At 43.3% G+C, this 71443-nt stretch overlaps 3 protein-coding genes across 5 annotated transcripts; all 3 read right to left on the reverse strand.

Moving 5' to 3' along the window:
* Nucleotides 1-1108: 1108 nt before the first annotated feature.
* On the reverse strand, nucleotides 1109-12701 carry si:ch211-180a12.2. The gene is made up of 10 exons (XM_041238724.1): nucleotides 12075-12701; nucleotides 9164-9523; nucleotides 7683-7959; nucleotides 7544-7569; nucleotides 6855-7145; nucleotides 6019-6129; nucleotides 5013-5438; nucleotides 2620-2937; nucleotides 2094-2301; nucleotides 1109-1232 (listed from the first exon to the last, which is right to left on the reverse strand). Exons 1-10 carry the CDS (start codon nucleotides 12115-12117, stop codon nucleotides 1109-1111), a joined length of 2184 nt encoding a protein of 727 aa, XP_041094658.1. The 5' UTR covers nucleotides 12118-12701.
* An 807-nt stretch (nucleotides 12702-13508) lies between these two features.
* On the reverse strand, nucleotides 13509-45636 carry LOC121306852 (integrin alpha-X-like). Its single transcript, XM_041238815.1, has 30 exons — nucleotides 45529-45636; nucleotides 41587-41689; nucleotides 40430-40518; nucleotides 37987-38055; nucleotides 36576-36698; nucleotides 36072-36202; nucleotides 35524-35669; nucleotides 33617-33770; nucleotides 31753-31897; nucleotides 30963-31039; nucleotides 29664-29793; nucleotides 28137-28276; nucleotides 27607-27750; nucleotides 26443-26643; nucleotides 25030-25160; nucleotides 23893-24035; nucleotides 22450-22601; nucleotides 22029-22160; nucleotides 21503-21576; nucleotides 20851-20992; nucleotides 19814-19924; nucleotides 19231-19310; nucleotides 18910-18993; nucleotides 17028-17106; nucleotides 16505-16606; nucleotides 15720-15800; nucleotides 15290-15403; nucleotides 15062-15169; nucleotides 14005-14111; nucleotides 13509-13633 (listed from the first exon to the last, which is right to left on the reverse strand). The coding sequence occupies exons 5-30, from the start codon at nucleotides 36655-36657 to the stop codon at nucleotides 13525-13527; spliced, it is 3099 nt and encodes a 1032-aa protein (XP_041094749.1). The 5' UTR covers nucleotides 36658-36698; nucleotides 37987-38055; nucleotides 40430-40518; nucleotides 41587-41689; nucleotides 45529-45636; the 3' UTR covers nucleotides 13509-13524.
* Nucleotides 45637-58334: 12698 nt separating this feature from the next.
* Nucleotides 58335-70781, reverse strand: cln3 (CLN3 lysosomal/endosomal transmembrane protein, battenin). 3 transcript variants are annotated; one of them, XM_041238829.1, is made up of 16 exons: nucleotides 70561-70781; nucleotides 68796-68840; nucleotides 68340-68376; nucleotides 67321-67420; nucleotides 66443-66550; nucleotides 66255-66334; nucleotides 64842-64927; nucleotides 63822-63894; nucleotides 63538-63681; nucleotides 62746-62861; nucleotides 62012-62064; nucleotides 60885-60953; nucleotides 60295-60350; nucleotides 59818-59911; nucleotides 59151-59291; nucleotides 58335-58730 (listed from the first exon to the last, which is right to left on the reverse strand). In XM_041238829.1, exons 1-16 carry the CDS (start codon nucleotides 70610-70612, stop codon nucleotides 58611-58613), a joined length of 1374 nt encoding a protein of 457 aa, XP_041094763.1. In that variant the 5' UTR covers nucleotides 70613-70781; the 3' UTR covers nucleotides 58335-58610. The 3 variants fall into 3 exon arrangements, with proteins under 3 accessions (XP_041094763.1, XP_041094765.1, XP_041094764.1); XM_041238831.1 differs by having other exon boundaries at nucleotides 70686-70780; XM_041238830.1 differs by lacking the exons at nucleotides 68340-68376; nucleotides 68796-68840; nucleotides 70561-70781 and adding an exon at nucleotides 68236-68327.
* Between the last annotated feature and the right edge of the window lie 662 nt (nucleotides 70782-71443).

The raw sequence follows: 71443 nt of genomic DNA on the forward strand, positions 1-71443 counted from the left end.
ACGCAGCTCTGCCTGGGGTAGCACTTCTCAAGGATCAGGGTAAATACCTGCTCCGCCCCTCCCCCACCTTCTTCTCCAGCATCGCTACTGGCAACAGACTTCCGGATCTCAGAGATCACAGGGGGAGCTGAACTTTAAAAAAAAAATATATATTTACATATAAAAAAATTTATATAATTGATATTTTAAAAAAACCCCACTTTTTTTTAATTTATAGCTTTAAACATTTTTAACATGCATCTAGGGGAGGGGGGGGTGGACGTACGACAATGCGGTACAAATCTTTTATGGGATCTTTTATAATACGTATACGCATATGTATATGTGATACGTTACTGGTACTGAAAATTTAATATATCCTTACAAGACACTTTGCTGTGCTTTTACTGTGGGAAATTTTATAAAGGTTAGTTTACCCTGTTTTTTAATATGCTTTACCAGACCTCTCTGTGCTTTACAATGCTTCCCTGTGCTTTACCAGACCTCTCTGTGCTTTACAATGCTTCCCTGTGCTTTACCAGACCTCTCTGTGCTTTACAATGCTTCCCTATTCTTTACCAGACCTCTCTGTGCTTTACAATGCTGTCCTATGCTTTACCAGACCTCTCTGTGCTTTACAATGCTTTCCTATGCTTTACCAGACCTCTGTGCTTTACAATGCTTCCCTATTCTTTACCAGACCTCTCTGTGCTTTACAATGCTTCCCTGTTCTTTACCAGACCTCTCTGTGCTTTACAATGCTTCCCTATTCGCGATTTACCAGACCTCTCTGTGCTTTACAATGCTTCCCTATGCTTTACCAGACCTCTCTGTGCTTTACAATGATGTTCGTAAAGCAGGAAACCCCAATAGCAGTACAGCAGTATTTCATGTTTGATTTTGACATGGGTGAAGTTACACACATGGGATCGTCAGTGAACAATACTGAGGCAGACAAAGAACATGGGGTTAGGGTTAAGGTTAATGTTTAGAGTTGGGGTTAGGGCTTAGGATTATCAATAGCATGCACAGGACAGTGACGGGACAGGACAGGACAGGATGGGACAGGACGGGCCGGGACGGGGCGGTGTTCTGCTAACCTGTGATGCTCAGGGGCCCAGCGCACCTCTCACAAGACACAGATTCCAATGGGCTCGCTCAGGGTCGGGTGCGAGACGCGGCACACGAAACTGTAATCCTCTACATCGGCTATACAGCGCGGGGTGAATGACACCTGGCTCTCCGAGTGAAACCTGCCAATCCATCAAGAGAGCATCAGAACTGAACAAGAGAGCATCAGAACTGAACAAGAGAGCATCAGAACTGAACAAGAGAGCATCAGAACTGAACAAGAGAGCATCAGAACTGAACAAGAGAGCATCAGAACTGAACAAGAGAGCATCAGAACTGAACAAGAGAGCATCAGAACTGAACAAGAGAGCATCAGAACTGAACAAGAGAGCATCAGAACTGAACAAGAGAGCATCAGAACTGAACAAGAGAGCATCAGAACTGAACAAGAGAGCATCAGAACTGAACAAGAGAGCATCAGAACTGAACAAAAGAGCATCAGAACTGAACAAGAGAGCATCAGAACTGAACAAGAGAGCATCAGAACTGAACAAAAGAGCATCAGAACTGAACAAGAGAGCATCAGAACTGAACAAAAGAGCATCAGAACTGAACAAGAGAGCATCAGAACTGAACAAAAGAGCATCAGAACTGAACAAGAGAGCATCAGAACTGAACAAGAGAGCATCAGAACTGAACAAGAGAGCATCAGAACTGAACAAAAGAGCATCAGAACTGAACAAGAGAGCATCAGAACTGAACAAAAGAGCATCAGAACTGAACAAGAGAGCATCAGAACTGAACAAGAGAGCATCAGAACTGAACAAGAGAGCATCAGAACTGAACAAAAGAGCATCAGAACTGAACAAAAGAGCATCAGAACTGAACAAGAGAGCATCAGAACTGAACAAGAGAGCATCAGAACTGAACAAAAGAGCATCAGAACTGAACAAGAGTGCATCAGAACAATCTTGACACGTTTGCAATTCTGTTTGTAATTAGGGCAGCATGACTGAATGTGTAATGGGCCGCAGTGTCTCTACCTGCTTGTCTCGTCCTCGAAGGGCCCCCAGGTGAGCAGTCCATCCGCCAGCTCTCTCTCCTCCCCGGGGGCGTCCCTGCCTCTCCGCAACCAGCACACGGCGAGGTCTGGGGGGTCGAACCCCGACACCCCGACACTGAGCGTGAACGCCTGGCCCAGCTGCACACGCGAGGTGGCTATCTCGGACACAAACGGGCGCCCGCCAATCCCTAAACAAACAAGACCCAGAATCAAACAAGACACAGATTCCAACCTGTCTGAGTCTCTTTCTCTATCTGTCTTCCCCTTTCCTCTATCTCCCTCTCTCTCTCTCCTTCAGACAGGTGATCTCTGCCCTCCTTGCTCTCTGCCCTCCTGTCTCTCGCTCCTTGTTCTCTGCCCTCCTTGCTCTCTCCTTCCTCGCTCTCTCCCCTCCTCGCTCTCTGCCCTCCCCTCTTTCTGGCCTCCTCTCTCCCCCCTCGCTCTCTGCCCTCTTCGCTCTCTCTCCCTCCCCTCTCCTCCCTTCGTCCCTCCCTCCTCTCTCTTACCCGGTGTCAGTGATGTCACCTCCCTCCTAATTGGCTCTTTCAAAGACAGGTGGTCTACGATCACACGCACTCTGAACCCCAGATCTCCCAGCCTGCCCCTCTGAATTCGTAACACGCTCCCTGCGTTGTAGTAGCCCTCGTCCTCCTGGCTGGGGGACACCTCTGTGCTGGCTGAGGCAGGGATCAGATCGTCCTGCTCCCCGCACGACCAGCGGAACACAATGTTTTTGGGGTGGAAATGCCGGGCTTCGACGGACAGCAGGATCTCGGGGTTACTGACAGCAGAGAGGTCTCTGATCTCCGACACTGTGGGTTCAGCTGAAACAAAAAAAACAGACACACTTCAAAGAATTAAATAGAGATCTTGCAATTATTGCTATAAAACCACCTTTAAAATCCATTCTCTCACCTCTTATTAGCTTCATTAACATGATCACTGGCCCCTCCCTTTAAAGGAGCGCTGACCATCTTTCAAATCCATTCTCTCACCTCTTATTAGCTTCATTAACATGATCACCGGCCCCTCCCTTTAAAGGAGCGCTGACCATCTTTAAAATCCATTCTCTCACCTCTTATTAGCTTCATTAACATGATCACTGGCCCCTCCCTTTAAAGGAGCGCTGACCATCTTTAAAATCCATTCCCGGAATAATAAATGTAATTGATTTCAAAGTGGATCTTCAGAAAGAGTCAAAGAATTTCATAATCATATAGATATAGCGAGTATAACTTCCTAACTTGCTGCATCCTAGTTCATATTGTATTCTAGCAGTGTTATTATTATACACGGCATCCTAGTTCATATTGGATTCTAGCAGTGTTATTATTATACACGGCATCCTAGTTCATATTGGATTCTAGCAGTGTTATTATTATACACGGCATCCTAGTTCATATTGGATTCTAGCAGTGTTATTATTATACACGGCATCCTAGTTCATATTGGATTCTAGCAGTGTTATTATTATACACGGCATCCTAGTTCATATTGGATTCTAGCAGTGTTATTATTATACACGGCATCCTAGTTCATATTATTCTAGCAGTGTTATTATTATACACGGCATCCTAGTTCATATTGGATTCTAGCAGTGTTATTATTATACACGGCATCCTAGTTCATATTGTATTCTAGCAGTGTTATTATTATACACGGCATCCTAGTTCATATTGGATTCTAGCAGTGTTATTATTATACACGGCATCCTAGTTCATATTGGATTCTAGCAGTGTTATTATTATACACGGCATCCTAGTTCATATTGTATTCTAGCAGTGTTATTATTATACACGGCATCCTAGTTCATATTGTATTCTAGCAGTGTTATTATTATACACGGCATCCTAGTTCATATTGGATTCTAGCAGTGTTATTATTATACACGGCATCCTAGTTCATATTGTATTCTAGCAGTGTTATTATTATACACGGCATCCTAGTTCATATTGTATTCTAGCAGTGTTATTATTATACACGGCATCCTAGTTCATATTGTATTCTAGCAGTGTTATTATTATACACGGCATCCTAGTTCATATTGTATTCTAGCAGTGTTATTATTATACACGGCATCCTAGTTCATATTGGATTCTAGCAGTGTTATTATTATACACGGCATCCTAGTTCATATTGGATTCTAGCAGTGTTATTATTATACACAGCATCCTAGTTCATATTGTATTCTAGCAGTGTTATTATTATACACGGCATCCTAGTTCATATTGGATTCTAGCAGTGTTATTATTATACACGGCATCCTAGTTCATATTGGATTCTAGCAGTGTTATTATTATACACGGCATCCTAGTTCATATTGGATTCTAGCAGTGTTATTATTATACACGGCATCCTAGTTCATATTGGATTCTAGCAGTGTTATTATTATACACGGCATCCTAGTTCATATTGGATTCTAGCAGTGTTATTATTATACACGGCATCCTAGTTCATATTGTATTCTAGTCAGTGTTATTATTTGCACTAACTATAAGCTACACTGTGTTTCAATATGAAGCTTGCATTGTAACCCTGCGCTGCCCTGTAACACCTGTGTGAGTCGCCTGGGATAAAGGCGTCTGCCAAATAATAATAATAATAATAATAATAATAATAATAATAATAATAATTCACATTTCTATAGTGCCTTATATCCCAAGGATTTCACACACAAAAGAAAAAAACAAGCAACAAAAAATGTGATTTTAATCATAAAATAAAATAAAAATAAAAAAAACGAAAAGATTAAAAGCCAGTTTGTATAAAATACACAAATCTAATTCAATCGCAATGAAAAAAAACAAAAAAAAAAAACACACACACAGCTTGATTGTAAAATTAGCAAAAGAATGACAAAAAGCTTACAAATAAACAAATAAATAAATAAATCTCTTACCTAGCAACAAAAGCTTGCCCGAATTTTTCTCAATGAGTTTCTCCTTCCCCCAGTGAGACACCTGGCAACTAAACACCGCCCCCTTGTGGTCAGTGAGATTCGGCACGAAGCTGATGTGAGAGAAAACGACGGACTCCTTGCCCGATTTCACCTGGAAAGGTCCCCGAGTTTTGATCTTGTACCCCCGGGGTTTAGTGGCCCTGGGGGTGGCGGGGGTGAGCATGGGGGTGAGCTGGGGGTCCTGGGAGGGTGACAGGGTTGGCCGGGAGAGCGGGCTCTCCCAGATTGCCTTCCCGTTGACAGACCAGTTGACCCTCACGTTTTGGACATTCCTGCCCTCCACTGAGCAGGACAGCACGGCCTTCCTCCCCACCACGACCCTCGCTGGCTGGATCACCCCCGACACTGTCAGCCCCTTGTTCCTCTCTGCGGAAGAACAAGAGACGGGAAGCGTTGGAGAAAGGGCTCCTGATACCAAGCAGTTTAATCCTGGCTCAGCCACTACCTCGCTGTGTGTGTGTGTGTGTGTGAGACCCTGAGCGAGTCACTCAACCTCCTTGTGCTCCGTCCTTCAGAAGAGACGTCAAACAAACGAGGTCCTACTGGAAGAGACTCTGCAGCAGCAGCAGTGGTTGATGATGCAGAGTTCACCCTTCATGCTTCCCTACGCTTTACCAGACCTCTCTGTGCTTTACAATGCTTCCCTGTGCTTTACCATACCTCTCTGTGCTTTACAATGCTTCTCTATGCTTTACCATACCTCTCTGTGCTTTACAATGCTTCCCTGTGCTTTACCATACCTCTCTGTGCTTTACAATGCTTCCCTGTGCTTTACCAGACCTCTCTGTGCTTTACAATGCTTCCCTACGCTTTACCAGACCTCTCTGTGCTTTACAATGCTTCCCTGTGCTTTACCAGACCTCTCTGTGCTTTACAATGCTTCCCTACGCTTTACCAGACCTCTCTGTGTTTTATTATTGTTACTGTGGAAAACTCATCTGCTCACTGTCTCTGTTGCTCCACCACATGCCAAGGCCCAGTAGGGATGCCAGCATGAGAGATATTCCCATCACTGCCACTGCTGCTTTCGCAGCCACGGGCAGGCTAGTGTCCTCGTCTGAGAGACAGGGAGGGAGAGGGAGAGGGAGAGAGAGAGAGAGAGAGGGAGGGAGAGAGAGAGAGAGAACAGCAAGAGTTAGTTTTGTTAGATTTGGGGTTGGCATATTGATTTTTGTTTTTTATTTTGCTGTTTTTGCAGGCTTGCGCCCCACACTTAGCGCACCCTTGTGGTAAAAACATGTATGTTCCCTCGCCCCCCCCTCGCAGAACATCATAGATAGATAGATAGATAGATAGATAGATAGATAGATAGATAGATAGATAGATAGAGTCCGTGTCTATCTAGATAGATCTTAGATAGACAGATCTTTCAGATAGATATAGATTAGATCAGACAATAGATAGATAGATAGATAGATATAGATAGATAGATAGATATAGATAGATAGATAGATAGATAGATAGATAGATAGATAGATAGATGTTTTAGGGTTAGGGTTGGCATTGGGGTTAGGGTTAAGGCTAGGTTTGGGTTTGGGGTTAGGGTTAGGTTTGGGGTTGGTGCTGGCGTTAGGGTTAAGGCTAGGGTCAGGGTTGCGGTTGGTGTTAAGGCTAGGGTCAAGGTTGGGGTTGGGGTTAAGGTTAGGGTTAGGGTTAGGGTTGGCGTTGATGCTAGGGTTGGGGTTGGGGTTGGGGTTATGTTTGGGGTTAGGGTTGGGGTTGGCGTTGAGGCTAGGGTTGGGGTTGGGGTTTAAGGCTAGGGTCAGGGTCAGTCCTCCTCACCTTGTAGCATGATGTGAATCTCCTGGCTCACCGCTTGCTCCAAGCCCTCTTGTCTGACCCTGCACATCACAGCCCCCCCCTGGTCCCGCTCGGAGGGGGTCAGGGTGTGATACTCGAACCTGCGGAACGTCCCGTCGGGTTTAGTCACCGCCCCCTCAGCACCAAACTCCTTCCCTCCAATCACCCAGCTCACCGCAATGTCTTCTGGGTAATATCCATCTATCTCACAGCGCAGAGTTTGGGGTCCGTCCTGAACCACAGTGAGGGGGGACACTCGGACCACTGGGTGCTGGGGGGGGGGGGGGGGGGGGGTTGGTATTAGTGTTCAGCTTTCAGATTCATTTCCATTAGTTATGTGAGGAGATAGACAGTAGTCTTGTACCATAAGAGATAGGGAAAGGGGGTTGACTGGACTGTTTGGGTAGTAATCAAGCTGGTAGTAAAACCTGGACTGGGTGACACTGCTGTGCAATAGGAGTCTGATTTCCATCCCTGCAATAATAATGCTGGTTATCATCACAAGGATGGGAATCAGACTCCCGCTGCAGAGCAGTGTGATCCAGTCCTGGTTTCACGAGGAGTTTAATAATAAGACACACCTGAGCTTGTTACCTAGACACACTGGGGGCTGATAAAACCTGGACTGGGTGACACTGCTGTGCAATAGGAGTCTGATTTTTCACACTCACTTCTGAATTTCAGGGTGAAGTCCTCTCTTCATAGAGTCCAGTGAAAGCTGCTGAATATTGTTCCCTTGTTATCATATTGAATTGCTCCCCCTCTATTAGGAATGAACTCCCTCAGCTTCATAGAGTCCAGTGAGAGCTGCTGATCGCTGGCTCCTCTGCCCTCTGCTTCACCACACAGCTGAAGGTGGCGTTCTGGTCTCGACTGGTCGGAATGAACTGGTACGTACTGGTGGCTCTGAAAGTGCCGTCCTCGGAGCTCTGATGAACTGGTCCCGTACTGGGAGACGTCACTGGGATGGACTCCCGAAGCCAGGTAAAGGTGATCCCCGCAGGGTAGAAACCAGTAGCGGAGCAGAGCAGTGTGCTCTCATTACCCATCGAGACCAGACGAGATTTGATAGAGACGACTGGAGAGGCTGGGGTATTGATAAAGAATAAAAGCTGCAGTTACACTGGCTGTACCCTAGAGGGGGCTGGTGCGTGCTGATATGTATATGAAGCTACGATCACAAGTTTCGCTTACAAAGAATAAACTCATTTTTGCTTCTCCCTCAGCTTCATAGAGTCCAGTGAAAGCTGCTGAATAATGTTCCCTTGTTAACATATTGAATTGCACCCCCTCTATATAGAATGAACTCCCTCAGCTTCATAGAGTCCAGTGAAAGCTTGCTGAATAATGTTGCACCCCCCTATTGTTAACATATTGAATTGCACCCCCTCTATATAGAATGAACTCCCTCAGCTTCATAGAGTCCAGTGAAAGCTGCTGAATAATGTTCCCTTGTTAACATATTGAATTGCACCCCCTCTATATAGAATGAACTCCCTCAGCTTCATAGAGTCCAGTGAAAGCTGCTGAATAATGTTCCCTTGTTATCATATTGAATTGCACCCCCTCTATATAGAATGAACTCCCTCAGCTTCATAGAGTCCAGTGAAAGCTGCTGAATAATGTTCCCTTGTTAACATATTGAATTGCACCCCCTCTATATAGAATGAACTCACTCAGCTTCATAGAGTCCAGTGAAAGCTGCTGAATAATGTTCCCTTGTTAACATATTGAATTGCACCCCCTCTATATAGAATGAACTCCCTCAGCTTCATAGAGTCCAGTGAAAGCTGCTGAATAATGTTCCCTTGTTAACATATTGAATTGCACCCCCTCTATATAGAATGAACTCCCTCAGCTTCATAGAGTCCAGTGAAAGCTGCTGAATAATGTTCCCTTGTTAACATATTGAATTGCACCCCCTCTATATAGAATGAACTCCCTCAGCTTCATAGAGTCCAGTGAAAGCTGCTGAATAATGTTCCCTTGTTAACATATTGAATTGCACCCCCTCTATATAGAATGAACTCCCTCAGCTTCATAGAGTCCAGTGAAAGCTGCTGAATAATGTTCCCTTGTTAACATATTGAATTGCACCCCCTCTATATAGAATGAACTCCCTCAGCTTCATAGAGTCCAGTGAAAGCTGCTGAATAATGTTCCCTTGTTAACATATTGAATTGCACCCCCTCTATATAGAATGAACTCCCTCAGCTTCATAGAGTCCAGTGATTATCTAATAATAATAATAATAAATAATAATAATAATAATAATAATGCTATGAAGTTACCTTTCAGGCTCAGTCTGACGGTGCCGTTCCCTCCAATATCGTTGTATTTCACTTCGCACACGTACAAGCCCTGGTCTGCCAGGGTCACGTTTCCCAGGAGGAGAGACGCGTTGCCCCGCCTCAGCTCGTCTTCGCTCAGCGAGGCCCCGAGCCCCGGCTCAGAGGTGTTACCGGCGCCGTCGAACGAGGCCACAACAGTGCGGTTGAGTCTCCAGCTGACCCGCAGGCTCTCGGTCTCCAAGGCCACGCCCGGCGACCCGCCCGTGAACGAACACGGCAGGAGCGCGTCGGTGTGGAGCCGCGCCACGACCGGAGAAACCGGGACGGACAGCGTGAGAGCCGCGGGGCTGCCTTCAGCAACTGGCAGAGGAAACAAACAAGCAAACAAACAAACAAACAAACAAGTAAGCAAGCAAGCAAGCAAACAAACAAACAAGTAAGCAAGCAAGCAAGCAAACAAACAAAACAAACAAGTAAGCAAGCAAGCAAGCAAACAAACAAACAAACGGAGAGGTGTGTGTCAGAAAGATTTCAGATTCGAGTAAAAAATACTCCCACTAACGTTTTGTATTTCATTTTTAATAAAACCCAAGCGTAGGGTTATCAAAACGTTACCAGGTTGTTGTTTTGTTTCTTCCAAATTAAATAAGTAAGAACATAAGCAAGTTTACGAACGAGAGGAGGCCATTCGGCCCATCTTGCTCGTTTGGTTGTTAGTAGCTTATTGATCCCAGAATCTCATCAAGCAGCTTCTTGAAGGATCCCAGGGTGTCGGCTTCAACAACATTACTGGGGAGTTGATTCCAGACCCTCACGATTCTCTGTGTAAAAAAGCCTATTTTCTGTTCTGAATGCCCCTTTGTCTAATCTCCATTTGTGACCCCTGGTCCTTGTTTCTTTTTTCAGGTTGAAAAAGTCCCCTGGGTTGACATTGTCAGTACCTTTTAGGATTTTGAATGCTTGAATCAGATCACCAGTCTTCTTTGTTCAAGACTGAACAGATTCAATTCTTTTAGCCTGCCTGCATATGACATGCCTTTTAAACCCGGAATAATTCTGGTTGCTCTTCTTTGCGCTCTTTCTAGTTAAACAAAAAATTCTCGGTCAGTAATCGGGCGCTTTGTCAACATAGATAACAAACTGGACCATGTCGTTCCAGTTTCACACACACCCAGAAAAAAAAATGATTTGAAAAAAAACCAAACAAAATAAAAAAAAAAAACGTATTTTATTCGTTTGTGAAGTAAACGTCCACCATCTTATAAGTAACTCTATTATGTGTCTAGGGGAATCAAACAGTGGGAAATATAATACCATCTTGCTATAACGAATGATGCCCCCGCCCGCACGCTGAGGTCCTCCGACTCTGCCCTGCTTGTTATCCCCAAGCAAACGCGCCCCACACTCGGAGAGTGCCCGTTTAGCATCATGCCCCTCCCCCCGACTCTCTGGAACTCTCTCCCAGCTTTGGTGCGTGCGGCTCCCACAGTCGCTCGCTTCAAATCCACTCTCGAGACCCGCCTGTTCTCGCTCGCTCTCCGTGCTCTTCAAGCCTGATATCTCTTAGCTGTTGTCTAAATTTCTGTTTCAGGTTTTTCGCTCCCTCTTATTCGTGTGATTCTGTATGACACACGCGTCCACAGTGTCTAGAATTCACATCCTACCCTTGTATTCAGTGCATTGTGCCTGTAGTTAATATATTTGCATTGTGTTATATACTGTGTGTATTGAGTGCGCTATGCCCTGTATTTCACTGTATTTAATGTATTATGCATTGATCCTCACTATCTTGTAAAGCGCTTTGTGATGGTGGTCCACTATGAAAGGCGCTATATAAAATAAAGATTGATTGAAAGAAAGAAAGGAGAAGGAAACAAAGAATGAACCAAAGTAGATGTCAATAAAAAAAAAGAGAAACATGCTTGCATGTACGCTCGCAGTCCGTTTTTTGCTCAGGAATGTCCATACCAAGTTTCATCGCACTTCAGGAAGAGGTAAAGTAAGAGGCAGTAGTGTGTGAGGGCTGATGGGAGTTGTAGTTCTTCACACGGGCGAGTGCTGACTTCTAGTGGCTGTTGTGACACCTTTTATCTCAGGTTGAAAATAAACTTACTGATTAGCCAAAGACCCGATAAGATTCCACTGTGCGGCCTTGTGATCAATAAAGTAGCATTTCTCACACCTTATCACTGCAGCATTGAATAAATACATTCTTTCAGAGTGCAGTTACATAAAAGCTACAGACACACACAGACAGAGAGAGCCACACAATCCTGCTCAGTTTGACTCTGCAATATAATCCCTTCTTCTTGGTGTCTGTGTTAGTTTACTGCACTCTGAAAATAGTTTAGTTTCATTAAAGCTGCAGACAGACAGACAGAGCCTCACAATCCTGTTCAGTTTGTCTCTACAGTATAATCCCTTCTTCTTGGTGTCTGTGTTAGTTTACTACACTCTGAAAATAGTTTAGTTTCATTAAAGCTGCAGACAGACAGACAGAGCCTCACAATCCTGTTCAGTTTGACTCTACAATATAATCCCTTCTTCTTGGTGTCTGTGTTAGTTTACTGCATTACTAGAAGAAAGGCTTTGACAATATCCTTCAAACTGCTGACAATAAAAATAGCTGATTGATTTTTAACAGACTAAAGCTGAGAGAACACGAAGCTGCTTGGGACTTGGTTTCAGGAGACTAGGTTTCAGGTCGCTGCCCGGCACACCAGGGGAGACTAGGGGTTTGACACAGCAAACCTCTAACTAGGTCTCCTTGAACCAGGTTTCAAACCGCTGTCCTGAAAAAGCTTAACTTTATTCCTGAAATTGTAAGAGTTGGAATCAATAATGTCGTTCAGTGCGCTGGACAAGATAACATAAAATATAAAATAGTCATTTGATTTTTAAACAGACTTACGTTTATTCAGGAGAGCGAAGCAAATGAGAAAAGCTGTCTTCATTTCTTTAAAGGGCGGACTAGACCTTGAAAGTGACTCCTTCAGTGGAATTGAGTTTGACTTCAGAATAGATTGGAAAAGCAAACAGACCGAATGCCCTTCGTTTCACAATACCCATTGTAAAAAGTATACTGCAGAGATTTTACAGTAAAAGTACACACAACAACACCTGCCATAGCACTGTCAATAGGGTGACCATGGGACTGATTCACCTGCCATAGCACTGTCAATAGGGTGACCATGGGACTGATTCACCTGCCATAGCACTGTCAATAGGGTGACCATGGGACTGATGTTAATATCAGCCATCGAGAGAGACACACACTATTTATTTATTATTGGTTCAAACACTACAGCATTTAAAAGCACACAATGTGACAATAACTTTGCAAGCTATTACAAAGACAGTACTTTAAAATGAATCATATTTACTTCAATATAGGTATATACCTCATAAGTATGGCTACAGGTCAGCTTGATTTTAACCCTTTGTAACATAACACGGACATAGCAAAGGAGAGAGCTGCTTCTGCATCCAGCACTCAAAGAATATCACAGACATCTGCAGAGCTTTTGGAGATGTTATAGTAATAAAATAATGACTTGGATCACGTTATTGAGGAGTTTGGTGATAAAACGAGTGATCAGGAGAGGATTTATCAATGTGCACGACTATAAAGAGGTATGTGAAAAATACAGCGAGACGCTCCCCGAGCGACTCTAGGGGCTCATCTCATACTGAGGCCCTGGAACAGTACAAAATGTGAAGTGTCGAAAATTGCGATTCAGTGGCTTTTTAACCGGACGTTTACTATTCCCATTGGGGTCTATGGAGGAGAAACAGCCTGGCTTTCTCCATTGGGGTCTATGGGGGAGAAACAGCCTGGCTTTCCCATTGGGGTCTATGGGGGAGAAACAGCCTGGCTTTCCCATTGGGGTCTATGGGGGAGAAACAGCCTGGCTTTCCCATTGGGGTCTATGGAGGAGAAACAGCCTGGCTTTCCCATTGGGGTCTATGGGGGAGAAACAGCCTGGCTTTCCCATTGGGGTCTATGGGGGAGAAACAGCCTGGCTTTCCCATTGGGGTCTATGGGGGAGAAACAGCCTGGTCTTTCCCATTGGGGTCTATGGGGGAGAAACAGCCTGGCTTTTCCATTGGGGTCTATGGGGGAGAAACAGCCTGGCTTTCCCATTGGGGTCTATGCGGGAGAAACAGCCTGGCTTTCCCATTGGGGTCTATGGGGGAGAAACAGCCTGGCTTCCCCATTGGGGTCTATGGGGGAGAAACAGCCTTGCTTTCCCATTGGGGTCTATGGGGGAGAAACAGCCTGGCTTGAACATTCAGAACGATATGTAGAAGATGATGTGTAAGAAGATGGTGTAAGAAGATGATGTTTCAGACTCCTCCACTCATTCCACGGGTGTAGTAGGGGCCCCCTCCTCCTCTCCCTTGACCCCTCCATCATCTTTGCCCTCTTTCATGAGATCCTTGTACTGCCTCTTGAAGAAACCAGCCTGGGAGACAGAGAGATATAGAGAGAGGTATAAAATGAGACAGAGACACACACAGAAAAGATAGAGCGACACACAGACACCATGTGACAGTAAAGGCTCTCCGCGTGGACTGCAGGATGTGCCCTATAGCCCGGAGATCACGGGTTCGAATCCAGCCGACCGTGACCGGGAGTTTGTAATGGCCGAGTGCTGCCCGGTAGGGAGGGCAGGGGAATCCACCGTTTCACCACACACCAGGCAGAGTGGGGGGGGGGGGGAGTGGGGGGGGGGGGGGGGGGGGGGGGGGGGTGTTCACCCTTGGGAGTCGGGGCTTGCTTCCACTCACGCCGTATGGTGCCAGCAGCACGATGGGCACTGTGCCCCTCCTACTTACCCGATAGCCCCGCCGTGATGAGTGCCAGCAGCACCAGCCCCCCCACGCTGCTCCCGATCACCACGGGGAGGATGTTATACTCCTCGTAGAGCTCAATACGGGTGACAGCCTGAGAGCAGGGAGAGAGAGCAGACTAGTACAACACACACTGTACCCTAGATACTATACACTGTACACTACACACTGTACCCTGTACACTAGATACTATACACTGTACCCTGTACACTGTATACTACACTGTACCCTGTACACTATACACTGTACACTATACACTGTACACTACACTATACACTGTACACTATACACTGTACACTGTACACTAGATACTATACACTGTACAATACACACTGTACCCTGTACACTATACACTGTACACTATACACTATACTATACACTGTACACTGTATCCTGTACACTAGATACTATACACTGTACAATACACACTGTACCCTGTACACTATACACTGTACACTGTACCCTGTACACTATATACTATACACTGTACTCTATACACTGCACTATATACTATACCCTGTACAATAAACACTGTACCCTGTACACTAGATACTATACACTGTACACTATATACTGTACCCTGTACACTAGATACTATACACTGTACACTATACCCTGTACAATACACACTGTACCCTGTACACTAGATACTATACACTGTACACTATACACTGTACCCTGTACACTAGATACTGTACACTATACACTATACACTGTACAATACACATTGTACCCTGTACACTAGATACTATACACTGTACATTATACACTATATACTGTACACTATATATACTATATACTATACACTGTACAATACACACTGTACCCTGTACACTATATACTATACACTGTACCCTGTACACTAGATACTATACACTGTGCACTATATACTATACACTGTACACTATATACTATACACTGTGCACTATATACTATACACTGTGCACTATATGCTATATACTGTACACTATACACTGTGCACTAGACCAAAATCTCCCTCATCCCTTTTACCCCCCCCCCCCCCCCCCCCCCCCCCCTCCTCACTGTGGTCTGGGTGTAGCTCTTCTCTGACTTGGTGAAGATGTGGATGAACTGGCTCTGATCGTATCCCAGCGAGGCAACGCTGAGCAGATTCACTCTCCTCTGCTGACTCTGTCAAGAGAAAAAATGAGCAGGGTGAGAGAGAGAGAGAGTGGGGGGGGAGGGGGGGGGAGGGGGGGGGAGACACACGCACACGCACACACACAGACACTCACACACACACAGGCTCACCTGTTCGATCCAGTCTGATTTCACTTCTCCACTGACGTTGAATGAAACTTTCTTCCTGGTTTCCAGTTTGGCAATCTGACAGGTGAACACCCTACACTTCGCTACACTGCAGTCCTGCAAGACAGAGGAGCCAGCATTACAACAAAGACCCTACCCCTACCCCTACCCCTAACACTCGTCCAGGACGTTCTGTCCTGCTCACACTCGTAATGTTGTGTTTGGGATGGAGATGGGATGGGATGGGGGATGGTACACTGGATGTGCCGACAGACGGTCTCCCTCCATGGTTGTAACGGTGGGGAAATACAAGAAAAGTTGGGGGTGGGTGGGGGAGGCTGGGGGCTACCAGAAGAGGTACCAACAATTTTCACCAGAAAAAATTTCGAGCGATGGTTCAGGTGTAATCTCAGTACCCCCGATGGTGTCTTACCAAAGTTTGGTCTTTTTTAAAGCTCGCTATGAAGTCCACATTAGAGTCAGGTCTCTCCTCTGAGACAGTGCAATGAGGAATCTGGGAAGACAGCGAAGAGAGGAAGGATTTTCAATCTCATGATTATTAATTTTGTAACCAGGGTTCAAACCCCACCTCTGCCACTGGACTGACCCCCCTGCGTGGGACCCTGAGCGAGTCGCTTCACCTCCTTGTGCTCCGTCCTGCGGGCGAGATGTTAAATCAACATCCTATTGGAAGTGACTCTGCATATAATGCGCAGTTCACAGCCTGCCTCTGTACAGCGCTTTGTGATGGTGGTCCACTATGAAAGGCGCTATATCAAAATAAAAAGACTTATAAATACTACATAGAACAAATGTGGTGTTTGATATTAACGAGGTGCTGAACAATATAAGATAATTACATATAATGAAAGTAGAGTCTCTACAGCAATGCAAAAGATCAAAATTCTTTCGGCCAAACTTTCAGTTTAGCTGGCTTCCTGTTGAGACATTAAGGCTGCCACTCTCGTTATTTTGCTTCAAAAGGATCAATTGTATAAGACCTGCTCGTATTATTGTCTTCCAAAAAAAAATCTCTTTATTAGTTTAAAACATGACTGCTTCGGTTTAAAACAGTTGTGGCAAGGCATGAGGTTTGCACCATGCTAGATTTTTCGGGACCACTCTAATTACTCTTTAAGTGTGGAGATATATCAGCCCACCCTGTGATGTGCCTCAGTGAGCTCTGTTGAGGTCACAATATTGACAAACAGACTTTACCTTCAGCGTGTTCTGATCACTCCAGATCGGTTTTCCTCCCAGTTCAACTGGGATTTTGATCGTCACCGTCACTGGGATTTCTCTCAAGCCGAAATTCTCCACCTGGGCGAAAAAAAAAATAAAAAAAATGATATTGCTATATAATAAACCATCTGCACTGTTCTGCGCCTCACTGCAGACTTTTACACGGCCATAGAGAAGCGCTCGTCCGATTGTGATGAAACTTGCTAAGAGAGTTAGAATCTGGGGGATGTCTGTCTGTCGTGTCTCTCTGTATGTCTGTCTGAGCCGCGTGTCTGTATGTCTATCTGTTTGTCTGAGCCGCGTGTCTGTCTGTCTGTCTGTCTGTCTGTCTGTCTATCTATCTGTTTGTCTGTCTGAGCCACGTGTTTGTCTGTCTGTCTGTCTAGCTGTCTGTCTCTATCTCACTGTCTGTCTGTCCATCTGTCTTGCTCTCTCACTGCCCCACTGTCTGTCTGTCTGTCTGTCACAATTGCTAATATATATATTTTTTCGACTGTACCTCAAAGCGATGCTCCACAAATTTCTTCATGTCGTTTTTTCCCACTGAGAAATTGACGTAGTTTGTAGAGTCCTCTACCCTGTAGAAGAAAAAAAATAGGGTTAAATGAATAAGGAATAATAATTTTTAATCCTGAAGCCACTCTTAAGACGCTGTCCATCCTAACTTAATAGAAATCATGTTTCAACCTCAATTTAACCCCTGAAATCGGAGAATTACTTTGCTTAGATCAAAATCTCTCTTGTAATAAGTGTGCCATAGTAAAAGCACAGCAAAATGTAATACAGCACAGTGAAAGCATTGTAAAGCACAGAGGTCTGGTAAAGCACAGGGAAGCATTGTAAAGCACAAAGAGGTCTGGCAAAGCATAGGAAAGCATTGTAAAGCACAGAGAGGTCTGGTAAAGCATAGGGAAGCATTGTAAAGCACATAGAGGTCTGGTAAAGCACAGGGAAGCATTGTAAAGCACAATGAGGTCTAATAAAGCATAGGGAAGCATTGTAAAGTACAGATAAGTCTTGTAAAGCACAGGGAAGCATTGTAAAACACAGAGAGGTCTGTATAGCACAGGGAAGCATTGTAAAGCACAGAGAGGTCTGGTAAAGTACAGGGAAGCATTGTAAAGCACAGAGATGGTAAAGCATAATTTTAAACCAATAATAAAGATTTACAGCTCTGGCCAAAAGTTTTGCATCACCCTGTAGAATTAACTCCTTTTGATTCATGAAGTCGAATGAAAGCTTCTGAATAAAGTTACGTTAACAACGTATTGAATTACACGCCACTTTGTAGTTTTCCATCTACTTCACCTAAAAACTGACAATTGAAAAATGTGACATTTCGAAATCTAACATGAAACACTACTGTACAACTTTTACGGCTTCTGGTAGAATTTTATTGTCATTTTGTAGTTTCTTTGAAATACTCTGCTGCCCCCTGGTGTTTGGAAGAAACACAGAAGTAAGTAATATACTGTATATAGACCCTCAAACAGCAGATCAAAATGATAATTTTAAAATTATGTCTCAATCCTAAAATTCTAGGTGGTGCAAAACTAAGTGTTTTAAATCAAAGCCCAAGCTTAACCCTTAAATATTCAAACACTTAACTGCAGTACGATTAAAAATTTACACCAAAAGAAACCACATATAAAATAAAGATGTTAAAGATTTAACTGGTGAGATAATTCTGCACATTTATACTGTAGAATACCAGCGAAGGAAAATAAGTACTGGTGCTGTGTTATTTTTTGGTACGCGTTACAAAGTGGTACGCAATGCTGGTTACAGGTTTTCACATCGTTATTAATGTCACCATTAAGAAAACAGTATGAAAATATTTATCTAATGCAACACATGGGGTCTTGTAAATGTGTTTACTTGTGTTGTGTTTTTCTTCACGAGAAATCGGTTGTCTGTTTCCATTTACGAATGGTAAATGTGCCTCTTTTTGACAATAGCAAAACACCCATCAGATCGCAATTGATTGCACCTGTACCACAATCTGACAGCGTACCACTTTCTGACGTTACACAGGTCACGTTTTGGTGTGCGTACCCCATTCTGACGACGTACCGCTTTCTGGCCCTACACCGGCAGATCAATCAATCAATCAATCAATCGATCTTTATTTTACAAAAAAATCCACAATACTTTAAATACAGAGAAATGCATCATACATGATATACAGTAAAAAAAAACAATGTTATATACAGAGGAAAGTGCAGAATACATGAAATAGCAGCAGCGACACATCAGCTAATAGCAGAGATCAGGCTTAAAGAGAGCGGAGAGCGAGAGAGAACAGGCGGGTTTTGAGAGTTGACAGATCAGGTGGGTCTTGAAGGCCAACACAAAATAAATCACAAAGATAAAACACGTACTTTCTGACTTGAATGTTGACGGCAAATTTGACAGGTATTTCTTCACTGTGGACGCTGTCTTTGGTGATGTGCTCGTCATTCTCACTGGGGGAAAAGAAATGACACGACAAAACGGTAACTGGGTTCATAAACAGCTTCCCCTGTCTGCTGGTGTCCTGAATATTTTCTGCTAAAGAAGGTCCTGAGCGAGTTTCATCACAATCGGACAAGCGCTGCTCTAGATAGGTGTGAAACTAAACACTAGGTGTGACAGACAGACATGCAAACAATATACGTGTTATTATTACCAGGTTATATTAAATAATAATAATTATACATTACCTGGTTGCCTTGGCAGATATTTTCATAGTTGTGTTCAGCTGGCTCGCTGCGTCAACATCAAATGTGGCAACAAAAACAGCCTTAAAGAAAAAAACAATTCAGACAGTCTCCCAAAATCACCACAGCTTTATATATTATACTGGACTGAGGCTCCAGCAATGATTCACACAGCCCCCCTGAGTTTCAATAGCCATAGTTTTATATATTGTACTGGACTGTGGCTCCAGCAATGATTCACACAGCCCCCCTGAGTTTCAATAGCCATAGTTTTATATATTATACTGGACTGTGGCTCCAGCAATGATTCACACAGCCCCCCTGAGTTTCAATAGCCATAGTTTTATATATTATACTGGACTGTGGCTCCAGCAATGATTCACACAGCCCCCCTGAGTTTCAATAGCCATAGTTTTATATATTATACTGGACTGTGGCTCCAGCAATGATTCACACAGCCCCCCTGAGTTTCAATAGCCATAGTTTTATATATTATACTGGACTGTGGCTCCAGCAATGATTCACACAGCCCCCCTGAGTTTCAATAGCCATAGTTTTATTTATTATACTGGACTGTGGCTCCTACCTTGGCTCCCTGTTTGAAGATGGGTTTGTTTATCGAACAGGAACTCATCCTTGTCGTTTCTCCTTCTTTTCCTGGAGTTGCTTCACAGCTCACTGTCACTCTCCTGTCAGGCTGGAGAGAAAACAAATATAATATAATCCTTGAAAGAGAGCTCTGTACCGCAAGTAATGCAAGGCAGTACATTACAGACTCCCGCTGCACAGTGGTTTGATCCAGTCCTGGTTTCAGACTGTTGCCCCCCTGAGTTTCAATAGCCATAGTTTTATATATTATACTGGGCTGTGGCTCCAGCAATGATTCAGACAGCCCCCCTGAGTTTCAATAGCCATAGTTTTATATATTATACTGGACTGTTGACGCGCACACACACACACACACACACAGACGCACACACACACTCTGACCGCACAGACAGTACAGACAGACACACACACACACACAGACACACACTGACACACACACACAGACAGCCCCCCTGACACACACACACACACACACAGACTCACAGACAGACAGACACACACACACACACACAGACGCACACAGGCAACACACACAGACAGACGCACACACACACAGACACACACACAGACAGACACACACACACACACACACACACACACACAGACAGACTCACAGACAGACAGACGCACACACACACACACAGACTCACAGACAGACAGACACACACACACACACACACACACACACACACACACACACACACACACACACACACACACAGACACACACACACACACACACACACACACACACACACACACAGACACACACACACACACACACACACACACACAGACGCACACACACACAGACGCACACACACACACACACACAGACAGACAGACGCACACGCACACACACACAGACCACACACAGACTCACAGACAGACAGACAGACACACACACACAGACTCGCAGACAGACAGACACACACACACACACAGACTCACAGACAAACAGACGCACACACACACACACACAGACAGACAGATGCACACACACAGACAGGGTACCTGTAGCAGGGAGACACGTCGATAGGACAGCCCCGAGGGGAAGGTGAATTGAACCACAGTGTTGTACGAATCCTCTTCCACATTTTCGATGGACACAGTGAGGTTGAGCACTGGAGATATTCCCACCTGCAGCTCATGAGCCCTGCAGCAGGGGGGGGTAGAGAGCAGAACCAATTATCTGCATCTGCCTGTGTTTATCTGTTTCTCTGTGTCTGTCTGTCTCTCTATCTAGCTGTCTCACTAACTGTGTCTATTTATCTGTCTTTCTATCCTCCTGTCTATCTATCTAGCAAGCTCGCTATCAACGTTGCTGTCTGTCTGTATGTCTTTCTGTCTATCAGCGTCTATAGAAAGCTGTAATCTAGTGCGCTGGCATTGCCTGCTGTGTGCTGGGCAGAGCCTGGCTGTGCTGTACACAGGGCAATGCTGGCAGGACCGCACTGTATAACACTGATATAAAACCCTGGACAGAACTACAGCAGCTACCCAACACAGTGGCGTCTATAGAAAGCTGTAATCTAGTGCGCTGGCATTGCCCTCTGTGTGCTGGGCAGAGCCTGGCTGTGCTGTGCTGTACACAGGGCAATGCTGGCAGGACCACGCTGTATAACACTGATATAAAACCCTGAGTTTAAACTTATTAAAGTCGTACCCTGAGAAATTGAATGAAAGCTTCAGGTGGTCGATGCATTTGTTGTCTGTCCCGCAGTTTCTTTCAAAATTCAGCTGAAAATTACAGAAAAATAAATAAAAATTCGAACATAATAATGAACCAGCCCCCTTCTCAAAGCACAGAGAAGATAATAAACCAGCCCCCTTCTCAAAGCACAGTGAAGATAATGAACCAGCCCCCTTCTCAAAGCACAGAGAAGATAATGAACCAGCCCCCTTCTCAAAGAGGGAGAGAGAAGGGGGGAGGAAGAGAAGGGGAGAGATATGGAGGGAGAAAGGAGGAGAAGGGGAAGGGAGAGTGGAGGGGTAGAGGGAGAGAGATATGGAGAGGAATACAGGGGAGAGACGAGGAGAAATTAAGAAATGGGGATTGGAGGGGCAAGGAGAGGGTCAAGGGGGAGAGGCAGCAGGGCAACTGAACAGGGAATAAGCTGTTGTATATTAGACTCTGTGTGTGTGTGTGTGTGTGTGCGCGCGCACGTGCGTTCCACTCGCTTTAGACTCACCGGAAAGAAGAGTTTTGTCAAACTGTCCGGGTCCAAGATGGGTTTCAATCCATTGGAACGGCTAAGAGGCAAACCACTGAAATGAAAATTCACTTCGTTTCCGATGCTGTTCAAAGAATCCTCGGGACACTCCTGCAGCAGAAAGCAAACCGTGTCACACATCCTGGCTGTAGGGGTGGGAATCAGACTCCCGTTGCACAGCAGTGTGATCCAGTCCTGCTTTCACTAGGAGTTTAATAATCAGACACACCTGAGCTTGTTAGCTAGACACACTGGGGGCTGATCAAGCTGGTAGTAAAACCTGGACTGGGCGACACTGCTGTGCAATAGGAGTCTTATTTCCCTCCCTGTGTTGACTTATTTTAATGATCTAGCCTGCCCGATAATTTTACCCATAAGAGACAGGTAATTATTCCCTTACAGGAATAGTCATGGTGTGATTCCTGCATTTGAAATTGCTGTTGGTGTTGATTGTTTCAGTAAGATTTCGTTCCTTGGATTTGAAGTATGCTCTAAATTGCGTCCTCACTGAATCCAGAACTAAGTTGTAGGTGATCAAAGAAGATCCAATGCCTGGTGAGAGAAAAGAACATCTGCTAAAAACAGAGAATGGGGCAGCGCTCCTTCAAAGGGAGGGGCCAGTTAATAAAGCTAATAAGAGGTGAGAGAATGAATTTTAAAGATGGTCAGCGCTCCTTTAAAGGGAGGGGGCCAGTGATCATGTTAATAAAGCTAATAAGAGGTGAGAGAATGGGTTTTAAAGATGGTCTGCGCTTCTGTAAAGGGAGGGGCCAGTGATCATGTTAATAAAGCTAATAAGAGGTGAGAGAATGGATTTTAAAGATGGTCAGCGCTCCTTCAAAGGGAGGGGCCAGTTAATAAAGCTAATAAGAGGTGAGAGAATGGGTTTTAAAGATGGGCAGCGCTCCTTTAAAGGGAGGGGCCAGTGATCATGTTAATAAAGCTAATAAGAGGTGAGAGAATGGATTTTAAAGATGGTCAGCGCTCCTGTAAAGGGAGGGGCCAGTGATCATGTTAATAAAGCTAATAAGAGGTGAGAGAATGGATTTTAAAGATGGTCAGCGCTCCTTTAAAGGGAGGGGCCAGTGATCATGTTAATAAAGCTAATAAGAGGTGAGAGAATGGATTTTAAAGATGGTCAGCGCTCCTTTAAAGGGAGGGGCCAGTGATCCTGTTAATAAAGCTAATAAGAGGTGAGAGAATGGATTTTAAAGATGGTCAGCGCTCCTTTAAAGGGAGGGGCCAGTGATCCTGTTAATAAAGCTAATAAGAGGTGAGAGAATGGATTTTAAAGATGGTCAGCGCTCCTTTAAAGGGAGGGGCCAGTGATCCTGTTAATAAAGCTAATAAGAGGCGAGAGAATGGATTTAAGATTTTTGCAGTCCCCCCCCCATGACTGTCTCATGGTTCTACTCTGCATTTACCATTTTATTAATATGCTTTACCAGACCTCTCTGTGCTTTACAATGCTTCCCTATGCTTTACCACACCTCTCTGTGCTTTACAATGCTTCCCTATGCTTTACCAGACCTCTCTGTGCTTTACAATGCTTCCCTATGCTTTACCAGACCTCTCTGTGCTTTACAATGCTTCCCTATGCTTTACCAGACCTCTCTGTGCTTTACAATGCTTCCCTATGCTTTACCAGACCTCTCTGTGCTTTACAATGCTTCCCTATGCTTTACCAGACCTCTCTGTGCTTTACAATGCTTCGCTATGCTTTACCAGACCTCTCTGTGCTTTACAATGCTTCCCTATGCTTTACCACACCTCTCTGTGTTTTGTTACACTTTGCTATGCTTTTATTAGGGGAAACCTTTATAAGGGACAGGCTCTACATTACCTAGCTGGTCACTTGTTGTTTTTTTCATTGTAAAGCACACTGTGAGTTTGATTTGCCTTGAGATGCTGCAGTCAATGTTATCCATCTTAATGATATCTGGTGTGTAAGTAATTTTGGTTTCAACAAGAACCACAGGTCTGGACCTGAAAAAAAAAAAAAAAAAAAAAAAAGCTATTAACCAGATACATCCCTTATAGGCTTCTAAAAATGAATCTGCAAACCTCTCAGATTCGCTGGTTATACCCTACCTGTGCACTAGATCCCTTATATACATTTTCCACAAAAAATTTATTTTCCCATGGTTATACGATACATTTACCACAGCTTACCCTGCTTTGTTTTAATATGCTTTACCAGACCTCTCTGTGCTTTACAATGCTTCCCTATGCTTTACCAGACCTCTCTGTGCTTTACAATGCTTCCCTATGCTTTACCAGACCTCTCTGTGCTTTACAATGCTTCCCTATGCTTTATTAGACCTCATTGTGCTTTACAATGCTTCCCTGTGCTTTACCGGACCTCTCTGTACTTTACAATGCTTCCCTATGATTTACCAGACCTCTCTGGGCTTTACAATGCTTCCCTATGCTTTACCAGACCTCTCTGTGCTTTACAATGCTTCCCTATGCTTTACCAGACCTCTCTGTGCTTTACAATGCTTCCCTATGCTTTACCAGACCTCTCTGTGCTTTACAATGCTTCCCTATGCTTTACCAGACCTCTCTGTGCTTTACAATGCTTCCCTATGCTTTACCAGACCTCTCTGTGCTTTACAATGCTTCCCTATGCTTTACCAGACCTCACTGTGCTATATTAAGGTTTGCTACAGTTTTACCATTACAAACTTTAATGCGTTAGTTTACCTGGTAAATCCTGATCAAAAAAAAAAAATACAACAAATAAATATTATTATTATTATTATTATTAGTTGAGATTAATGTTAATTTAATGGGATGAAAATAAGACTCTTAATAAGACATTGCACAGCAGTGTGATCCAGTCCTGGTTTCACTAGGAGTTTAATAATAAGACACACCTGAGCTTGTTGCCTAGACACACTGGGGGCTGATCAAGCTGCTAGTAAAACCTGGACTGGGTGACACTGCTGTGCAATAGGAGTCTCTTCAGTAGATGTACCTGAGAACCAGGACGCTGCCGAGGGACCCCACAACAAGGTCGGGGAGACTGTCTCCACTCATGTCCATCACCCCGTGGAGTGAGTGACCAAAATACTGCAGCCCGCTGGAGATCTGAGCAGCTTCGATTCTCTGAGACAGACAGAGACACAGTTAGACTATCATAACACTGATATACACACTGTACACTATAAACCATAGGAACACACACAGAGACACACACACACACATACTCATAGTACTGCTATACTGCAAACCAGAAAGCAACGGTCAGAAAATCAAAATGCCAAAACTTTAAACTTTCCATTATTTGTTGACCCGTCAATACCAGAACAATCTCCAAACAAACCCGAACTCCACCCCCAACAGCAAACCCAACCCAACATAGCCAAAGCCCAAACCCAACCCCAACCTCAAACTCACCCCCACCCGAAACCGTAAACCCAACCTCATCCCACAACCCCAACCCCAACACCAGCCCAAACCACAAACCCAACAAAACCGCATCCCAAACCAGAACCCCACCCCCATCCTCAACCCCAATGGGTTGGAGTTGAGGTAGGGGTTGGGGGGTGGGGTTTCGGGGTGGTCGGGTTTGGCCCCATTGGGGTTTGTTTGGGGTAGGGTTTGGGGTATTTGGGGTGGGTTGGTTTAGTTTGGGTTGGGGTTGGGGTTGGGGTTGGGGTAGGGGGTTAGGGGGTTGGTCGGGGTTTCGGGTTGGGTTCGGTTTCGGGTTTGGGTTGGGGGTTCGGGTTGGGTTGGGGTAGCGGTTTGGGGGTGGGGTTAGGGTTGATTTTGGTCTTGGAGTTGGGGTAGGGGTTGGGTTGGAGTTTAGGGTGGGTGTTGAGGTGGGTGTTTTGGGTTGGATCGGTTTCGGGGTTGGGTTGGGGTCAGGGTCGGGATGGGGTCCACAACCCCAACCCCATAGCCAAACCACAACCTCAACCCCAACCCCAACCTCAACCTCAACCCCACCCCCAACCCCAACCTCAATCCCACCCACAACTCCAACCTAACCTAGCCAAAGCCCCAACCCAACCCCAGTCCCAGCCCTAACCCCAACCCAAACCCATCCCCAACCACAAACCCAACCCCACCACCAACCCCACCCCAACCACAAACCCAACCCCAGTTGGTTTGGGTGGGTGGGGTTGGGGGTTTGGGTTGGGGGGGGTTGGAGTTGGGGGGGTTTGGGGTGTGGTTGGGTTGGATCGGTTTCGGGGTTGGTTTGGGTTGGGGTCAGGGTCGGGATTGGGGTTGGGGTTGGGTGGGGGTAGGGGTTGGGGTGGGGGAGAATAATCCCCATACCCCACCCCCTCGTTATTAGCTTTATTCGTTATCGCAGGCCCTGCTAATAGAGGTGCTAAGCGGACTGGTGGTATCATTTTTGGGGTTCCCCGGACCGCACCCTTACCTGACTGAAGGTGATCGGCAAGCTGGTGCCCCCATTAAAGATGTAAACGCTGCCCTGGTTGTTATTTTCCAACGGGGCCCCCACAGCTAGGTCCATGAATTTGTCTCCATTGAGATCAGCCACTTCCGAGATCGACGCCCCGAATCTGGAATAGGGCTGTCCGTTGATCCCTTTCAACTGACCAGCCAGAACAAACTGCTTCTGAGAAACAAACAGACACAGCCTCTGTACGGGTTTCCCACAGTAAAAGCACAGCACAGTGTAACAGAGCACAGTGTAATAGAGCACAGTGTAACAGAGCACAGTGTAATAGAGCACAGTGTAACAGAGCACAGTGAAAACATGGTAAAGCATAGGGAAGCATTGTAAAGCACAGAGAGGTCTGGTAAAGCACAGATAAGTCTGGTAAAGCATAGGGAAGCATTGTAATGCACAGATAGGTCTGGTAAAGTATAGGAAAGCATTGTAAAGCACAGAGAGGTCTGGTAAAGCACAGAGAGGTCTGGTAAAGCACAGGGAAGCATTGTAAAGCACAGAGAGGTCTGGTACAGCATAGGGAAGCATTGTAAAGCACAGAGAGGTCTGGTAAAGCATAGGGAAGCATTGTAATGCACAGATAGGTCTGGTAAAGTATAGGAAAGCATTGTAAAGCACAGAGAGGTCTGGTAAAGCACATAGAGGTCTGGTAAAGCACAGGGAAGCATTGTAAAGCACAGAGAGGTCTGGTAAAGCATAGGGAAGCATTGTAATGCACAGATAGGTCTGGTAAAGTATAGGAAAGCATTGTAAAGCACAGAGAGGTCTGGTAAAGCACATAGAGGTCTGGTAAAGCACAGGGAAGCATTGTAAAGCACAGAGAGGTCTGGTAAAGCATATTAAAAAACAGGGCAAACTAATCCTTATAAAAGTGTTGCCTAGTTTTCCCATAGTAAAAGCACAGTAAAGTGTAATAAAGCACAGTGGAAGCATGGTAAAGCATAGGTAATCTTTTTGTATGATATATTTAGTACAGAAATGTATCGGAAAATGGCTAGGGTTAGGGTTATATCACGCGAAAAGATTGTAACTGCATGGCAACAATGCATTAATCTGTATGTAAACACACAGCGATTAGAGATTTTCAATGCAAAGTGTTGCCTTCTGAGTTTCCTGGTTAGTACTCACTTTTGCGGTGTCGAAGGTGTACATGAGCACAAGACCACCGCGATTTGGGCTGTGATACATCGGGGCGCCAACCAGCAAGACATCGCTAGCGTCGTCTTTATTGAAATCGACGGAGCAAAGCACAGATCCGAAATACGAACCGACCTGCAAAGAAAGAAAGATAAGAGAGTTATTTTTGACACTCACTTTATTTGACCTCTTCTGTGTTACACGTGTGTCTATGGCAAGCCAACTAGATATATGGCCAAAGGTTTTGCTTCACAAATTTGAATAAAACCTGCTGAATAACGTTACGTTAGCGTATCAAATTGCAAAGCGCTTTGTAGTTTTCTACACAGTGAATGAAAAACTGACAAAAACAATGCAAGGTCTAGGTAATTCAAAACTTTTGACCAGAGCTGTAGAATTGCAAAGAGGCAGTGAGATGCAACAACCAAAAAACAAAGACCACAGTACTTCAGTCGTTGCAATAACGAGAAGCACTCAGAAGAGTTGCAAACATGGTGGGAATTGATCAATAAAACCATCACCTGTGTTCCCTCAATAATCTGTTTGTGATTTGAAGCCCGTTCCACAAAGACAACGATCCTTCCTCTGTGCTGGTAGCGTGGGGCTCCCACGATATAGAGTCCCAGACTGCGGCTAACTACATACAACTCCATCGTGTACCCTGAAATTAAACACAGCGTCAAAAACCATTGTAGCACTTTCTAAATAATAGCGTTATAAGTCCCCGCTGTTTAAATATCAGCCCTGTAATTTGTTCTTTTTCGTTGTTAACAACCCGAAAAACTTTTTTTAAAACGTAAAGTCTGCTTCAGAGCTCTTTTCAAAATGCCTGCTCTAGTGCACCAGGGTTTGAGATCTGTCCTCTAAATTGCTGTAGGAAGAGCGATAAAAAATAAATAAATCAGTTCCCTAGGGCATCAGGGATCGTTATCGCTGTGCTGCCTGCCTGACAATGCGGGCAATAATCCTGACGCTATCAGAGCACTAGAGCGGACATTTCAGAAAGAGCTCTGAAGCAGACTTTAAAGTTATAAGTGTCAAAAAGTTGTCGGGATGTTAGTGAAAAGAAAAATCACAGGTATTTAAACACGTCGGGACGTGTCACGCTAAAATTTTTTGGAACCTCCAAACCCCCTAATTATTATTTAAGTGTCACTAATTACCTTGTATTTACATAGGAGTTACTTAGGATTGAGACATTTTATTTAACATCATGTAATCAAAGAAACTACAAAATGATATCGCAATGCCTACCGGAAGCCACAATAGCAGCACAGTATTTTAGATTTCGAAATGTCACATTTTTCAATTTTATTCAGCAGCTTCACTGGACTCTTTCCGCTGAGGGGAGTTCATTCTATATAGAGGGGGTGCAATTCAATATGTTAACAAGGGAACATTATTCAGCAGCTTTCACTGGACTCTATGAAGCTGAGGGAGTTCATTCTATATAGAGGGGGTGCAATTCAATATGTTAACAAGGGAACATTATTCAGCAGCTTTCACTGGACTCTATGAAGCTGAGGGAGTTCATTCTATATAGAGGGGGTGCAATTCAATATGTTAACAAGGGAACATTATTCAGCAGCTTTCACTGGACTCTATGAAGCTGAGGGAGTTCATTCTATATAGAGGGGGTGCAATTCAATATGTTAACAAGGGAACATTATTCAGCAGCTTTCACTGGACTCTATGAAGCTGAGGGAGTTCATTCTATACAGAGGGGGTGCAATTCAATATGATAACAAGGGAACATTATTCAGCAGCTTTCACTGGACTCTATGAAGCTGAGGGAGTTCATTCTATATAGAGGGGGTGCAATTCAATATGTTAACAAGGGAACATTATTCAGCAGCTTTCACTGGACTCTATGAAGCAAAATTGGTTAATTCTATAGGGTGATGCTAAACTTTTGGCCAGAGCTGTACACATAATTGGCATAGCTATTATGCATAGTCACCCTACGTGGAGTGAAGGGAGGGCGCTCTATAGAAATATTTTTGTATTGTATTGTATTCAGCACCTGTGTAGATCTAATCATTCCTCACCCATGTACGAATCTTTCATGTCTCTGTTCTTGATAGACATATTAAAAAACTGAAGATCCGCCCCTCCTTCGCTGAAAAACCCGCCTGACCAATCAAACGCGCCGACTGCTCCAAAAACAGCTCTTCCATCCTTTAACAAAAAAACAGAGGAGAGAGAAAGAGACAGAGAGCGAGAGAAAGACGGAGAGAGATGAATTCATTCATCAATTGTCTCTAATTCATCCATTAATTGTCTCTAATTACTGTGTATTTACATAGTAGTTACATGTGTGCTTACACACTACTGCAGTGTTATTATGCAGAGTTGCAAAGGGTTTAATGTGGACATCTTTTTGCATGATATAACCCTGACCCTAACCGATGCTTTACCAGACCTCTCTGTGCTTTACAATGCTTCCCTATGCTTTACCAGACCTCTCTGTGCTTTACAATGCTTCCCTATGTTTTACCAGACCTCTCTGTGCTTTACAATGCTTCCCTATGCTTTACCAGACCTCTCTGTGCTTTACAATGCTTCCCTATGCTTTACCAGACCTCTCTGTGCTTTACAATGCTTCCCTATGCTTTACCAAACCTCTCTGTGCTTTACAATGCTTCCCTATGCTTTACCAGACCTCTCTGTGCTTTACAATGCTTCCCTATGCTTTACCAGACCTCTCTGTGCTTTACAATGCTTCCCTATGCTTTACCAGACCTCTCTGTGCTTTACAATGCTTCCCTATGCTTTACCAGACCTCTCTGTGCTTTACAATGCTTCCCTATGCTTTACCAGACCTCTCTGTGCTTTACAATGCTTCCCTATGCTTTACCAGACCTCTCTGTGCTTTACAATGCTTCCCTATGCTTTACCAGACCTCTCTGTGCTCTACAATGCTTCCCTATGCTTTACCAGACCTCTCTGTGCTCTACAATGCTTCCAGCATGCTGTTTTTTTTATTTTATTTATTTATTTATTTTAATTTAATTTAGTCATCGCCAGGGACCCTATCAGCCACAGGGGGGCGCTGGTGCGCAATGAACAGTGGATTGCCCTGTCCACCTAAGCCCTCCCTTCCCCGGTCAGCATTCGGCCACTTGTCCACCCCCCCCTAGGAATCCTAGGTCACGGTCAGCAATAGCATAGTCTGGATTCAAACCTGCGATCTCCAGGCTACAGAGGGCATCCTGCACTCAACGCGGACCACCTTTACAGGATGCGCCACTCAGGAGCCTCTCTGTGCTGCGCTTTTACTGTGGAAAACTTTCTCTCCTGCTCTCTCTCAATAGGCAGAGTGGTCTGTTTGTAACAGAGGAACTTACAGAGTTGAAGAGAGTGCTGAACCCCCCCTGGGACATCTCCTGCTGGAAAGAACTCACTGACAAGTCCTTCTGTGTACCTGGAATCGAAACAGACAGTGTGGCAGTGAGAGAGCAAGACAGACCGACAGACAGACAGGCAGACAGCAAGTGAGAGAGTAAGACAGACAGACAGACAGACAGACAGACTGACAGACAGACATACAGACAGACAGCAAGTGAGAGAGCAAGACAGACAGACAGACAGACCGACAGACAGACAGACAGCAAGTGAGACAGCAAGACAGACAGACAGACAGACAGACAGACAGACAGACAGGCACTGAGGCAGTGAGAGAGCAAGACAGACAGACAGACAGTCAGACAGTGAGGCAGTGAGCGAGCAAGACAGGCAGACAGACAGCGAGAGCAAGACAGACAGACAGACAGTGATACAGTGAGAGGCAGACAGGCAGACCGACAGACAGACAGTGATACAGTGAGAGGCAGACAGGCAGGCAGACCGACAGACAGACAGACAGACAGTGATACAGTGAGAGGCAGACAGGCAGGCAGACCGACAGACAGACAGTGATACAGTGAGAGGCAGACAGGCAGGCAGACCGACAGACAGACAGTGATACAGTGAGAGGCAGACAGGCAGGCAGGCAGGCAGGCAGACAGACAGTTTCTAAGTAGATTTTTGCTTAAACTGTGTGAGAGAATGACACAATATTTACTATTTCAATTTGGAAAGAAAGAAAGAAAAATGAAGAGAAGAAAGAGAGAAGGGGAGAAAGGGAGAAAGAATTACCCTCGATGGCAAAGATTTTCTCTTCCAGCTGGTTCTGAATCCCATTCAAAGCATCAAAGTTGCCAACTTTGAAGACCAGGTCATTGGAGGAGGCGATGGTTTTTAGCTCTGCATGGGCAGCATCCTTGTCAAAGGCTCTGCCCACCTGTGAGGTCACAAGACAAAACAAAACATTTAGCCAATAAGAATCCCCTATTCTCTTAGGGTTTTATATCAGTGTTACACTGTGTGGTCCTGCCAGCATTGCCCTGTGTACAGCACAGCACAGCCAGGCTCTGCCCAGCACACAGCAGGCAATGCCAGCGCACTAGATTACAGCTTTCTATAGACGCCACTGTGTTGGGTAGCTGCTGTAGTTCTGTCCAGGGTTTTATATCAGTGTTATACAGTGCGGTCCTGCCAGCATTGCCCTGTGTACAGCACAGCACAGCCAGGCTCTGCCCAGCACACAGCAGGCAATGCCAGCGCACTAGATTACAGCTTTATATAGACACCACTGTGTTGGGTAGCTGCTGTAGTTCTGTCCAGGGTTTTATATCAGTGTTATATAGTGCGGTCCTGCCAGCACTGCCCTGTGTACAGCACAGCACAGCCAGGCCCTGCCCAGCACACAGCAGGCAATGCCAGCGCACTAGATTACAGCTTTCTATAGACGCCACTGTGTTGGGTAGCTGCTGTAGTTCTGTCCAGGGTTTTATATCAGTGTTATACAGTGCGGTCCTGCCAGCATTGCCCTGTGTACAGCACAGCACAGCCAGGCTCTGCCCAGCACACAGCAGGCAATGCCAGCGCACTAGATTACAGCTTTCTATAGACGCCACTGTGTTGGGTAGCTGCTGTAGTTCTGTCCAGGGTTTTATATCAGTGTTATACAGTGCGGTCCTGCCAGCATTGCCCTGTGTACAGCACAGCACATTGGCTAGCACCATATTGGCTAGCTTTACAATAGAGCCTCTAACAGTACAGCTAGCTGTGTGGTTCAGTGGTTAAATAAACTGGTTTGTAACCAGCATGGTCCCTGGTTCAAATCCCAGCTCAGCCACTGACTCACTGTGTGTGACCCTGAGCGAGTCGTTGAACCTCCTTGTGCTGCGTCTTTGGGGTGAGGCGTTGTTGTAAGTGACTCTGCAGCTGATGCACAGTTCACACACCCTAGTCTCTTGTAAAGCGCTTTGTGATGGTGGTCTACTATGAAAGGCACTATATAAAAATAAAAAAAAGATTCTAAAGATTACATAAACTGTTAGCCAAAGCTTTTGCCAAAATCTTATAGTCTGAACAGAGGAGACTTACAGTTTTTAATATACTGTTGTTACTATATTATACTTTATTCCACCTCTCCCAAATTAAAACATTAAAAAAAAAAGCATTCTCTAAATGCCAAGATGCCAATGAGATAAATAATCCTGTGACGAACAAATTTTTATTTGTAGAACAGCTCTGCTGTGATCAGAGACACCTGTGGGATAGATAACTGCCTGTATAAATATGTTTATTTGATGTTTAAAAACTTATCAAGCCTGTCTGAAGAAACTTTCCCGGAGCTGCATTTAGCCCAGGGATACTGTCTATCATTGACCAGCTCTCTGACTGCGGCCAGCTCTCTGACTGATCTAGGGTGGAGCGCTGAACTGTTTCTCTCAAGCTGTCGGGCTTACATAGGTATAAAATACCACTTAGAGTCTTAAAGCCCCATGCAATCACTGTGATCTGCCCGTGACCGCTCAGTTCTCTAACCGATAAGTCATGTTTCATTGTTCGAAAGTGTACCAAGCAAGTGGCAGAACAGACACAAAAAGACTCCCTCAATCGCCAAAGGCAGAAAGACAGACACACACACACACACAGAACTTGAACGGATTACCCCAATCGCATAGCGGATAATGTTCTTTTTGTTGGCTGCCAATATGGCTTCACGGAAAGATGTTGTCTTGTCATTTGATTCGCCGTCAGTAATGGTGAGCAGTATTCGGGTTGCGTCACTCCTTGTACCAGCGCTGGCCACAAAGACATTGTCACTGGGGAGGGGGGAGAAAAGAAACCAGAAATGTGTATGTTTTTTAAGTGCCCTGTCTCTCTCTAATTTTGTCACGCCGTTTTGCGTCACTCTATAGAATGTAAAAGCGAATGAAAGCTGCTGAATAATGTTGCATAACAGAACAAATGCGACATTTCGAAATCTAACCTGACATGCTATTATTTCATTTTACGGTAGTACAGTTCTGAAAGAAAGTCCGAGATAAACAAGGTGCTTACTCTCTAGGACAAGATTGAGACTCGGTTTCTCTTGCAGAGAAATTACAAACAAGCAAGTTGCAGTGAGAAATAAATAAATAAATAAATAACGAGTAGGATATATTGTAGTTTTTACAGAAATCAAACTGATATTTTGAGGTCATTTTTGGTGCAGAAAAACATCAACGTCTCCTTGGTTTTGTTCTGCTTGGTTACCCTGGGGGGATGGGAGAATCTCAGAGATAACAAGATGACGTCATTAAAAGGGTGTGTTTTGGAATCTACAAAATTGAAGTGTAAACATTGTTCGGGGCTCAGTTCTGTCAATCTCACTGCAGCCCAGAGTGACGAGACTCTGTTCAATACAATTGTCTGTTCTACGCTATACCAATAAACATATATATGTGACACCACTAATATTGTTCATCAGTTTCATTATTATTATGAGTGATTATTGATCACAACGCTTTCTATATTAAATAATACAGATCGTTTTTAATTGAAACTCAGTAATTGTGTAAAGGAGTAAAATCAAGGGGCTGCTGTTTTGATTCATTTCTGTATAATTCGTGTAGCTTCCCACAAGGGCTTCATGAATCACCAAAATTGTCAGTTAGCTCCAATTTTGAAAAATACTTACGCTACAAAGCAGGAGGAGGAGGAGGAGGAGGAGGAGGAGGAGAGGAGGAGGAGGAGGAGGAGGAGGAGGAGGAGGAGGGAGAAGGAGGAGGAGGAGGGGGAGGAGGAGGAGGAGGAGGAGGAGGAGGGGGGTGAAGAGGAGGAGGAGGAGGAGGGAGGAGGAGAGGAGGAGGAGGAGGGTGGAGAGAGGGTGGAGGAGGAGGAGAGAGGAGGAAGAGGAGGGAGGAGGAGGGAGGAGGAGGAGGAGGAGGAAGAGGAGGAGGAGGGGAGGAGGAGGAGGAGGAGGAGGAGGAGGGTGAAGAGGAGGAGGATGAAGAGGAGGAGTAGGGTGAAGAGGAGGAGGATGAAGAGGAGGAGTAGGGTGAAGAGGAGGAGGAGGAGGAGGAGGAGGAAGGAGGAAGAGGAGGAGGAGGAGGAGGAAGAGGAGGAGGAGGAGGAGGAGGAAGAGGGGAGGGAGGAGGAGGAGGAGGGTGGAGGGTGGAGAGAAAGAGGAGGATGAGAAGAGAGGCTCCTCTACATGGAAGAGGAGGAGGAGGAGGGTGAGGAGGAGGAGGAGGAGGAAGGGGAGGAGGAGGAAAAGGAGGAGGAAGAGGAGCAGGAGGAGGAAGGGGAGGAGGAGGAAGGGGAGGAGGAGGGGGAGGAGGAGGAAGAAGAGGAGGGAGGAGGAGGAGGGAGGAAGAGGAGGAGGAGGAGGAGGAGGAGAGGGGAGAGAGAATAGAAGGAGGAGGAGGAAGAGGAGGAAAAGGAGGAGGAGGAGGGAGGAAGAGGAGGAGGAGGAGGAGGAAGAGGTAGGAGCGGGAAGAGGAGGAGGAGGAAGAGGAGGAGGAAGAAGAGGAGGAAGAAGGAGAGATTAATTAAATAATCAATTATGAAAATTATAATTGGAAAAATACTTACGCTACATATTTGATCCCAGATGGAGTTGGGGTTCCTCCCCCTAATTGACGTATAGACTTTATAGACATCTCTTGATTAGCAGCTGAAAGATACTGGTTGAAGTCAAATTCCAGCTTGACCAACTGAGAAAACTGGACCACAGCAAACTGAAAATATATATATATATATATATATATACACACACACATAGAAAAATATATTAGCAAACATATATATTTCGGTAACTCTTAAAAAATACAGCTGCAGATTCCTAATGAGTCCCACAGGAATATTCAGTAAATATCTGCATTTCTACCACTGATTTCAGCCCCCTGTTAATCCCATGCATGAGGCATGAGGCCGTTCATTCATAATAATGCCAAAGTTATCAGAGGAAATGCAGAAGATATTCAGAACTCATAATGAATCCAAAACTATCAAACAAACAAACACAGTGGGAGAGAGAGAGAGAACGAGAGAAAGTGAGAGAGAGAGAGAAAGTGAGAGAGTGAGAGAAAGAGAGAAAGGAAGAGAAAGAGAAATTTGAGCTTTTCTCCGGAACTCCTTACGTTGGTGTTTTTGTTTTTGAAGTTGTTGATAATTGTCACCATGAAGTTTTTCATTGTTATAAAATCAGTGTTTCTGATACTTCCTGAGCCGTCGATCAGGAACACGATGTCGATCCCCTTGGAAGTGCATTCTGAAGAGGAAGAGGAGGAAGAAGAGGAGGAGGAGGAAGAAGGAGAGATTAATTTCATCATGCTTTCTAAAAGTTCCAAAGCAAACTCTTTGGCTTCAATAGAGCTTTCATTAGTAGAGCGCCTTTCACAAGAACTGTATACCACATACCATTATTCATAACATCCCTTCAAAACATCTATCTATCTATCTATCTATCTATCTATCTATCTATCTATCTATCTATCTATCTATCTATCTATCCCTTTGAAATGCGTTAGGGTTATATCATTTTTGGATGATATAACCCGAACCCTAACCCTTACAGGCTCTTAATCAAAAGTGGTACCCAGGTTTCATCAGAATCGCAGAAGTGCGGTTCTGGGCTGCTTTACCTTGGTATCCTGGGGTGATGTTCTGCGAGGTGGGGGTGAGGGAACCGTCTTCGAATTTGTAGCACACCCCGTTGACATACATGTTTTTACCACAAGGGTGCGCGAAGTGTGGGGCGCAAGCCTGCAAAAACAGCAAAATAAAAAACAAAAATCAATATGCAGAATATCTTTATTCAGGAGTCACAATTCAAACCCCCAAAGTCAAAATCATATTATACAACTCTGGCTAAAAGTTTTGCCTCAACCTGCAGAATGAACTAATTTTGCCTCATAGAGTCCAGTGAAAGCTGCTGAATAATGTTCCCTTGTTAACATATTGAATTGCACCCCCTCTATATAGAATGAACTCCCTCAGCTCCATAGAGTCCAGTGAAACCTGCTGAATAATGTTCCCTTGTTAACATATTGAATTGCACCCCCTCTATATAGAATGAACTCCCTCAGCTTCATAGAGTCCAGTGAAAGCTGCTGAATAATGTTCCCTTGTTAACATATTGAATTGCACCCCCTCTATATAGAATGAACTCCCTCAGCTTCATAGAGTCCAGTGAAAGCTGCTAAATAATGTTCCCTTGTTAACATATTGAATTGCACCCCCTCTATATAGAATGAACTCCCTCAGCTTCATAGAGTCCAGTGAAAGCTGCTGAATAATGTTCCCTTGTTAACATATTGAATTGCACCCCCTCTATATAGAATGAACTCCCTCAGCTTCATAGAGTCCAGTGAAAGCTGCTGAATAATGTTCCCTTGTTAACATATTGAATTGCACCCCCTCTATAGAGAATGAACTCCCTCAGCTTCATAGAGTCCAGTGAAAGCTGCTGAATAATGTTCCCTTGTTAACATATTGAATTGCACCCCCTCTATATAGAATGAACTCCCTCAGCTTCATAGAGTCCAGTGAAAGCTGCTGAATAATGTTCCCTTGTTAACATATTGAATTCCACACCCTGCGCTTTGTAGTTTTCCCAGAAACTTTATAAAAAACTGACAACCATGACCTTTCAAAATCTGACATGAAACAGCACTGGCTTCCAGCAGACTTTTCGTGTTCTCGTTTTAGCACTGTTGTATTTACTTCTGCAGTGTGTAATCATATTCTTTTTAAATACATTGTATTCGAGTTTATTCAATTTAATTTTCTTTCTATTTGTAATGTTTTGCCATACTGTATGTGTTTCTTTATTAAGAGCTGATTTTACCTGAGCTGGGTGTTGGGGAAAAATGTTACAAGTTCATTAACTTTTATTAATATATAGTAATATATATATATATATATATATATATATATCCTAGTTACGATTACATAGATAAACATTACAAAACGATAAATAACACAAAACACTACTAAAATGGGTAATGTTTCAACCCTTGTCTTTTGACAAAGTACAACCGAGTAACAGGTCTTAAAGCTGGTTCGATGTTTGGCTAATTGTCATTGACATCCCCATTCCCGAATTCTCTGTTGGAGATATTCCTGTGTGGAAAAACAATAAAGAGACAGGTCTGGTTCATTACCTTCTCTGTGCTTTATTACACTGTGCTGTACTTTTACCAGGAGGATAACAAAGCAGTACACTTTGAGAAGGGGGCTGGTTCATTATCTTCTCTGTGCTTTGAGAAGGGGTCTGGTTCATTATCTTCACTGTGCTTTGAGAAGGGGGCTGGTTCATTATCTTCTCTGTGCTTTGAGAAGAGGGCTGGTTCATTATCTTCACTGTGCTTTGAGAAGGGGGCTGGTTTATTATCTTCACTGTGCTTTGAGAAGGGGGCTGGTTCATTATTTTCTCTGTGCTTTGAGAAGGGGGCTGGTTCATTATCTTCTCTGTGCTTTGAGAAGGGGGCTGGTTCATTATCTTCTCTGTGCTTTGAGAAGGGGGCTGGTTCATTATCTTCACTGTGCTTTGAGAAGGGGGCTGGTTCATTATCTTCACTGTGCTTTGAGAAGGGGGCTGGTTCATTATCTTCACTGTGCTTTGAGAAGGGGGCTGGTTCATTATCTTCTCTGTGCTTTGAGAAGGGGTCTGGTTCATTATCTTCTCTGTGCTTTGAGAAGGGGGCTGGTTCATTATCTTCTCTGTGCTTTGAGAAGGGGGCTGGTTCATTATCTTCTCTGTGCTTTGAGAAGGGGTCTGGTTCATTATCTTCTCTGTGCTTTGAGAAGGGGGCTGGTTCATTATCTTCACTGTGCTTTGAGAAGGGGGCTGGTTCATTATCTTCACTGTGCTTTGAGAAGGGGGCTGGTTCATTATCTTCACTGTGCTTTGAGAAGGGGGCTGGTTCATTATCTTCACTGTGCTTTGAGAAGGGGGCTGGTTCATTATCTTCTCTGTGCTTTGAGAAGGGGGCTGGTTCATTATCTTCACTGTGCTTTGAGAAGGGGGCTGGTTCATTATCTTCACTGTGCTTTGAGAAGGGGGCTGGTTCATTATCTTCTCTGTGCTTTGAGAAGGGGGCTGGTTCATTATCTTCACTGTGCTTTGAGAAGGGGGCTGGTTCATTATCTTCACTGTGCTTTGAGAAGGGGGCTGGTTCATTATCTTCTCTGTGCTTTGAGAAGGGGGCTGGTTCATTATCTTCACTGTGCTTTGAGAAGGGGGCTGGTTCATTATCTTCACTGTGCTTTGAGAAGGGGGCTGGTTCATTATCTTCACTGTGCTTTGAGAAGGGGGCTGGTTCATTATCTTCACTGTGCTTTGAGAAGGGGGCTGGTTCATTATCTTCACTGTGCTTTGAGAAGGGGGCTGGTTCATTATCTTCTCTGTGCTTTGAGAAGGGGGCTGGTTCATTATCTTCACTGTGCTTTGAGAAGGGGGCTGGTTCATTATCTTCACTGTGCTTTGAGAAGGGGGCTGGTTCATTATCTTCTCTGTGCTTTGAGAAGGGGGCTGGTTCATTATCTTCTCTGTGCTTTGAGAAGGGGGCTGGTTCATTATCTTCTCTGTGCTTTGAGAAGGGGGCTGGTTCATTATCTTCACTGTGCTTTGAGAAGGGGGCTGGTTCATTATCTTCTCTGTGCTTTGAGAAGGGGGCTGGTTCATTATCTTCACTGTGCTTTGAGAAGGGGGCTGGTTCATTATCTTCACTGTGCTTTGAGAAGGGGGCTGGTTCATTATCTTCACTGTGCTTTGAGAAGGGGGCTGGTTCATTATCTTCACTGTGCTTTGAGAAGGGGGCTGGTTCATTATCTTCACTGTGCTTTGAGAAGGGGGCTGGTTCATTATCTTCACTGTGCTTTGAGAAGGGGGCTGGTTCATTATCTTCTCTGTGCTTTGAGAAGGGGGCTGGTTCATTATCTTCACTGTGCTTTGAGAAGGGGGCTGGTTCATTATCTTCACTGTGCTTTGAGAAGGGGGCTGGTTCATTATCTTCTCTGTGCTTTGAGAAGGGGGCTGGTTCATTATCTTCACTGTGCTTTGAGAAGGGGGCTGGTTCATTATCTTCTCTGTGCTTTGAGAAGGGGGCTAGTTCATTATCTTCACTGTGCTTTGATACGGGGGCTGGTTCATTATCTTCACTGTGCTTTGAGAAGGGGGCTGGTTCATTATCTTCACTGTGCTTTGAGAAGGGGGCTGGTTCATTATCTTCACTGTGCTTTGAGAAGGGGGCTGGTTCATTATCTTCACTGTGCTTTGAGAAGGGGGCTGGTTCATTATCTTCACTGTGCTTTGATACGGGGGCTGGTTCATTATCTTCACTGTGCTTTGAGAAGGGGGCTGGTTTATTATCTTCACTGTGCTTTGAGAAGGGGGCTGGTTCTTTATCTTCTCTGTGCTTTACTACACTGTGCTGTGCTTTTACCAGGGGGATAACAAAGCAGTACACTTTGAGAAACAGTTAATAAAGTTTACCGTCAATATTAATCAGAGAACAGGAGCCGCTGGCATAGCTGCATTTGAAGAGATTTCTGTTCTTCTCAAGGGGAGCGCTCACAATAATTCTGCAGTAACAAACACAGGAATTGATTCAGGATTGGGAGTCAAAATACACACAGATGCATACAGTCCATTAACATAATCAGAGTGTAAGCCTCATTCCTTTCTACCTTACAATCTTTCTTTCTTTCTTTCTTTCTTATTAAAATAATATTGTGTGAGTTTACATTAGATATTCCTTCTATCTCGTTCTCTCTCTCTCACACACCCCCTCCCTCTCCCATCTCCCCCTCCTCACTCCCTCACTCCTACATCCCCAACTCCTCTCCTCTCTCACCATCTCCTCTGCCCATCTCTCTCCTCTCCTCTCTCATCATCTCCTCTGCCCATCTCTCACCTCTCCTCTCTCATCATCTCCTCTGCCTATCTCTCTCCATCTCCTCCCTCTCCTCTCCCCATCTCCTCTCCTCTCTCTCCTATCCTCATCCCCCTCCCTCCCCTCCCCTCTACTCTCCCCATCTCTCTTCTCCTCTCTCCCCATCTCCTCTCCTTGCCACCTCTCCCTCTCCTCCCTATCCTTTCCCCCTCCCCATGCCCTCTCCTCTCCTCCCCCTCTCTTCTCTCCTCTCCTCCCTCTCTCCTCCCTCACCATCTCCTCTCCTCCTCTCCTCCTCACCCTGCCCTCTCCTCTCCTCCCCTCCCTCTTCCCTCCCCCCTATCTCCTCTCCTCGCCTCGCCTCTCCTCTCCTCCCTCCCTCTCCTCTCCTCCCTCTCCTCTCCTCCCTCCCCATCTCCTCTCCCCTCTCCTTCCTCCCTCTCTCCTCCCTCACCATCTCCTCTCCTCCTCTCCTCCTCACCCTGCCCTCTCCTCTCCTCCCCTCCCTCTTCCCTCCCCCCTATCTCCTCTCCTCGCCTCTCCTCTCCTCTCCTCCCTCTCCTCTCTCCTCTCCTCCCTCTCCTCTCCTCCCCCCATCTCCTCTCTCTCTCCCTCTCCTTCTCTCTCCTCTCTCTCTCTCTCTCTCCACTCTCCCCTCTCCACTCTCCACTCTCTCCTTTCCATCTCCTCTCCTCTGTATAATTTCTGTGCTGTGACCCATGCAGTGGAATCTGGGAGTGAGCGTTCAGTTACTCACCCTGAGGAGTGCTGTAAGACTTTGTGTCCGAACCACTCTGCATTCTCCTTGATTACTTTGCTGTTCTCCGTTTCAATGTTGAAGCCATGAGACTGAATCGAGACTGGAAGAATAAACAAAACACAATACAATACAACAAAATGCAATGCAATACAGTGCAATACAATGCACTATAATACAATGCACTTTAAATGAGATTACTTTTTAAAACTCCATCAGACCTCTCTGTGCTTTACAATGCTTCCCTATGCTTTACCAGACCTCTCTGTGCTTTACAATGCTTCCCTATGCTTTACCAGACCTCTATGTGCTTTACAATGCTTCCCTATGCTTTACCAGAACTCTCTGTTCTTTACAATGCTTCCCTATGCTTTATCAGACCTCTCTGTGCTTTACAATGCTTCCCTATGCTTTACCAGACCTCTATGTGCTTTACAATGCTTCCCTATGCTTTACCAGACCTCTCTGTGCTTTACAATGCTTGCCTATGCTTTACCAGACCTCTCTGTGCTTTACAATGCTATATGCTTTACGAAAATCGTCTCATGACTCAGTACTTCGGTCCAGGTATACATTAGTGGCCTAGTCATAATTACTCCCAGTGCGCGCACGCACACAATGACACACACACACACACACACTGACAGACAGACACACTCAGTTCCAGCTGCAATTCATTTTGGCACACTGGTTGTCTGCCTGTCTCTCTCACTGCCTCTCTGCCTGTCTGTCTCTGTCTGGGTGCCTGCACTGTCATTGAAGAACATCATTTGTTAGTTTAGAAATAAAACTTGGATATTAAAACTACCCAAAGAAGTAAGAAATGCAAGCCCTTCAGTGGTTAGCAAAAAAACACCAAATAACCCCGTGTTTAATGGTGTTATTTTCGTGTGCTAATGCATGATTATTCTGAGGATGTACCAACATGCAACACCCTGTTATGAAAACTTTCCTTATAACCCTGCCCTGAAATCCACCCACAATTGCACCACTTCCTCTACTGGAAATCATCCTTTTTACAGCAAGTCAGTGTTCCGTTTAGCACTGAATTTGTTACTTCAATCAGACACCGAGAGACTTCTAGTCGCTAGTCATTAAATTTACACTGAAGACACTGAGGGTTAGCTGTACCAGTGTTGTGGCTGTCACGATAGTCACAAGTCAGTTGCAAAGAAGGACCCTGGTTCAAATCCCAGCTGACTCACTGTGTGTGACCCTGAGCGAGTCACTTCACCTCCTTGTGCTCCGTCTTTGGGGTGAGGCGTTCAATCAATAAATCAATCAATCTTTATTTTATATAGCGCCTTTCATAGTGGACCACCATCACAAAGTGCTTTACAAGATAGTGAGGATCAATGCATAATACTTTAAATACAGTGAAATACATGGCAGAGCACACTCAATACAAACAGTATATAACACAATGCAGATACATTAAATACAGTGAAATGCAGGGCATAGCACATTCAATACACACAGTAAAAAACAATGCACACTCTATCCTTATGGAAAAACCATATGTTTTTAATATATGGTAGAAAGTATGATCCTTATATTTTTAATATATAGAAATTGGCCTTTTTTTATATATTTAAAATATATGGGATATATTTAAAATATATTTTAGTCTGTAATCCATATAAAATTACAGACTAAAATATATTTGAAATATATCCCATATATTTTAAATATATATTTTTAAAAATATAAGGATCATACGCTTCTACCTTATATTAATGGTGGTGAACTGTTGGATCAGGCTGCCGGGCAGAGCTGCTGAAGCAGAGAATGAAAACGAACCCTTCAAGAACAGACTGGATGCTGTCATGAACAATACTGTGACTACAATAAGACTTTGGCCTGGCTGCCTGGCGGAAGGGTGATCTGTTTAGCCACAGATTCAAGGCAGTTTCATTTCTCCTTACTATCTTGGTTAGGGTTTTTTCCTCTCCTTAGTGGTTACCCATCTACACTAAAACTAAAGAGAGTAAGCAGAAGTGTAGAGTTGTAGAGTTTCTTATGCACTTATGTCTTATTTAATAATTAAACAAAACTCAGCAAAGCTGATCTTGGGCTGTGACTTGGTGTAAGAACATAAGAACGGTTACAAACGAGAGGAGGCCATTCGGCCCATCTTGCTCGTTTGGTTGTCAGTAGCTTATTGATCCCAGAATCTCATCAAGCAGCTTCTTGAAGGATCCCAGGGTGTCGGCTTCAACAACATTACTGGGGAGTTGGTTCCAGACCCTCACGATTCTCTGTGTAAAAAAGCCTATTTTCTGTTCTGAATGCCCCTTTGTCTAATCTCCATTTGTGCCCCCCTGGTCGAAAAAGTCCCTTGGGTCGACATTGTCAATACCTTTTAGGATTTCGAATGCTTGAAATCAGGTCGTTCTTTGTTCAAGACTGAATAGATTAAATTCTTTTAGCCTGTCTGCACACGACATGCCTTTTAAACCCAAAACCAGTGATATAGTAAAGTCACTTCCTGTAACTTAGTTTCACAACAGCTGCAGTAGCTGAGTTAAGACTTTCCAAAGTACTTTCTCATGCAAATGTTCAAATCTCATTATAATATCGAAGTTTGGGGTTTACCTATGTTGTATTATCGCTTGCACCTTACCAGCGTAGATTCACATACCTGCTCATATATGAAACCCAGTTTAAGCTCAAAAGTATTTATTAATAGTCTATATTAAATAACAATGAAAAAAAACACATTTTGTTTTCGTTTCTTCTCGATTACAAGATGTTTGATTTTAAACTTCACATCAACAATGCAAACGAAACACGGGAACAAATCATAGCAGAGTTCTTTAACTGAACGTAAACTGAAATCTTTTCTTCCCCATAATTGATTATGGAGAGCATAGACAACTGAAATACGATAACAAGTATTTACTTCCGTCTCGTACTGTATGCTCTGTGTGTTTTTCCTTTGCACAGCTGAAATATACATCGACTCAAACAAAAGTTGATATTCTTAAATTAAATCACTTTAAGTATTGAGAAGCATAGGGTACAGCAAACATGATAACCTTGCAGAATTGCTGTGTGCAAATTTAAACTTCTAGAAATAACTTCTGTAGCTACATCGTCATCTTAATGACCCTAAACAGACCACTCTGTGCTTTACAATGCTTCCCTATGCTTTACCACACCTCTCTGTGCTTTACAATGCTTCCCTATGCTTTACCACACCTCTCTGTGCTTTACCATACCTCGCTGTGCTTTACAATATTTCCCTATGCTTTACCACACCTCTCTGTGCTTTACAATGCTTCCTTATGCTTTACCAGACCTATCTGTGCTTTACAATGCTTTCCTATGCTTTACCACACCTCTCCGTGCTTTACAATGCTTTCCTATGCTTTACCAGACCTCTCTGTGCTTTACAATGCTTCCCTGTGCTTTACCAGACCTCTCTGTGCTTTACAATGCTTTCCTATGCTTTACCAGACCTCTCTGTGCTTTATCACACTTTGCTGTGCTTTTACTGTGGGACACTTTCATAAGAGTCCTACAGGCTTCTATTTCAGTAAGCTTTCTTATTTTATATAACACAATGGAAACCTCTGGGTGTGAGAATTTCTGTTCAGTAAATCATTGATATCCGGAACAATAGGCACTTGTGTGTGAAAATGTTTGACCATTTTGTGCTTTAATTAGGCAGCTTAAAACAACTTCTAAAAAGTCTCCTGCATTTAACTGTTTGTGGCTTCCTTTTCTCTTACTGTTTTAAATTAATTGCACATGTGGCCCTATTAAATAACTGTTTCAATTAGACTAATATCACTAATTTGCCTATTTTGACAGTTTTCCTCGATTTGCAGTTGCGGCAGTTTGGTTTCCTCTGCACAATAAATCAAAACTACAGAGGCAATGGGTTGTTCTAATAAATGTGCACACTGCTGTAAATAAATCAAATATAACGTTCCTTACCAGCGACCACGTAGGTCAAAATAGGCAGACGCCAGTCCATTCTAACAGATCTTGTCCTCTTGCAGGGAGAACAGAGTGTGTGTGTACAGCTACGTTGAGAAACTGAATCACTGAACCCTGCTGTATTGAGAAACCATGACTCACTGACAAACACACAGGCGCACGCACACACATACAGACACGCATGCACACACATCACACTCACACATACAGACACACACACACAGTAACAAACATGCACACACACAAACACACACACATACAGAGACACCCAAAAACAGACAGAGAAACAGATGGCTAAATCCAAGCCAAGGGACACTGCATAAACAGCTAAACCAACTTGGTAAAACCCTGCCCCTTCATGCCAGTTATAGAAAACTGTCTGCAGTCTAAAATGCTAAAAAGAAACTACATTGAATTCACTTTGAATGAGATTTGAAAGAGATTACATTTTGAAATGTCAAATGTCATTTTAATTATTATTATTATTATTATTATTATTACCTCTCCTGCCCGCTTCGCTGTTTTTCCGAGTGGTTCTGGGTTCTGAATTTCAAATCTACCTTCACCTGGCTTTGAGCAGCTTGCCTGAAGAATCCTAACCAAAACAACGACGAAACATTTGAACTGTCCTCCAATCTTTTTGACACAAGTCGTCAGTAAAGATGTCCAGCCAGGACTAATCCATGTTCTCCTGCCGCATTTTACTCCTCGAATTCAGTGACGGGGGACGATTTTCTCTGAGGTTCGAGTGGCAAAGATTATTCACAGATCTGCTAGGGAAGTTCTGCCCCACTTCAATTACTGCGCTGTCGTCTTTATAAACCTTCGGCAAGGTAGCTAATCCTAGGATATCGCTGGAAACGTCAATAAGAGAGATGGACTCATCCCTTCCAGTTAACCCCTGGTCCGACGTTACAATTTGCGCCCACATTATCAAAAAAAACTCAAGCACGGGTCTCTAGTCGTTTTTTTTTTCCTCCAGAAAAAGCAGAGAAAACCTTTCAATGGCCGAATGAAGCCGAAATAAAAGGGGGCATGTCTCATATCCATGCCCCACACAGATAACACGGACACAAACAAAGGAGGTCCGACATCAGACTGGAAAGGGAAAATTGTAATCTCGGACCTGGTCCGACATAGGACCACAAAGGGTTAAATGTTTGATAATTGGATCAGGCAGCTACAGGCAACAACATATTCTAGCTCATAGACAGTCTGGTCAGTCCAGTGTCTTTACAAAGTATCAGCAATTTTTATAGAAAAAATGGTTACAAGTATGTTCCAAGTTCCTTGCTTCGTGCATCATGAGGTTTAATAAAACGTAAAACATCTGTTTTTTTAGACAGCCCTTATCCTTAAAATTAATATTCATTTTTTTACTGTCCGGTTTACTCTAAGATTAATATTCTTATGTTCTCTATTGCTTTAATCCCTAAATCTGTCTAGATGGATCTGTCTAGAAGGGGACCTTAGACCAGAAACAGGAACCAGGAAATAAACAGAGAGGTGGAGTTTGGTGGAGCTGAGCGAATGGTCTCGCTCGGCATTTAATAAATGAACAGTCAGAAAATAAAAGGTTTGTAACAAAAACAGCACACGGCACGTGAGGCCAAAATAAACAGACAAACAAAACGAATAGACACTGACAAAACAGGGTGGACGAACACTACACACAACAAGTACAGTGCTGTTGCTTCCAGTCCCATGCTCACCCTATTGACAGTGGTATGGCAGGTGAATCAGTCCCATGGTTAAATGTGATCAGCTTATTTATATTTTGTAGTCGGATGACAGTGATGTGTTTAATTATGGAAATGTCTCTGTGATAGTATATTTATTGAATCTTCTTCCTTCCCTAAAACCCACAATCTCATCAGAACATAAGTTCCATACTTCATCCTTTACAATGTATTACAACTATAAGCTACAAATTCATCAGTTTGTGACCTCTCTGTGCTTTGCAATGCTTCACCACACCTCTCTGTGCTTTACAATGCTTCCCTATGCTTTACCATACCTCTCTGAGGGTGTGGAATTAAATACGTTAACAAGGGAGCATTATTCAGCAGCTTTCATTGGACTCTATGAAGCAAAATTGGGGTGATGCAAAACTTCTGGCTTCGCTGTAGAGCTTCTCTTTAGAGTCAAAAGCCTAGCACCATATACAATGGGAGAAACAACATTGTGGTCAACACAAAAAAAGACAGCAGTATTGAGATCACACAGTGCGGACTGGGGTGACTCATTGGTTGCTCATCCAGCCATTCACATTGCAGAACCTTATATGGGTATCTAGAATGGGTGGTCACTTTATCTACCCCCCACACCACAATTTCTAAATGCAGCATTAACTAACTAATGTGGTTATATTGATTTCAACAGTAGTTTCCTTCTCTGAGCTGTGTGTGCGCGGGTGTCTGAAAAAGCATACTTTATCATTCGAAGTGAGGCACTGCTTTCACAACAACAACAAAAAAAAAAAAACTATTAGCCAAATAAAGGACAGTGAAAGCATTTCAAAGCACAGAGGGGTCTGGTAAAGCATAGGGAAGCATTGTAAAGCACAGAGAGGTCTGGTAAAGCATAGGGAAGCATTGTAAAGCACAGAGAGGTCTGGTAAAGCATAGGGAAGCATTGTAAAGCACAGAAGGGTCTGGTAAAGCACAGGGAAGCATTGTAAAGCACAGAGAGGTCTGGTAAAGCATAGGGAAGCATTGTAAATCACAGAGAGGTCTGGTAAAGCACAGGGAAGCATTGTAAAGCACAGAGAGGTCTGGTAAAGCATAGGGAAGCATTGTAAAGCACAGAGAGGTCTGGTAAAGCACAGGGAAGCATTGTAAAGCACAGAGAGGTCTGGTAAAGCATAGGGAAGCATTGTAAAGCACAGAGAGGGTCTGGTAAAGCACAGGGAAGCATTGTAAAGCACAGAGAGGTGTGGTAAAGCATAGGGAAGCATTGTAAAGCACAGAGAGGTCTGGTAAAGCATAGGGAAGCATTGTAAAGCACAGAGAGGTCTGGTAAAGCATAGGGAAGCATTTGTAAAGCACAGAGAGGTCTGGTAAAGCATAGGGAAGCATTGTAAAGCACAGAGAGGTGTGGTAAAGCATAGGGAAGCATTGTAAAGCACAGAGAGGTCTGGTAAAGCATAGGGAAGCATTGTAAAGCACAGATAGGTCTGGTAAAGCATAATATTGTTTGTACTCCCCTTTTGACGTCGTACTGTCACTAGTCGAAAATATATATATACATACATAAGAACATAAGAACATAAGAAAGTTTACAAACGAGAGGAGGCCATTCGGCCCATCTTGCTCGTTTGGTTGTTAGTAGCTTATTGATCCCAAAATCTCATCAAGCAGCTTCTTGAAGGATCCCAGGGTGTCAGCTTCAACAACATTACTGGGGAGTTGATTCCAGACCCTCACAATTCTCTGTGTAAAAAAGTGTCTCCTATTTTCTGTTCTGAATGCCCCTTTTTCTAAACTCCATTTGTGACCCCTGGTCCTTGTTTCTTTTTTCAGGCTGAAAAAGTCCCTTGCGTCGACACTGTCAATACCTTTTAGAATTTTGAATGCTTGAATTAGGTCGCCACGTAGTCTTCTTTGTTCAAGACTGAACAGATTCAATTCTTTTAGCCTGTCTGCATATGACATGCCTTTTAAGCCCGGAATAATTCTGGTCGCTCTTCTTTGCACTCTTTCTAAAGCAGCAATATCTTTTTTATAGCGAGGTGACCAGAACTGAACACAATATTCAAGATGAGGTCTTACAAGTGCATTGTACAGTTTTAACATTACTTCCCTTGCATTTAAATTCAACACTTTTCACAATGTATCCGAGCATCTTGTTAGCCTTTTTTATAGCTTCCCCACATTGCCTAGATGAAGACATTTCTGAGTTAACAAAAACTCGTAGGTCTTTTTCATAGATTCCTTCTCCAATTTCAATATCTCCCATATGATATTTATAATGTACATTTTTATTTCCTGCGTGCAGTACCTTACACTTTTCTCTATTAAATGTCATTTGCCATGTGTCTGCCCATTTCTGAATCTTGTCTAGATCATTTTGAATGACCTTTGCTGCTGCAACAGTGTTTGCCACTCCTCCTACTTTTGTGTCGTCTGCAAATTTAACAAGTTTGCTTACTATACCAGAATCTAAATCATTAATGTAGATTAGGAATAGCAGAGGACCTAATACTGATCCCTGTGGTACACCGCTGGTTACCACACTCCATTCTGAGGTTTTTCCTCTAATCAGTACTTTCTGTTTTCTACATGTTAACCACTCCCTAATCCATGTACATGTGTTTCCTTGAATCCCAACTGCGTTCAGTTTGAGAATTAATCTTTTGTGCGGGACTTTGTCAAAAGCTTTCTGGAAATCTAAATAAACCATGTCATATGCTTTGCAATTATCCATTATCGATGTTGCATCCTCAAAAAAATCAAGCAAGTTAGTTAGGCACGATCTCCCTTTCCTAAAACCATGTTGACTGTCTCCCAGTACCCTGTTACCATATAGTTAATTTTCCATTTTGGATCTTATTATAGTTTCCATAAGTTTGCATATAATAGAAGTCAGGCTTACTGGTCTGTAGTTACCTGGTTCAGTTTTGTTTCCCTTTTTGTGGATCGGTATTACGTTTGCAATTTTCCAGTCTGTCGGTACCACCCCTGTGTCAAGAGACTGCTGCATGATCTTGGTTAGCGGTTTGTAAATTACTTCTTTCATTTCTTTGAGTACTACTGGGAGGATCTCATCCGGCCCAGGGGATTTGTTTATTTTAAGAGCTCCTAGTCCCTTTAACACTTCTGCCTCAGTTATGCTAAAGTTATTTAAAACTGGATAGGAACTGGATGACATGTGGGGCATGTTGTCAGTATCTTCCTTTGTAAAAACTTGTGAAAAGTAATCATTTAACATATTTGCTATTTTTTTTTCTTCCTCTATGATTTTGCCATTTGTATCTCTTAAACATTTAATCTCCTCTTTGAATGTTCTCTTGCTGTTGTAATATTGGAAAAACATTTTGGAATTGGTTTTAGCTTCTTTAGCAATGTTCATTTCTATTTCTCTCTTGGCCTTTCTAACTTCCTTTTTGACTTGCATTTGCAGTTTATATGTATCGTATGTGTGTGTGTTGTGTCGAGACACTTGTCTCTGGAAAAAAAATTAAGAGACCACTGCAAATTTTTCTTAAATCAGCATCTCTACATGTATGGCAGCCATTCCATTCCAGTGTCTGTTGAATTCCAACACAGGCACACCTCATTCTACTGAATGAGGTACTGATTAGGGGATCACCTGAACCAAATCTTATTTAATGAGGAAAAGTATAAAAACCACTCCTGTGGTCATCACTATCCTCTTGCAATAGGACCAGCTGGATGGCAAAACAGTGCTAGTAATTGGAATAAAAAAATAACTACTGACCATGCCCAAAGAGTTGAAAAGGAAAGTTTTGAGTGAGGAAAAGAAGAGTTCAATTCTGGCTTTACTGGCAGAGGGATACAGTGAGCGTCGGGTTGCTTCCATCCTTAAAATTTCAAAGATGGCGGTTCATAAGAACAAGGTCAAGCAGCACACATTGGGGACAACAAAGCTACAGACCGGCAGAGGGCGAAAACGACTCTCCACTGACCGGGATGACCGCCAACTCATTCGAATGTCACTCAGCAACCGTAGGATGACATCAAGACCTACAAAAAGAATGGCAAACGGCAGCTGGGGTGACGGGCACGGCGAGGACGGTTCGAAACAGGTTCCTAGGGGCAGGGCTGAAGTCGTGCAAAGCTAGAAAAAAGCCCTTCATCAATGAGAAGCAAAGAAGAGCCAGGCTGAGGTTTGCAAAAGACCATAAGGATTGGACCGTAGAGGACTGGAGTAAGGTCATCTTCTCTGATGAGTCCAATTTTCAGCTTTGCCCAACACCTGGTCATCTAATGGTTAGACAGAGACCTGGAGAGGCCTACAAGCCACAATGTCTCGCACCCACTGTGAAATGTGGTGGAGGATCGGTGATGATCTGGGGGTGCTTCAGCAAGGCTGGAATCGGGCAGATTTGTCTTTGTGAAGGACGCATGAATCAAGCCAAGTACAAGGTTGTCCTGGAAGAAAACTTGCTTCCTTCTGCTCTGACAATGTTCCCCAACTCTGAGGATTGGTTTTTCCAGCAGGACAATGCTCCATGCCACACAGCCAGGTCAATCAAGGTGTGGATGGAGGACCACCAGATCAAGACCTTGTCATGGCCAGCCCAATCTCCAGACCTGAACCCCATTGAAAACCTCTGGAATGTGATCAAGAGGAAGATGGATGGTCACAAGCCATCAAACAAAGCCGAGCTGCTTGAATTTTTTGCGCCAGGAGTGGCATAAAGTCACCCAACATCAATGTGAAAGACTGGTGGAGAGCATGCCAAGACGCATGAAAGCTGTGATTGAAAATCAGGGTTATTCCACCAAATATTGATTTCTGAACTCTTCCTAAGTTAAAACATTAGTATTGTGTTGTTTAAAAATGAATATGAACTTATTTTCTTTGCATTATTCGAGGTCTGACAACACTGCATCTTTTTTGTTATTTTGACCAGTTGTCATTTTTCTGCAAATAAATGCTCTAAATGACAATATATTTTTTATTTGGAATTTGGGAGAAATGTTGTCAGTAGTTTATAGAATAAAACAAAAATGTTCATTTTACCCAAACACATACCTATAAATAGTAAAACCAGAGAAACTGATACTTTTGCAGTGGTCTCTTAATTTTTCCCAGAGCTGTATATGTATATATATATATATATATTCTGATTCACCTTCCGTATTTAAACTCTTTGATTTGCACTTCTCGTTCTCTCTCAAAAAAACAGCCTAAGAAACAAAGAAAAGCCAAGTCTGCAGCTTCCTGTTAAAAAAAAAAGCTGTGATCACAGGGAAAGAGAACTTAAACTTAACAAAGAGCTGTAGTTCTGTCCAGGGTTTTATATCAGTGTTATACAGTGCGGTCCTGCCAGCATTGCCCTGTGTACAGCACAGCACAGCCAGGCTCTGCCCAGCACACAGCGGGCAATGCCAGCGCACTAGATTACAGCTTTCTATAGACGCCACTGTGCTGGGTAGCTGCTGTAGTTCTGTCCAGGGTTTTATATCCGTGTTATACAGTGCGGTCCTGCCAGCATTGCCCTGTGTACAGCACAGCACAGCCAGGCTCTGGCCAGCACACAGCAGGCCATTGTCCTCCAAAGATTAGTAGCTTGATGACATGACATCTCACACACACATAGATACCCTTTTATACCTGCATGAAAGCCTCTGGATACGGGAGCTTTCTGCTCGTATTATTATTACATAACATATTAAACAATAGACACTTGATGGTGAAAATGTTCTACCTTTTTTTAGGCAAAACCACTTCTAAAAAGCCTCCTGCGTTTTAAATTAAAGACGCGTGTGGGGCCAGTCAATCATTGTCTAAATTAGACAGTCACTAAACGCCCCGTTTATGCTCTGTGCGTGTGTAATGCCACCGAGCAGGGACATAATACAATCGCTAACCCTCCTGACCCTATCTTTTAAGATCGAACCACTCACTCAAGACCGTGCAGAAGTGAAACCACATCAAACACGATCTTAAAAGTGTGATCCTTTTTTAGCTGTGCCTCACATCGTTTGCACCTGGGCTATGCAACGCTCAGATCAACGCCTTCTATAAGGCAAGCTCTTATAAAAAGCAGTGTCACTTATAAAAATCACTGAGGGGGTGGAGGTGGCGCTCAGAGAGCCAAGTGTTAGAAAACATTTAAAACACTGCAGTATCTACGTCAATAAAACTCGAGCGCATTATCATCAAGCTTCTCGCCTGTTTCGTTTTGTGAATTTATAACGTGTTTCTCTTTGCTGTGTCAGTGAGGCTCTGTCATACAAACACTCTTGCTCTGTGGTGCAAGAGAACGAAACACGCTCTCAACACGATCAGAGGCAGACACACTTGACACTCAGAAATATATAAAAAGAGACACCAGACACACCACAGATTCATTTATAGAAGACTGAGGTACAGGGAGAGGGGAGAGGGAGGAGGGAGGGTCTGTCACACAAAGAGATGAGAGAATGAAACACGCTCTCAACACGATTAGATTTCTCAGTACAGCATGCAGTCATTGTGAGAGATTCTGGGTTTTTCTGCCTTCAAGCTGCTTTGAGAAGCTTGTCTGGCGAATCCTAGTGACCTATGAACTCTGTCAGCTCCACCCACTCTCTGTCCAGCGGCACTTGAACAGTTTTTGAAGTGGGGGTGCTGAAAGCCATTGAACAAAACTGTAACCCCTGTGTATGATTGAAGCCATGCAAAACCAAGGGGCATTCTTTGCTTACAATTGAAACAAAAAAAATTCAAAAACTCTCGTTCTGTGCAGTGTTTCACATAAGTAATTCTCTGTCCACCCCCCACCCCCCACCACAACACACACACACTGTGAATCTAATTTAAAATAAAACACGCTAGGGTAGAGGTGTGAGAGAGGGCCTTCGTTTGAAAAACCACAAATTAGAATCAATAACTTCATGGTCGCCTTGGAACTGTGAATAAATGTAGGTGTTTGAAATACAAAGGGTTCTTAAAACACACAGAAAAACAGAACTAGTCTAGTGATCTCAAACTGCAGTTCCAATGTAATTCAATACAGTCTAGTCTAGTGATCTCAAACTGCAGTTACAATGTAATTCAATACAGTCTAGTCTAGTGATCTCAAACTGCAGTTACAATGCAATTCAATACAGTCTAGTCTAGTGATCTCAAACTGCAGTTACAATGTAATTCAATACAGTCTGGTCTAGTGATCTCAAACTGCAGTTACAATGCAATTCAATACAGTCTAGTCTAGTGATCTCAAACTGCAGTTCCAATGTAATTCAATACAGTCCAGTCTAGTGATCTCAAACTGCAGTTCCAATGCAATTCAATACAGTCTAGTCTAGTGATCTCAAACTGCAGTTCCAATGCAATTCAATACAGTCTAGTCTAGTGATCTCAAACTGCAGTTCCAATGTAATTCAATAGTCTAGTCTAGTGATCTCAAACTGCAGTTACAATGTAATTCAATACAGTCTAGTCTAGTGATCTCAAACTGCAGTTACAATGCAATTCAATACAGTCTAGTCTAGTGATCTCAAACTGCAGTTACAATGTAATTCAATAGTCTAGTCTAGTGATCTCAAACTGCAGTTCCAATGCAATTCAATACAGTCTAGTCTAGTGATCTCAAACTGCAGTTCCAATGCAATACAGTCTAATCTAGTGATCTCAAACTGCATTTAGAATTGCTAGGGTACAGTAGTGGCTATCAGATAATAATTTTGCCCAGTGACCAGAGCATATAGGAGAGGTTAGACAGGAAGCAGCTGCAAACGACAAACCTTAATGTAGCCCAGCAGAACTAACAAAGCCCAACAAACTGTCAAATTGTACATGTAAAGTTTTAAGTACATCACCTCTTATTGGCTTTATTAACAGGATCACCGGCCCCTCCCTTTACAGGAGCGCTTACCATCTTTAAAATCCATTCTCTCGCCTCTTATTAGCTTTATTAACAGGATCACTGGCCCCTCCCTTTACAGGAGCGCTTACCATCTTTAAAATCCATTCTCTCGCCTCTTATTAGCTTTATTAACAGGATCACTGGCCCCTCCCTTTACAGGAGCGCTTACCATCTTTAAAATCCATTCTCTCACCTCTTATTAGCTTTATTAACATGATCACTGGCTCCTCCCTTTAAAGGAGCGCTGACCATCTTTAAAATCCATTCTCTCACCTCTTATTAGCTTTATTAACATGATCACTGGCCCCTCCCTTTAAAGGAGCGCTGACCATCTTTAAAATCCATTCTCTCACCTCTATTAGCTTTATTAACATGATCACTGACCCCTCCCTTTAAAGGAGTGCTGACCATCTTTAAAATCCATTCTCTCACCTCTTATTAGCTTTATTAACATGATCACTGGCCCCTCCCTTTAAAGGAGCGCTGACCATCTTTAAAATCCATTCTCTCACCTCTTATTAGCTTTATTAACATGATCACTGACCCCTCCCTTTAAAGGAGCGCTGGCCATCTTTAAAATCCATTCTCTCACCTCTTATTAGCTTTATTAACATGATCACTGGCTCCTCCCTTTAAAGGAGTGCTGACCATCTTTAAAATCCATTCTCTCACCTCTTATTAGCTTTATTAACATGATCACTGGCTCCTCCCTTTAAAGGAGCGCTGACCATCTTTAAAATCCATTCTCTCACCTCTTATTAGCTTTATTAACATGATCACTGGCCCCTCCCTTTAAAGGAGCGCTGACCATCTTTAAAATCCATTCTCTTGCCTCGTATATAGTTTTAATAACACTGACAGTGTGTGTGAGTAATATTGACTTGTTTTATTTCTGTAGCTGTTTCCCCAAAATGTACATGTCCCAAGGTGCATCCGAATAAATCATTTAGATTAAAAGCAGATTTTCGTATTATTATATATATATATATAATATATATTAGATTTATAAATATATATTATATAGATATTATATATATATATATATAATATGTTGTCCTCGATAAACATATAGGAGACAAAATATTAATTACAAAAAACTTTGTATTACTATTTTATTTATAAACAAAAAATGTATAAACAATATAGAAATACAATTTGTTTATCTATATAATTTGTAATTAGTTCCGTTGCAGGTTTAATTTGTTGAAACATTAATTGATAAAAATGTTTTACACTATTTTATATATATATAAACAATTTAGATATTTTACTTAATATGTAATCAAGGCAACTCCAAAGACGGTGTGTAATTCAATATGTTAACAAGGGAACATTATTCAGCAGCTTTCACTGGACTCTATGAAGCTGAGGGAGTTCATTCTATATAGAGGGGGTGCAATTCAATATGTTAACAAGGGAACATTATTCAGCAGCTTTCACTGGACTCTATGAAGCTGAGGGAGTTCATTCTATATAGAGGGGGTGCAATTCAATATGTTAACAAGGGAACATTATTCAGCAGCTTTCACTGGACTCTATGAAGCTGAGGGAGTTCATTCTATATAGAGGGGGTGCAATTCAATATGTTAACAAGGGAACATTATTCAGCAGCTTTCACTGGACTCTATGAAGCTGAGGGAGTTCATTCTATATAGAGGGGGTGCAATTCAATATGTTAACAAGGGAACATTATTCAGCAGCTTTCACTGGACTCTATGAAGCTGAGGGAGTTCATTCTATATAGAGGGGGTGCAATTCAATATGTTAACAAGGGAACATTATTCAGCAGCTTTCACTGGACTCTATGAAGCTGAGGGAGTTCATTCTATATAGAGGGGGTGCAATTCAATATGTTAACAAGGGAACATTATTCAGCAGCTTTCACTGGACTCTATGAAGCTGAGGGAGTTCATTCTATATAGAGGGGGTGCAATTCAATATGTTAACAAGGGAACATTATTCAGCAGCTTTCACTGGACTCTATGAAGCTGAGGGAGTTCATTCTATATAGAGGGGGTGCAATTCAATATGTTAACAAGGGAACATTATTCAGCAGCTTTCACTGGACTCTATGAAGCTGAGGGAGTTCATTCTATATAGAGGGGGTGCAATTCAATATGTTAACAAGGGAACATTATTCAGCAGCTTTCACTGGACTCTATGAAGCTGAGGGAGTTCATTCTATATAGAGGGGGTGCAATTCAATATGTTAACAAGGGAACATTATTCAGCAGCTTTCACTGGACTCTATGAAGCTGAGGGAGTTCATTCTATATAGAGGGGGTGGAATTCAATATGTTAACAAGGGAACATTATTCAGCAGCTTTCACTGGACTCTATGAAGCTGAGGGAGTTCATTCTATATAGAGGGGGTGCAATTCAATATGTTAACAAGGGAACATTATTCAGCAGCTTTCACTGGACTCTATGAAGCTGAGGGAGTTCATTCTATATAGAGGGGGTGCAATTCAATATGTTAACAAGGGAACATTATTCAGCAGCTTTCACTGGACTCTATGAAGCTGAGGGAGTTCATTCTATATAGAGGGGGTGCAATTCAATATGTTAACAAGGGAACATTATTCAGCAGCTTTCACTGGACTCTATGAAGCTGAGGGAGTTCATTCTATATAGAGGGGGTGCAATTCAATATGATAACAAGGGAACATTATTCAGCAGCTTTCACTGGACTCTATGAAGCTGAGGGAGTTCATTCTATATAGAGGGGGTGCAATTCAATATGTTAACAAGGGAACATTATTCAGCAGCTTTCACTGGACTCTATGAAGCTGAGGGAGTTCATTCTATATAGAGGGGGTGTAATTCAATATGTTAACAAGGGAACATTATTCAGCAGCTTTCACTGGACTCTATGAAGCTGAGGGAGTTCATTCTATATAGAGGGGGTGCAATTCAATATGTTAACAAGGGAACATTATTCAGCAGCTTTCACTGGACTCTATGAAGCTGAGGGAGTTCATTCTATATAGAGGGGGTGCTGTAAGCTAATCTTGGAACAGACTCGTCTTGGATGAAGCGAGGCTCGACGTGATTTACCTTGAATGCGTGATCGCTCCTTGGCCACAATCGACTACAACTTACTCATTAATCAAGACAAATGGAAAAACAGATAATGTATAATTAAAATAATATTATCCCCCCGTACATTGTAAAGGGGGGCCAAAAATTTTTCTTTTTTTAAAATCAAATTTTTAAACAAATCTTTCATTATTTATTATTATAATTATAATTTACATTAAATTTTTAACCAATAAAAAACACCATAACCTTTACATTTTATGAAACTAAAGATACCAGAATTGTCACCACACAGGTTGTGATGAGGGGGGGTGAGGGGGGGTGGAAAGGGTTCCAGACCCATGCGGTTTGATGCCGAATCACAGAGATCCTTCAAGACCCGACTTGAGAAGTTTTCCGAGATCCCTCAGCTCCTCGGAAACCGGACCAGTGCCGAAGGGCTCAACCAATTCGAGGGAAGGTGGGTTTGTGGGGCTCGGTTGAATTTCTCTGCCTCTTGTCAGGGAAGTCGGCAGAGGTAGTCGTGCAGCGGGAGAGCCAGGGCTCCGGAGAGAGAGATTCCCAGAGTGTCAGAGACGCACGCAGCTCCCAGAGAAAACTCCCTGTGCAGATCGGAGCTCTGACCGAGAGAGAGAATATTAGAGAGAGGGAGAGGGAAGAGATATATTAGAATCACGAGGGCGTTAGTGATGCATGGAGGAACAGAGAGAGAGAGAGAGAGAGAGAGAGAGAGAGAGAGAGAGAGAGGGAGAATATTATATCAGAGAGAGAGACAGTGAGAGAGAGAGAGAGAGATTCTAACTGAGGGACGGAAATAATTTTGATTCAAACAATAAGTGAATAAGAGTTAAGGAAAGAAAGGCCGAACTGGGAAAGAAAGAAAAGGAGACCCACACAACACAGGAACTGAGAGAGGAATGACAGGAAGAAAAGAAAGACAGATCTTCTGTACATGCGCTGCACTAAACTTCGGCCATGCTGATAAACACCACTTGAATTTGAGAAAGAAAGAACGAACGAGCCTAGCCCGGCTCCTCACCTCTCTGCTGATGTTATTGAAGGTGTTGACATAGCCAGCCCCTCCCAGCAGCCCCTCGTACAGGATGAAGGCAAAAACGATGAAGATACTGGGGAGGAACTGGTAATACACTGCCAGAAACAGAACCAGCGCATTCACACACTGGGAGGGAGGGAGAGAGAGAGTTATTATTTAATGCTACTGTAAATATTATATACGTTAGCATTTCAAATTACCATAAACATATTGCTGCTTTATTTATTTAAATCTGTATTTTTCCAAACTTTCTATACTTTAGTTTATCTCATTGTGCATGTTGTATTAATTACTATCTATTGTAACTGCTTTGGCAATAGAGAGAGAGAGAGAGAGAGAGAGAGAGAGAGAAAGAGAGAGAGAGAGAGAGACATTACTACATACTTAAACACAGAGCAGGGACTCCTATTGCACAGCAGTGTGATCCAGTCCAGGTTTTGCTACCAGCTTGATCAGCCCCCAGTGTATCTAGGCAACAAGCTCAGGTGTGTCTGATTATTAAACTCCTAGTGAAACCAGGACTGGATCACACTGCTGTGCAGCGGGAGTCTGATTATTGAACTCCTAGTGAAAGCAGGACTGGATCACACTGCTGTGCAGCGGGAGTCTGATTCCCAGCCCTGCACACACAATGTCTGTTTGTCTGTCTGACCTGTAGGCCTGCAAGAATCCAGATCTTTTTTATCTGCACACAGTTCACTGACGATCTGGAGATAAACACGCCGAGCTGGTACAAAGTCTGGTACCTGAAAAAAAAAAACAACAACACATGCAACAAAATCAAAGAAACTAAGACACTAAAGGCTTCCCTATGCTTGTGGTAAAGCATAGGGAAGCATTGTAAAGCACAGAGAAGTCTGGTAAAGCATAGGGAAGCATTGTAAAGCACAGAGAGGTCTGGTAAAGCATAGGGAAGCATTGTAAAGCACAGAGAGGTCTGGTAAAGCATAGGGAAGCATTGTAAAGCACAGAGAGGTCTGGTAAAGCATAGGGAAGCATTGTAAAGCACAGAGAGGTCTGGTAAAGCATAGGGAAGCATTGTAAAGCACAGAGAGTCTGTGCCACTCAGACCCCCAAGATTGAGAAAAGATTTCAGAGTTTAGAGTTTAAAGTTTAGATTTTAACTCACCAGCGATACTGCTCTGAATGTTTCAAATTTGATTTTGGGAAGTACAGCAACTCAAACTGAAAAAAATATATATATATATTACTATTCAATTTTTTTGTATAGCGTTTGAAAATATTACAAATTGCAGTTTCAAAATACAAGCAAATACCTCACCATGTTAATAAAGCTAATAAGAGGTGAGAGAATGGATTTTAAAGATGGTCAGCGCTCCTGTAAAGGGAGGGGCCGGTGATCATGTTAATAAAGCTAATAAGAGGTGAGAGAATGGATTTTAAAGATGGTCAGCGCTCCTTTAAAGGGAGGGGTCAGTGATCATGTTAATAAAGCTAATAAGAGGTGAGAGAATGGATTTTAAAGATGGTCAGCGCTCCTTTAAAGGGAGGGGCCAGTGATCATGTTAATAAAGCTAATAAGAGGTGAGAGAATGGATTTTAAAGATGGTCAGCGCTCCTTTAAAGGGAGGGGCCAGTGATCATGTTAATAAAGCTAATAAGAGGTGAGAGAATGGATTTTAAAGATGGGCAGCGCTCCTTTACAAGTCACTCGATAGACCGGCAAACATCACAGGAAGGGAAGAGGAAAGCGCTTACCAGCCCTTGGTTGATGAAATATTCAGCGAAATAAACAACAGCCAGAGGGATCATATACTTCAGCAGACCCTGAGAGAGACAGAGAGACACGGACCGCAGGGTCACGGTAAGGGTGCAACAATGAATCAATACATCAATTACTAATGCACGTTGTGTTCGGATTATAGGGCAATATTATGAAAAAGGAGCTGAATTTTGTACGATAGTTAAATTAGCCCGCGAGATTAAAGGCTGGTTCTCGGTGGGCACACAATTCAGACGAACGCATCATGGTTTTTCCTTAAACCAATCAGAAAGAGACTTATCACTTGGTCGACTGTCCATTTGTCCTAACCCTAGTTTCAAAGCATCTGGATCAATCCAGTACCCATTTTTTCTTTTTTTTTCAACCCTCATAAAATCACCAGCAATTCTCTAAGAAAACCTTGTTTTATTTCTAGTTTGCAAAGATCTTTATCAACTTACTGTCCAAGTAGGAATTTACGCAGAATCGCACTCAATCTTTAACCCATTCTGCTAGTTATCTTAAATCAAAAACTAAATATATAAATATAATGTCCCAACACTTGTGTAGATGCAGTGGGAAATGTCTAATGAAGTGATAATGAAGCAGGTACGGTACCAGAAATAAACAGATAAATAATCAGCATGAAAAAATAACAGCTCAGGAATTTAAACCTGTGTGTGATGCGCATCTCTCAGCAGCCTGCGTACCGGGTTTTCTGAAAGAGTGATTTTACGTTAATGACCAGAAAATGAATTTGCTGTCAGTCACACTGTGATATTATTTTAAAAAAACCCCCACCCCACCTCACAACACCCCCCCCCCCCCTGGGTCTTTCGCTTCTCTCGCCAATACTTATATATCAATCAATCAATATTGATTTTATATAGCGCCTTTCATAGTGGACCACCATCACATAGCGCTTTACAAGATAGCGAGGATCAATGCATAATACATTAAATATAGTGAAATACAGGGCATAGCACATGCAATACACACAGTATATAACACAATGCATAATACATTAAATACAGTGAAATACAGGGCAGAGCGCATTCAATACACACAGTATATAACACAATGCAGATACATTAAATACAGTGAAAGACTAAAAAAAACTCACCATGACTACAAAACCCTTTTCCTTAAGACCCAGAGTTTCAGCGTTTATAACATCTGGAAATAAAAATAAATACATCAATAAAATACACGAAAATCAACAACTAAGGGTTAAGAATTAAATACGCGTTCAGAGTAGAATTAATTTAATTTATTTATTTATTTTATTTTTTTCCTGTGAAACAAACGAATGGGCTTTTTTAAACAAAATCGTCCGAGCCTTCATGTCTCGTTTACAAGCGGGACGTGCAAACGAGATTGCGGGACACGTCAATAAGCGACTTGTCTTTACCGAAGCTCTATAAGAACATAAGAAAGTTTACGAACGAGAAGAGGCCATTCGGCCCATCTTGCTGGTTTGGTTGTCAGTAGCTTATTGATCCCAGAATCTCATCAAGCAGCTTCTTGAAGGATCCCAGGGTGTCGGCTTCAACAACATTACTGGGGAGTTAATTCCAGACCCTCACGATTCTCTGTAAAGACTAATCGCTTCTGCTTTGAAACGAGAAAGTCAGACTTGCGATTTAAAAGGCTGTTTAGTTGTTTCACAGGGAACCAAAAAACCTGGTGAATGAAATCAATTTTACCACGAACGCGTTTCTCAGTGTGTGATTGAGACATGAATTGGCTGAATTCTTACAGGAAGATCAGACTGCATTGTAGAATTACAATTTTGTAGGTGTGCCAAGGATCAAACTGCAGTTAGAAATTGCAATGAATTAATAAAATCGTTCTCACCTTCTTGGTCCTCCTCGTCTAACAGGGGTCTCCTGGCCCCCCTGTCTTTTTGGGGAGGTGCACGCTTCCGTGACCAGCCTGGGAGAGAGGGGGGGTGCACCAGGACCCCAAAATAACTAGGAGAGGGGGGGTAAGAGCGTTAAAAATGGAATTAAAAACAAAGGCAGAAAACGTCATGTATATTTGGTCAAAATATCCGAGACAGACTAGCGTCGTATGAACAGATTATTGGCTTAAAGCATTCTGCAGAAATCAGGCAGCTGCTTCTTAATTCACTCTGAAGGGCGAAATCAGCCCCGATCAACACCAAAAAGCAGAATCGTCTCTACAGCGCTGGTCAAAAGTTTAACACTTAATTACTTAATTACAAAAATTATACAAACATAAATTTTGATCTTTTATTTATCATTTCATCAATAGACACTACAAAATGATATTGCAAAACAAGAGTCTATTGGAAGCAATAATAATAATAATAATTTATTTTTATATAGCGCCTTTCACAGTGGACCACCATCACAAAGCGCTTTTACAAGAGTCTAGGGTGTGTGAGCTGTGCATCAGCTGCAGAGTCGCTTACAACAACGCCTCACCCCAAAGACGCAGCACAAGGGGGTTCAGTGACTTGCTCAGGGTCACACACAGTGAGTCAGTGGCTGAGCTGGGATTTGAACCCGGGTCCTCCTGGTTGCAAGCCCTTTTCTTTAACCACTGGACCACACAGTAGCACGTTAGATATCGAAGTGTCTAGATTTCAAAATAGTTTATTTTTAATTAAAGGGAAGGGTTCACCTGATCATCATGAGCGCGGGTACGATCAGCATCACCAGCAGGGTGTTTTTGGGGGACAGACCGACCTGCGTCAGGCCGGAGTACGAGAGCGCCCCCAAAATACCAGCCCCCCCTGTGCCAGAGGACCAGCCTGAAATCACGGAGCTGAGAAAGTGGGGGGAGAGAGAGAGAGAGAAAGAACCACACACAGAATCAGAACACATATAATAGAGATAACCCCAAACAGTCAGCCTCCATGAATATAGGACAGTTCAGGACTAGAAAAAGAAATAGGCTGCTGTTACCTGTGGAAAAACGAAGTGAGGCCAAGGAACGAGAGCTCTCCTAGACCCGAGGACACACTAGCAAACACCACACCTGAGAGACAGAGACAGAGATCAAATGTTAACACTGTTGGATCAAAAGTATAGAAAATGGCTATTATTCCCACAAACCGTATTTACAGTATAATCGTAAATCTCGAAAAACTACTCACTTCTAAATCTTTTGTAGTCATTTTTGTATTACTTTAGTATAAACACAAGTTAATTTGGATTCATATGTTGTTTTTTTCTGACTTTATGTGAACGAAAAGACACACATTTGCCTGTTTTCCCATTGGAAATAGTGATATTTTGAAATATCACTGTCCTGGTCACAAAAGCAAAGTTTGTGGGGAATAATAGCCATTTTCTATACTTTTGAGGCATAAGCAATTAGGAAATAACACTTACTACCCAGGAACAAAAAAAAAAAAAAAAAAATTGTTACACTGTGTTATTAGTTTATTTGGCAGGCGCCTTTATCCCAGGCTACTCACACAGGGTTACAATGCAAGCTTCATATTGAAACACAGTGTAGCTTATTGTCAGTGCAAATAATAACACTGCTAGAATCCAATATAAACTAGGATGCCGTGTATAATAATAACACTGCTAGAATCCAATATGAACTAGGATGCCGTGTATAATAATAACACTGCTAGAATCCAATATGAACTAGGATGCCGTGTATAATAATAACACTGCTAGAATCCAATATGAACTAGGATGCCGTGTATAATAATAACACTGCTAGAATCCAGTATGAACTAGGATGCCGTGTATAATAATAACACTGCTAGAATCCAGTATGAACTAGGATGCCGTGTATAATAATAACACTGTTAGAATCCAATATGAACTAGGATGCCGTGTATAATAACAGTATTAGAATACAATATGTACATAATATATACACAAAGAGAAACTTCATAAATTTGCTCGTCAAGGAAGTGAAACTGACTTCCTGCTGTTAAGAGGAACTGCGAGCGACTCATCTCTTACCCAGAATGCTCATCCAGATCCCAGTGGAAAAGGAGACAATGGCGAAACTGGCTGCAGCCGCGAGGGAGCACAGCAAGACTCGGACACTGAAACACAGAGAACAACACAGTGCAGAGCAAGACTGTTATACAGAAACACAGAGAACAACACAGCACAGAGCAAGACTGCTATACAGAAACACAGCACAGAGCAAGACTGCTATACAGAAACACAGTGCAGAGCAAGACTGCTATACAGAAACACAGAGAACAACACAGTGCAGAGCAAGACTGCTATACAGAAACACAGAGAACAACACAGTGCAGAGCAAGACTGCTATACAGAAACACAGTGCAGAGCAAGACTGCTAAACAGAAACACAGAGAACAACACAGCACAGAGCAAGACTGCTATACAGAAACACAGAGACTAACACAGCGCAGAGCAAGACTGCTATACAGAAACACAGCACAGAGCAAGACTGCTATACAGAAACACAGAGACTAACACAGTGCAGAACAAGACTGCTATACAGAAACACAGAGACTAACACAGCGCAGAGCAAGACTGCTATACAGAAACACAGAGAACAACACAGCACTGAGCAAGACTGCTATACAGAAACACAGAACACAGCACAGAGCAAGACTGCTACACAGAAACACAGAGGCTAACACAGCGCAGAGCAAGACTGCTATACAGAAACACAGCACAGAGCAAGACTGCTATACAGAAACACAGAGAACAACACAGTGTAGAGCAAGACTGCTATACAGAAACACAGAGACTAACACAGCGCAGAGCAAGACTGCTATACAGAAACACAGTGCAGAGCAAGACTGCTATACAGAAACACAGAGACTAACACAGCGCAGAGCAAGACTGCTATACAGAAACACAGAGACTAACACAGCGCAGAGCAAGACTGCTATACAGAAACACAGAGAACAACACAGCGCAGAGCAAGACTGCTATACAGAAACACAGAGAACAACACAGCACAGAGCAAGACTGCTATACAGAAACACAGAGACTAACACAGCACAGAGCAAGACTGCTATACAGAAACACAGAGGCTAACACAGCACAGAGCAAGACTGCTATACAGAAACACAGAGAACAACACAGTGCAGAGCAAGACTGCTATACAGAAACACAGTGCAGAGCAAGACTGCTATACAGAAACACAGAGAACAACACAGTGCAGAGCAAGATTGCTATACAGAAACACAGAGAACAACACAGTGCAGAGCAAGACTGCTATACAGAAACACAGAGAATTCAAAAAGTGCTATAACAGAACCAGAGACTAACACACAACCGTGCATGTACTGTTACCGGCACAAATTACGCAAACAACAAAAGGCAGACAGACAGACAGACAGACAGATAGGGGCACAGAATTTCGCTGGCGTTGTATTTCAATTTTCTCACCTGTATGGGATGAGGTGGATGAAGAAGGGAGCGGAGAACTTGATCACAAGAGTGGGGAGGATGTCAGCTAAAAGAATAGCCTGAGAGAGAGAGAGAGAGGACATTTGTTCTAGGTGTGGTATTTCCTCCATCCACTAGGGGGACCGAGCGTGCCCCAGGTCAATAATGGTTACACGTAGCAGACTCACGGCTGTGGACACTGGGTTGCAATCATAGCGGCTGGTGTTTGTAGAATTTTCCCCAGCGATGCTGGCCAGTTCCCAGTCTGTCCCATTCAACACCTTGCGCTGGGCTGTCTGTACAGAGAATTAAAAACAGACAGCATGTATTCTGTAAAGAGGAAGCTTTACCTCTCCTGCCCTCTGTCCTGTTTGATGCTGAGCTGCTTCAGTCGTTGCGAGCGGTTCTGGGTTCTGTCGCTCAGCACTATCTTGTCATTTTAAAAATTCACCTGCCTTTGAGAAGCTGGAGAATCCTAACAGCCTCGTTGCATTCAAATCATGTGACACTGTGACCTTTCAACTCTGCCAGCCCCACCCACTCTCTCAGTCTTTATCAATGTATTACAGTCCTCCTTTAAAAGGGAGTGATCGTGTTAATAAAGCTAATAAGAGGTGAGAGAATCGGTTTTAAAGATGGTCAGAGCTCCTTTAAAGGGAGGGACCGGTGATCCTGTTAATAAAGCTAATAAGAGGTGAGAGAATGGATTTTAAAGATGGTCAGCGCTCCCTTAAAGGGAGGGGCCAGTGATCATGTTAATAAAGCTAATAAGAGGTGAGAGAATGGATTTTAAAGATGGTCAGCGCTCCTTTAAAGGGAGGGGTCAGTGATCATGTTAATAAAGCTAATAAGAGGTGAGAGAATGGGTTTTAAAGATGGTCAGCGCTCCTGTAAAGGGAGGGGCCAGTGATCATGTTAATAAAGCTAATAAGAGGTGAGAGAATGGATTTTAAAGATGGTCTGCGCTCCTGTAAAGGGAGGGACCAGTGATCATGTTAATAAAGCTAATGACAGGTGAGAGAATGGATTTTAAAGCTGTTCGTTCCTGTACTGCGGGCAGACTCACTGGCAGTGTGGCGTTGGTCCCTGCTTGCTGCTTGCTGAGAATGTCGTGGGCAGCGCTCAGCATAATGACGTAGGCAAAGTTATTGCACAACCCTAGGAGCCTGCAAGGAGAAGAGAGACAAGCACTTAAATACGAGCCTGTCAGTGACATCATCCACCCCCCATCCCAGCAATGTAAACCAGCCTGTCCGTGACATCATCCACCCCCCATCCCAGCAATGTAAACCAGCCTGTCCGTGACATCATCCACCCCCCATCCCAGCAATGTAAACCAGCCTGTCAGTGACATCATCCACCCCCCATCCCAGCAATGTAAACCAGCCTGTCAGTGACATCATCCACCCCCCATCCCAGCAATGTAAACCAGCCTGTCAGTGACATCATCCACCCCCCCATCCCAGCAATATAAACCAGCCTGTCAGTGACATCATCCACCCCCCCATCCCAGCAATATAAACCAGCCTGTCAGTGACATCATCCACCCCCCATCCCAGCAATATAAACCAGCCTGTCAGTGACATCATCGACCCCCCATCCCAGCAATATAAACCAGCCTGTCAGTGACATCATCCACCCCCCATCCGTGGTCCCGGAGCAATATAAACTCAGCCCGGTCGGTACATCATCCACCCCCCTAACCCCCCCCCCATCCCGCAATATAAACCAGCAATAGGACCTTCTTTAGGCTAAAAATTTATTGAGAGGATCTGTCTGTCTGAGTGTGTGTGTCTGAATCTCTGTCTGCGAGTGTGTGTCTGTCTGTCTGAGTGTGTGTCTGTTTGTCTCTGTCTGTCTGAGTGTGTGTGTCTGACTGAGTCTGAATGTGTGTGTGTCTGTTTGTCTCTCTGTCTGCCTGAGTGTGTGTGTGTCTGTCTGAGTATGTGTGTCTGTCTGTCTGTAGGTCACGGTGTCGTACCTTCTTTTTCATGCTGTCGCCCCCATTTTGTGTTGACAGGGAATGTCACTAACAGGCTCAGGGAGCGCTCTGTGTTAAACACATCGATTAATAATTTCACCCACCAGAAGCCAACGAAGTTCCTCCCTCTCGTCACCGCGTCTGAAAAGAAAATGAGAAATCAGAAACGCACAGCAGAGTTACAGGGATGGGAATCAGACTCCTATTGCACAGCAGTGTGATCCAGTCCAGGTTTTACTACCAGCTTGATCAGCCCCCAGTGTATCTAGCTAACAAGCTCAGGTGTGTCTTATTATTAAACTCCTAGTGAAACCAGGCCTGGATCACACTGCTGTGCAGCGGGAGTCTGATTATTAAACTCCTAGTGAAAGCAGGACTGGATCACACTGCTGTGCAGCGGGAGTCTGATTATTAAACTCCTAGTGAAAGCAGGACTGGATCACACTGCTGTGCAACGGGAGTCTGATTATTAAACTCCTAGTGAAAGCAGGACTGGATCACACTGCTGTGCAACGGGAGTCTGATTCCCAGCAGTGAATAAGAAACTATATTAAACCTACCTTGGGTTTCACTTGCTGATACCACATGGCTTTCAACTTCATTATCTGTAGGAAGGAAAATGTAATTAATACCAACAACAACAACAACAACAATAATAATAATTAAACCATTTAAATGTGTACTGCACATTATTTACCCTCAAGGATGGGAATCAGACTCCTAGTGCACAGCAGTGTCACCCAGTCTAGGTTTTACTACCAGCTTGATCAGCCCCCAGTGTGTCTAGGCAACAAGCTCAGGTGTGTCTGATTATTAAACTCCTAGTGAAACCAGGACTGGATCACACTGCTGTGCAGCGGGAGTCTGATTATTAAACTCCTAGTGAAACCAGGACTGGATCACACTGCTGTGCAGCGGGAGTCTGATTATTAAACTCCTAGTGAAAGCAGGACTGGATCACACTGCTGTGCAGCGGGAGTCTGATTATTAAACTCCTAGTGAAACCAGGACTGGATCACACTGCTGTGCAGCGGGAGTCTGATTCCCAGATCTGCTGCTAAATAAAAATTTTTAAAAACTACATTTCAAGGAATGTAAAGGATTTACAAAAATAAAATCAGAAAATGATTACAAACAGAATACCAAGAATAACTCATATCGTAACCACTATTAGAAACTAACGCTCGCCTGTGGTCAATTAAAACTGACCAGGGCTAGTTGACATGCATCTAAACCCTCCTGTTAGGTTTCGGGGTCTATCTGACCTGACTCTGGGTTAGCTTGAATGCTACTTTTCTTTTTATTATTCTGTATAATATTTGATAACTTTTCCTAAGCTGAACTTGCACACAGAAAACAGAACCTTTGAGATGTCTTTTTTTTAAGAACAGGTCATGCGTACAAAATAAGATGTTTTGGGTCACAGTGACCCGTGGCGTTTTATCTGTGTAGCTTCGTGTGCAGGAATAAAAGAATAGATTTCTTTAATTTGTTATTATTTATTATTATTATTATTATTATTATTATATTTTGTATTATTATCTCTGGGAATGGCTGCACCTGTCTGGAGATATTGATAAACAATATATAATCTACAAGGCAGAGCCTCATTTTCTCTGTCAGTTTTGCAACAGCATCTCGCTGGTAAAGACACTCTAGAATGAGGAGCTCCCAGGCTGGCAGTCAGAGAAGTTTTATCACAGCTCCTGGACTGAAAGAGCAGAAAAGAGTCGAACCTTCGCAAATAAAAACAGTTACATCAATTTAAGGCTGTTTAAATTAGTTTGAAATCGCGTCGGGTCAACATGACCCAAAACATAACACCCGTACCTAAAATCTGAACACAATAGAAGGGTTAAGTAGACCGAAGGCGAGTGGCTTAAAATTAGTACCACTAGTGTCACAATCAATCGATCTTTATTTTATATAGCGCCTTTCATAGCGGAGCACCATCACAAAGCGCTTTAACAAGATGCATTAACAACAAGAAAATCCACAATGCTACAAATACAGAGAAATGCATCATGCATGACATACAGTGAAAAAAAAACACACAATGCATGACACATTAAATACAGAGGAAATGTATTTACTTGCATTAGTTTCTAACCTTTGCATTAACACATAGCGACCTGGTATAGGGACCGATACAAAATCATACATAAATATATAAAGGCGCATATGGAAGACTGGCATGCAAAGGAATGAGAGCCTCGTGTGAGAGAGATGCCACCCCCGTATATAGCAATGTTATTACCCAGTGAATAATGCAGTTATCGTGTGTGATACAGATCTATTTCATGCATATAAAACGAAATATTTCACCATCACTAGAATCCGACTCAAAGCCATTCACGCCGCGGTCGCCTCGCCTCATCGCGGCGTTTCAAATGCAAACGCCGAATGACGCCGGGTTTTAGTTTTGGTGATATAATTTTTAAAACCCGAACCAGCTGGTTTTCTTTTCTTTTCTTTTCTTTTCTTTTCTTTTTTTCTTTGAAGAACTGTCCCCTCTTCCTGCTGCCGACGTCCCGGCGCTGTTACACTTAAACCCTTCCCCCCGGGTAGCAAAACAAACTGCGACAGATAAAGACGGGGGCCGGAGCGTTGCCTCCTCCTTACAGTGCAATATTAGGGTTGCAGTCAAGGCTGGGAACCCCATTATTATTATTATTATTATTATCAAAACTGAGCAGGTTCTGATTTGTCAGGAAACATGCCGGGTATATAATTGCATATAACTGCATTTTAAACTCTTAACCCTAAATCATTTTAAACAGTTCAAGTTAGGTGTACAGTTGTGTAAGGAACTTGAATCCTCCAACGTTTTATAAGCTGAACTATTCAAAAAGTCAAATTAAGCAAATTATTAGTTATCTTAAGAGTTCAATTAAGCAAAGGAAGGGGTCGGCTGGAATCAAACCCAGCAAGGAACAGGGTAATAAACCACTGCTATAACTTATATTGGCATTGCACAACCTTTGGGGAAGCAGAAGCGCCCGATAGCATTTGCTGGCTGTGATGTAAATGTTATGCAATGTAGAGTAATTTTTTTGCAGCAGACCTGCCAAATCGTGCCAAAGCCCCGGCTAGACAGACCGAGGCGTCAGAAAAAAAGCTTCGTGAACGCAGCCGCTTGGTGCGACAAAACCTTTCGAAACCATCTCCTTTGGCAACCGGTGAAGCTTGGCATTTATCATCAGCATCC

The sequence above is a fragment of the Polyodon spathula genome, chromosome 50 (genome assembly GCF_017654505.1).
Source record: "Polyodon spathula isolate WHYD16114869_AA chromosome 50, ASM1765450v1, whole genome shotgun sequence".
NCBI lineage: Eukaryota > Metazoa > Chordata > Actinopteri > Acipenseriformes > Polyodontidae > Polyodon > Polyodon spathula.

Excerpts from the sequence above, each read along its gene's own strand:
- si:ch211-180a12.2 (XM_041238724.1), bottom strand. The coding sequence starts at position 12,117 with ATGAAGACAGCTTTTCTCATTTGCTTCGCTCTCCTGAATAAAC. Across the intron at positions 7,570-7,682 it reads GCAGAGGAGCCAGCGATCAG|AGAGGACTTCACCCTGAAAT; the intron begins CAGCTCTCACTG and ends GACTCTATGAAG. Across the intron at positions 5,439-6,018 it reads GTGGTGGAGCAACAGAGACA|AGAGGAACAAGGGGCTGACA; the intron begins GTGAGCAGATGA and ends GTTCTTCCGCAG.
- LOC121306852 (XM_041238815.1), bottom strand. The coding sequence starts at position 36,657 with ATGTATGTCAACGGGGTGTGCTACAAATTCGAAGACGGTTCCCTCACC. Across the intron at positions 29,794-30,962 it reads TCAGCACTCTCTTCAACTCT|GATGGAAGAGCTGTTTTTGG; the intron begins GTAAGTTCCTCT and ends TTTTTGTTAAAG. Across the intron at positions 28,277-29,663 it reads CATGAAAGATTCGTACATGG|GGTACACGATGGAGTTGTAT; the intron begins GTGAGGAATGAT and ends GTTTAATTTCAG.
- cln3 (XM_041238829.1), bottom strand. The coding sequence starts at position 70,612 with ATGAGGCGAGGCGACCGCGGCGTGAATGGCTTTGAGTCGGATTCTAGT. Across the intron at positions 63,895-64,841 it reads GATCTGGATGAGCATTCTGG|GTGTGGTGTTTGCTAGTGTG; the intron begins GTAAGAGATGAG and ends TCTGTCTCTCAG. Across the intron at positions 62,862-63,537 it reads CCCGCGCTCATGATGATCAG|TTATTTTGGGGTCCTGGTGC; the intron begins GTGAACCCTTCC and ends CCCCTCTCCTAG.